Source organism: Polypterus senegalus, chromosome 2 (assembly GCF_016835505.1).
Source record: "Polypterus senegalus isolate Bchr_013 chromosome 2, ASM1683550v1, whole genome shotgun sequence".
NCBI lineage: Eukaryota > Metazoa > Chordata > Cladistia > Polypteriformes > Polypteridae > Polypterus > Polypterus senegalus.
In genome coordinates, this window is record NC_053155.1 from 39,401,580 (window position 1) to 39,473,668 (window position 72,089).

Genomic DNA, 72,089 nt, shown 5'->3' on the forward strand with positions numbered 1-72,089 from the left:
GGGAAGCTGTAAAGTCCAAAAGTGCCTTTATTACAAAAAAAACAAACAATATCCCAATAGTGCAGCTCTTCAAAGTGTTCAAAAAAATAAAAACAGTAAAAAAAAAAAAAGTTTAGTATTCAATACATTACATATACCTGTACATAAGAAATGCCTTACAGCTGCAGAGTCCTGGATTCAAGTCCAAACTTGTGGAACGTCTGTATTTAAATGGCTTTTCTTGGGATTATTCAGTGTCCTCTCACAGCCTTGTGATTTACAGTCCAAGTTGCCTGGCTACTCTAAATTGATGGCTAGGCTCAGAAATGGACGAGCATCCCACCAGGGTTTTTTATACTGGCTGTAATTTGCCATTGGTCAGATTCAGGTGTTGCCACTGGGGTTGCTGCAGGATACGAGGTATGACCCAGACTTTAAAGAATCTGCCAAAAAAAAGCCCAATCATCTGTCATTTGTGTCTCAACATTTCACCCCAATATTGGATTACTACAGTTTCCCGAGGATTACAAATTCTAGATTTATTTTTATGTCCTGTGCCTGATATTTGTGTGGTCTGATCAGAGTTCACAAACGTCTTCATCATTGTGCTGTTGATCTCTGCAATTTTTCCTCATCACTCCATCACGGTAGAACAAAACTTTACATATTATATTGAAAGCTGTTCACTTATCAAATCCAATCTGAATCTGCCTCTGGACTGAATTCTCCAGGTATATCATGGATGTTTAGTTGTACAGTGCTATTTGCATTAGTATCACTGTCTGTGTCAATGTCTGATTACCAAATCACACTGTCATTGCTATCGCGAACTGTCCAGCTCCATGCCTACAATAGAGCCTGCCTTCCTCACCAGTTTGTCCAGGAGTGAGGCGTCCTCCTTCGTTATGCTGCCTCCCCAGCACACCACCGCATAGAAGAGGGCACTCGAACCAAATGTCTGATAGAATATCTGCAGCATCTTATTGCAGATGTTGAAGGATGCCAGTCTTCTAAGGAAGTAAAGTCGGCTCTGTCCTCTCTTGCACAGAGAATCAGTATTGGCAGTCCAGTCCAATTTATCATCCAGCTGCACTCGCAGGTATTTATAGATCTGTACCCTGTGCACACAGTCGCTTCTGATAATCACGGGGTCCAGGAGGGGCCTGGGTCTCCTAAAATCCACCACCAGCTCCTTGGTTTTGCTGGTGTTCAGGTGTAAGTGGTTTGACTCTCACAATTTAACAAAGTGGGCGGCACGGTGGTGCAGTGGTAGCGCTGCTGCCTCGCAGTTAGGAGACCCGGGTTCGCTTCCCAGGTCCTCCCTGTGTGGAGTTTGCATGTTCTTCCCGTGTCTGCGTGGGTTTCCTCCCACAGTCCAAAGACATGCAGGTTAGGTGGATTGGCGATTCTAAATTGGCCTTGGTGTGTTTGTGTGTGTCCTGCGGTGGGTTGGCACCCTGCCCAGGATTGGTTCCTGCCTTGTGCCCTGTGTTGGCTGGGATTGGCTCCAGCAGACCCCCGTGACCCTGTATTCAGATTCAGCAGGTTAGAAAATGGATGGATGGATGGAATTTAACAAAGTTCTTGATTAGGTTCCTATACTTCTCCTCCTGTCCACTCCTGATGCAGCCCAAGATAGCAGTGTCATCAGTGAACTTTTACACGTGGCAGGACATCCAAGTTGTATTGGAAGTCTGATGTATATAGGCTGAACAGGACCAGAAAAAGTACAGTCCCCTGAGGTGCTCCTGTTTTGCTGACCACAATGTCAGATCTGCAGTTCCCGAGACGCACATACTGAGGTCTGTCTGTAAGATAGTCCACGATCCATGCCACCAGGTATGAATCTACTCCCATCTCTGTCAGCTTGTCCCTAAGAAGCAGAGGTTGGATGGTGTTGAAGGCACTAGAGAAGTCCAGAAACATACTTCTTACAGCACCACTGCCTCTGTCCAAGTGGGAGAGGGATCAGTGTAGCATATAGATGATGGCATCCTCCACTCCCACCTTCTCCTGGTATGCGAACTGCAGAGGGTCGAGGGCGTGGTGGACCTGTGGCCTCAGGTGGTAAGGCAGCAGCCGCTCCATGGTCTTCATCACATGTGACGTCAGAGTGACAGGCCGGAAGTCATTCAGCTCACTAGGACGTGATACCTTTGGGACTGGGGTGATGCAAGATTTTTTCCAAAGCCTCTGGACTCTCCCCTGTTCCAGGCTCAACAATAAAAAAAAACAACAATCAAAAAAAAAAATCAATGTCCAAATAAAGTGCAGTGCTCAGAAGCGAGACTAAAATCCTGCAGCAGACATTAGGGGTTACACCAGCCAAACACAGCTCCTTCCCAGTCTTTCCAGCTCATCCAAGGTTTGCTCAGCTGGAGAGATTTCAGCCACAGTGGTCCTCTCACTACCGACCCCCATCTTGGCTGCCTCCACCGGTGTCTACCAGACCACTTGGGGTCAGTTGTCCTTCCGTCTTCCTTCTCACACACAAAGTTGTCCCTTGGATCCCTAGGGTGGACTCCTCCTCGATCAAACCTACTCCTCCACATCATTAGTGGGCACGATCTGTCCCTCAAGTGCCGATCCTTCGCTCCACATGGTACCCCTGACTGCTCGGACCTCTCTTTTTCAGCTGGCTGGCTGGCTTGTTCTCTTTCGCCCCCAATGCTGCTCTTCCTCTCTAAGCCTTTCTTTCGTTTCTTTTACGTCTCTTTTTTCCTCTCTTGTTTCTCTGTGCCTGCCCGTTCTTATATAGCTCCATGGGTGCTGCGCAATCACGCACGGCAGAAAGCCAATGAAGCAATTGAGAAAGATTGCACCCTCATGTGCAGTTGCGACTTGCCCCAATTACCTCATCAACACCCTGTGGCTGCACGATCGCACCCACTGACACTGTCAATTGGATTACTTAAAAACTGGCCTTCTGAGTTGCTGTATACCACACCAGCCTCTGTTAAGTTTTATTCACACTAACGATGTTTATATTGTGACGTGCAGGCAGCTTAATTTTCAATTTGTTTTACAAAAAATTTTTACTCTTCCCCATCTTGTTTTTCATTGTTTATGGGACATAGTTTGGATGCAACACATGAACGTGATCGTCAGGTTTCTGACATCAAAGTATGTGGTAGAATATACGCTCAGATTGTATGTATATCTTCAGGGTTTGTGTTCTGCTCTCATTAGGAAAATATATGCAGTTGATTAACAATAAGTACTGAGCAGGGTTTCATATATGTTAAATAGTTTCATTCTATTTATTTCTTGAAGAGTTAGCAAAATATCTTTATAGGTGCTTATTAAGTATATCATATTATAAAATATTTCCACAAGTGATCATTAGAGTTATGTGAATGCAATGTTTTATTTTTGTAACATAGAGTTTTAAAGGACAGGCAGTTACTGGTAAGACAATTAATGATCTCTGTAAGCAATAAAACATAAATGTTTGCTAACTAAGGGCCACCACACATGACCTAACTCTTGTTTGTATGAAGTAAGCAGGTTGACATTGATTGATGGAATTGCAGTGGGGGATGTTTAAGCCATAAAAGTACAGACTGCTTTAATGATATTTTTCAGAACTTTGATGTTAAATTAAATATCGTGGCTTATTTTCTTCCACAGATATAATGACATAAATATGACACAATTTTCAGTATTCACTATCCTTTTGGCAAATAGCAACTTCTTTATAAAGATCTTTAGTGTATTTACTTTGAAATACAAGTAGCTCCTAAACTAGGTATGGTTTCTACTTCAGTTTTCATTTTGACTTATGTTTAACATCTCACCCTTTTGTTCTTTGTTGCCATGTTCGATCGAACTTCCAGTTCTGACTTTTTGCATGTCTTGACTTCATTATTACTTGTTTTGAATCTCTCGGCTTCTTTGACTGATCACAATAATCCTCAGTATGCTGTGCCTTAACAACTTCTGGCATGGGTCAGCCCTGATTCTCTTTTATGGCTTTTATGATGATAGGTTGCACTCCTAGAATTTAACCACAAATAACCCATAATAAAGGTACATCCTCCTAACATTGACACTATATTCTATCTTGATTATTCACCACAGGTATTTCTAGTAGGACAGTAATGTATGATGCAGCACATTATTAATGAGTACATTAGTGGAGATATTTACAACCCATCTTAATCATTTGCTACACATTTTTTATCTCTTTTAAAATAGCCAGGAATTTATATTTAGATGGTTAGAAAGATACCTTATTAATGAACAGAAGAGATACATTTGTTGTTTAACTGCATTTTACAGAAATATGCACATTGAACCAACCATTGTCTTGATCAGGTAACAGATAAGCAAGTGACAAAAGAAAACATGGGAGCTGTCTCTGATGAATGAGAATTCAGAGGATTACAAGAGGAAATAAACTACCAAGCAACTTGTTTTTGTAAGTAATAGTGGTATTTAAAATTATTATGTGCAATCACTACATTTTAAAAGTTTAAATAATTAATATGAAAAGTATTTTTTTCTCTAAAATAGTATTTTTTTTAACTTTTAAACCTTTATCTCTCAAAAACTGGATGTGATACTACATATTCTATTGCCAAATTTAAAGTCAGTACTATTAAATCTATAAAGAACACATAATATTTTTGACATGTAGACCAGTGTTATTTTTGTCACATTGAAAAGTTGACTTAAATGAAAATGCACACCTACAGTACCTTAGCCTTTAAAGAACTAAAATTGAGACCCCTAGCCCTGATTTTCTTATGGCAGCAGACTCTGGACAAACCAGCATATTAAATCTATTAGACCTCAGTGCAGCATTCGACACTGTCAGACATGACATTCTACTGTCCAGAATGGAGAACATGCTGGGTATCTCTGGCACTGCCCTCCAGTGGTTCAAGTCCTATCTGACTGATAGGCAAGAGTTTGTTAGTCTTGGCAACAGCAGATCCAGCTTGGTGCCAGTCACACAAGGAGTTCCTCAGGGCTCTGTCCTCGGTCCTCTTCTCTTCTGTATTTATATGCTTCTCCTTGGCCATATTATTCATAGCTATGGACTGGGCTATCATTTTTATGCAGATGATACTCAACTCTACTTCAATGTTAAAAGTGGAACTTCATTAGAGCTTTCTCAGCTCACAACCTGCCTCAGTGAAATTAAAACCTGGATGGAGCAGAACTCTTTAAAATTAAACTGCAACAAAACTGAACTTCTGCAAATTGGAGCTAAAATGCAACTTAATAAAATGAGCTCCTTCCCAGTCCATCTTGGCAGTGATCTCATCAGACCTGCCTTTACTGCAAAGAATCTTGTTGTCATTTTTGATTCCTCCCTTTCTTATTCCGCCAACATAAATCACATTAAGAAACTTTCTTACTTTCACCTCCGTAACATATCCCGTGTTCGCTCCTTTCTATCCTTTTCTAACGCTGAGAAACTCGTCCATTCTTTTATCACATCCCGCATCGATTATTGTAACTCGCTGTTGGCAGGTGCCCCTTCTAATCTTATATCACAGCTCCAGCTTATTCAAAACTCAGCTGCAAGAGTCCTCACTCGAACCAGCAGCAGCGAGCACATCATACCCATCCTGCTCCGTCTTCACTGGCTCCCTGTGTCTTACAGAATCGAGTATAAAATCCTACTAATAACCTACAAAGCCTTAAACAACCTTGCGCCAGACTACATCAGTGATCTTCTCCATCACTATGTGCCTGCCCGCTCACTAAGGTCCTCTGATTCTGGCAATCTTGTTGTGCCCCACACTAATCTAAACTCCATGGGTGACAGCAGGGCCTTCAGCTGTATAGCGCCCAGACTCTGGAATGACCTACCGAAATTAATCAGATCATTTGACTCCATTAATTCTTTTAAAAAACAACTTAAAACTCATCTGTTCAGGAAGGCTTTTAGCTCTACTTGACTTCATTCCCCTTCTCTCAGTTTACCTCTCTGTCAAGATGCTCATGTAACCTGTGTGTGTGTGTGTGCTAGACCATCAATTCTGTTGTCTTCTAGGTTTTCTCTGAATTTACTGTCTTAATCTTCTTTATTAATTTATTTGGTTTGTACAATGCTATACGCTGTATACCCTGCCGTTCTTTCTTATATTCCGTAAGTGCCTTGAGCATGGGAAAGGCGCTATATAAATAAAATGTATTATTATTATTAGTAGTAGTAGTAATGTCGGTAATCTGCCTTAATAAAAGGTTAAATGTCTGTCTGTCAATCTCTCTGTCTGTGTGTCTGGCCAGATGCTATGTCTCTGCCATTCCAATAGATGGTGCACAAAAAAAACAATACTAGTTTTATGAATGTCATACCAATTCACAAATTACAGATATACACATTGTGAGGGTGTACTGCGAATATTAGCACTGAGGTCTATCTTGATTACTTAGATTTCAACCCATCTTGGACGGGTAGCACAGCTACACTGCAAAACATGAACAAGTGATAAGTATTTATATCATGACATTAAAACTTGTTTTCCTTATTGTAAGAATGATCGACTTATCAAAAAACATGTATTTACAAATATTTAGCATATTTTAAGAAATCTTGCCAAGTAAATTTTGCTTACCCCATTAACAGATTTTTTTGCTAAATGAAAACAAAACAACTCCCATTTAAAGTTATTTTATCCAGTTTTTGCTTATGCAGTTTTTGCAGTGTAGTTAATTAAATAATTCAGTAAGGTTCCCACTTATCTTACTTTTCTTTGTTTTAGGAGGCAATCTGTCAGACTTATATTAGGGTAACTGAAGCACACTAGTATTAAGAAACGGAATAATACTATTTATTGATATACACAGGGATTAAAGAAATATGAATACTGCAAAAACCTTCAGTTATTTTGGTGAGTGCGTTAAAAAATGACCCTGAAATGCCCAGAATTCCCTCAAAGTTCCTCAGAGAATTTCACAAATGTGCCTTTGAGAAAATCCTTACATACAATGAGTGTAAAAAGTTTATCAAGAAAGGTGGAACCACTCATGATTGGAATAAAGTCATTTCCAGTTACAAAATAAAGGCTTGCTCATAGGTGCATTATTTTGTTGATCAGTGTTATCATTGCATTGAATTATAGATTTTTGTCCTTAGGTGTCCATTTTGCACATTTAAGCCAGAAAAAGTCTCTGCAAAAAGGCCTTTTCAAACCTGTCACTGCAACTCTGTTTACCACATTTGTTATCAGATGAAGTGCAGGCATATTGTACTGATACAAAGGGCTCAGTCCTTTACTTTGGAATCTAAGTGGGGGGTTTATTGTAGCTAGATACTTGCATCTTTGTTAAATGTGCTGTCCTAACAGGTCTGGGGTGCCATTAAAGCCTAGCAAAATAGTAAGGGCCCATTTTGTCCTTCAGTGCCTTATCTACTGCTATTAATGCCAGTTATATTGTATCCCCTCCTACTCTGACTCCATGGGTTACTAGTGTAATCCTCATCATATTCTAAATTAAAATGCTGGAGTACTGAACCTTTGTTATAATCATAAAGGACATAATCACATCTCCAGTGCTCATGTAATGATGCTACTCCTTAGAAGCAGCAAATCTACTTCTCCCTTTAGTATATTGGTTCAGCAATGACACGCCATCTATAGATAGAATCCAAATTATGGAAGGAAGACAAAGGACTGATGGATTATCTTTCAGAGAGTCAATTAGATGGTTCCATAATTTAATGGTTTCCCCATATATGACAGGATATAGAGAGATATATTCATGCTGGGTTGCCCCTGACCTGCATGCATGAGAGAAACAGCATACACATTTAAAAAGTACATTAATTTGAGGTTTCAACAAAAGTAATATCTCAATGTTGACATCAGGGTTGAGGAGTACACCTCTTCATTTGAAACATAAAATGTATTTGTGTGCATTTCCACTCGATTCACATTAAAATATGACCTTCACATTTAAGAAAATTGCTGAGGTCTACTAAACAGACTACATTTTATCATGTTAACTAGAAGTAGTTAATTTCATTGCCTTGCAATTTGCATGGAAAAGCAAAAACTTGCAGGTTTGTTTATTTAATTGCTGTTGTCAGCATTGAATGCCAAAGTAATTTATGCACATTTTTGTACAATGTTTTAAGTGTAATGACATCATTGTTTTAAGAATTCTGAAATGAAAATTCCTTGAAAATGCTAAACAGCTCACAGTTTCATTATCAGCGCTACTTTGAGATATTCTGGTACATCAGAATACACTTATTATTATGTATATAATCCACTTTAAGAGAAACACTTAGAAGGAAAATGTAGTCGAAAATTCTCCATGAATTAGAAAGGTTTCCTAAGGTGTCACATTGCCATGGTATTTATTCATGTTGTGGTGTAATTCTGAACTGCATAAAATCCCCCGGAGGGAGAAGTTCAATGTTCATTCATTGACCAACACCAATGTAAAGTTTTGCAGTTGAAAGTATGTATCTCTACACAGATGCACCCCTATCAGCCACAACATTCCAAGGGTGGGATTTCACATGTAAGCTGGGGGTGGTCAGATGAATCGTAACAAATAATTGCATGTTTTAAAGTAACAACTGCACTGCCACATATTTACATCATAGCTCATATTAGGTACAAGGGAGGCTCTGAAAGGTATTTAAAAGGTTACAGATTCAAATCCCTTTACTGCCAGAAAGGATCCTACTTCATTGGGCCCTTGAGCAAGGCCTTCAACCTGAAAAATGCTCCAGGTGTAATATACGATGGCTGACCCTGTATTCTGTCCTCTGAAATTAATGCAAAGACAAAAATTGTGCACTCCAGCACCTATTACTGTACTACTACTGCCGTGCGGCATGCTGTGAGCTATGCACATTGGAACTCCTTCGTATCAACGCATAGTGTTCTTCCCCAGTCCTATGTGTCATACCGGATTTTGAAATCAGTGTCAGTTGCGTACCTTCAGTTTTAATAGCGTTTCATAGCTTTTCCCTTTTGTTATAATTATACAACGTTATGGCCGATAAACAGATGTGTGTGGTGTTGGAATTGTCACAAAGAATTTAAATTATTAATCATTCATGAAATGGCAAAAAGTGATTCTGCTTCAATCTACAGAGTAGAAAGAGCAATGGTGAATGATGCTGACAAAACTGAAAAACAAATGTCGAAAATGGAAACCACAAAAGGTAATGTTATTCTTTATTAATGTTGATGTATTTTTGGATTGTAATTTTCTTTGTAATCCTGTTGTATTATGTTTTGGCACTATATTGTGATGTGCAGACAGCTTGAGATACATTGTGGGGGAGCAGAAAGGGTGGAATACTATGTAAATGATTGGAATGGGTGAAGGGCTTCTGTTCTGTAAGGGATGGACACACCTCTTAGGAGATGAGTGATAGGAGAATTTAGGAGAAAAAGGAAGGTGTGGTGGAAGGAGATTTTAAGTAGGGAGTCAGGAGATAATAAGCAGGAGTGTTTGTGGTATAGAGAAAGACAGAGCATGGCAGAAGATAAACTGATAGATAGGGAAAGCTTTCTTTTATTGTTTTGGAGGTGTGTTTCGCAACCCAGATAACTGAGCACAGGACATTTGTTACAGAATGAAGACTCCAAGTAAAATGTAAAAAAACGGCAGAACCTCTGAGTTGTGTTTGCTTATTATGCTGGTCGTTACAATATTATATGAATTAATTTATTTTCTTAATACTAAATAATATTTTGTTAATATAGTTTCGTTTTGTAAGTAAATATGACTCTTCACTAAACTAATCTACTGTATATCATTTTTAAAGTAGCTGTTTTATTATCAGTTGTGGTGGGTGGCAGGAATCCTTACCCAGCCAGGACACCCAGAGTCTGGAAGGAGAGAGAATATTTGTGGGACAGTTTCTTTCTGGGCAGATAGAGGGCAGCTCCCTTGGTTTCCAGTGGCCACAGCCAGTGGACCTTTTCATGGTCTTATTTGGCCACACCTGCCACACCCAGAGGTGTGGCCCGAAGAAGCTTGTTCGGCACCTGAAGTCCTTCCAGGTGCCCTAAAAAAGGGGGCCAGTCCTACCATTCGGGGGCCAGAGTTGGGAGGAAGGAGTGGGCAAAGCATGAGGAAGAGTGAAGGCAGAAGGACAGGCAGCAAGGAAGGGAATGGATTGTGTATTATGGTGTTGGTGATTGGTGCACAAACTGAAAATAAATACGGGCGTTGAGTTGAATCTGTGTCCTGCCTGTCTGTGTCGGGGGTTAGGGCAGCAGTATGCCCCCTAGAGGCCTACACTGTCTTTCCTCTTATCCATCACGGCGTCTTTGCCGACCGCTGATGGATACTCGAAGTTTTACTGTACATCTGTTTCTTTAGGGGGAGATAGTTCCCTAGTTGGAATAAGTTCTTTTGTAATTGCGGCGTTTTAAGTAACCGAAAACTATACAGATATGATATTAAAAGGCGATATCCCTCCCATAGTGATACGGCGGTAAAAATCACATAACAGAAAATAACAGCTTTCTTTAATGACGATTTACGCAGCATTACAGATGGAAAGCCATAGCAAGACATTACCAAGGTGGGATCTTGATCTATACAGTCTACCATTTTACGTTGCTGCGCTGGAAGGGTTTTCAGGATGGATGACGATATCACCCATCCGTCCATCGGCTTCAAAGTATTTGGCTGATGTCCAAGTCTTTTATACTGGTTCTTACACGTGCAGGCCCCCACGTCGGCAAATAGTCCATTTCCAAACAAATAAAAAAGATTTTGTGCTGACTTTTAACAGAAGACAAAATAGTATACACCTATCTTTAGGCTGACTATACATTCCTCCAGCTCTCTTTGTCTATCTTGTCCTATGCTTGGCCCAGCAATTCTAAATGCTGAGAGCCCTTGTGTGCGAACTTTGGCCTGGCCTGTACATGTGAGTGGATTTGTAAAATAATTTTTGTACAGAGCACAGTGGCATTAAACTTATATTCTGATTACAACATCAAATAAAAAAGTGAAATATTATCAGTTGATCTTAATATATATTTACAATATATATTGGAAATCTCACCTATATTAACACGTTTCCAACTTTGAAATTACAGAAAAGTACACTACTACCATTGAAAATATTTAAATTATAGAAAACATTGTTTTTCATTAGTTTGTCAACTTATTGTGATTGTGAAACAATAAGAACTTTTTGGTTTTTTAAACAAGTTAGAAAATGTACAGTACACAAGGTGTAACATTGATAAAAAAATAAGAAATTTGACAAACAAGAGGAGACCATTCAGTCCATCTAGCTGGATTGTTTAGCTAATAGCTAAGCTATCCTAATATATCATCCAAATTCTTCTTAAAGGTTGTCAAGGTTTCTACTTCATCTCCATGTCTCTGTAGTTTTTTCCAGAGCCCCACATCTCTTTGTGTAAACAAGTACACACTGGCTTCAGTCTCAAATGCACTTCCCCTTCATTTCCACTGATGTTCTTGAGTACGTGATTCACCCATAAGCTGAAAGAATTTTGCTGGATCTACTTTATCAATGCCTTTGAGAGTTTTAAATACCTGAATTAGGTCCCCACGCGGTCTTCTCTGCTTGAGACAAAACAGGATTGATTTTTAGGTTTTGGAATTTGGTTAATTGTTTTGATAGCTGGAGTGTTTTTTTATTAACTTCATCAAAGAGACATTCTTCTTTTTAAATATTGTTTTCACAGTGTGTGTGACAAGTGGTAGAGGTTTGCTTAGACCACTTCACCACTTGATTGTACAAGCATCATCTTCAGGCATAAGCTGCAGGCCTGCACAACCCAGTGGCTGTTTCAATAGCTTGGACTGCCTACAGAGGATTGGTTTGCCAAAAGGAGTGGCTATCTGACATGTAAAAGGCAAAAATCCTCAGTGCAAAATATACACATTTATGTGTATGTGTATGTGTGTATATAAATATACACACTTCTCTTCTTCAATCTAAATTTAAAATGGTAAACCAATCCATAATTGAAATCATAAAGAATGTTGCTCTGTTTGTGTAAAGGATGGGTAACATGTTAGAGAGACTTGCCCATGTTGGACTCTAAGGGTGAAAGGATTTAGTTTTATTACATCTACTTATAATATTGTGTAATGTCCAATAGCGGGCTAGGAGCCAGTTGGCATTAATCACCAGAGCTGTGACTTTCTCTAACTTGGCTATAACTTACCACACACTATAAACCCTGCAGAGCTTATCATTTTAGGATTACTGTTAACTGGAAGTTTTGTTTTCTTTGCCTGCATTGTAAACTTGCCATATTTGAATTATAATGTTAATGGACTTTTATTGTCAAAATGTATTCATGTTGGTCAACCCGAAATTTCTGTTTTACTGGGTGTTCACCTTAATTAATGTGTTCATGTATGTAAATGATGTATGGCTTAATTTTTTCTGTTATTGTAATATAGCTGGAAACTCGTGAAAACAATCTCAGTCTGCACTTAGAGGTAAATGCCATACAAAGATAACTATATTACTAGAGGAGATAAATGTTCAATTGGGAAATAACGGGGTAAATGTGTTTAAAAAAATCTGATAATGGCAAGTGCTGTAATATAAACACTACAGTTACTGAAACATAACATCCAAATAAAAAACTGAAGTTAAAGACAGATTCAATATACATCAATAATAATTTACAAATGCACAAACGTATTCCAATTAATATGAGTGGTGGCTGATGAATGTTTAAAACATTTTAACAAAATATATCAACCTTCAAGGAGCTAATACAAAATAATGCACAACTACAAAAAAAAGAAGAAAATTAGTTGAGAGTGTCATTACCCAACCTCTACTTCTTGCCCGATTTGCATCATGCATGTGCACGTATCTCACGCAACACATTCACATACACTGCATCATTTTTTATGATGCTGCCTAAACTGCCTTGTGCATCTGCAGGCACTGAATACTGAATATAAGCCATTGTTTATAGCTGTTTGATAAAGAAGCACAGGTCACACAGACCAAAAATATTATTGATATATCTGGTAATATAATTCACTGGCATTGTACTCTTGATTTACTTCACACTGTCTGTACTACTAAGATTGAAAAACCAGCTACTGGTTTTAAGAATAAGCATGAAGGAACATAGTGAGAAAAGAAGCCCTGGTCAAAACCAAAAAGATACAAGAGATTTAACAATGGCCTATACGTAAGGCAAAAGCCGAAGGTGAAACACTCGCCGAAAAAGTAAAATAAAATGCCATGGAAGAAAATCAGAAAGAGCAAAAAAGGTTTGTTTTCTTTTAGGATACTAATTCCAATTCCATTGGAAAGAGATCGACAGAGACATTAAGGTTGACCTTTTATCCTATCATGCTAGTGATGTCACGTGCCACTATTTTAAGGGCTAGGCTGAGACCAGGGTGACGAATAATCAAATATCCCCCAAGATAGTGACACATGCAACAATCTGAAAATGGCAAAAGAATTTTTTTTTTCATAATTATATAAACAAAAGAAAGATGATCCAAATAGATTCTACAAGGATAAAAACCCATAATGGACCGAACAAATGATTAAATAACACACAACAAAAGACAAAACAGAATTAATTCAAGGAGTACCACACAGCCCTGCTGTAGTTAAACTAGGATTAAATTGACTAATTGTTAACACCAAAAAAAATCTCATCTTTTAAAGTACAACTGGAGAGATTTATTTAATATAGAAAAATGATTCTGAACTATCGTAAAAATCATAAAATAACCCACATCCTAAATGCTGAAGAATGTAATTTAATGTCAGCCTTCATAAAAATAGTTCACTTGTAGAATGCAAATCAGGCAGGGGTGTAACACAGAGGGTATAGCACTGTTTTTCAAATACCATGTTTAACATACAGTTTCAGCAGGTAGTAATGCCAAATAGCACAAATAATATGTGATAAACCAAATACAGTATGAAGAGAAACAATTAACATAAAGAAACAGTCAAGGTCATTAACTTCATTTAGGCCAAATGTAGTGATCTTAATTTATAAACCAAAATGGCTTCTCAGTGTAGGAGGAAATTATTATCAATGTGCCTTGATGTTGCTTTTGTGTTTAGCTATGTGATGTCTGACAATGCAGAAAGTTTTACTAACATAAGACAGGTGACATAGACATTATAGTAAGTACTGTAAATGGCGCCTATCGTAATGCAGTCTAATCTCAGTGAGTGTAATTTTTACTGTTCATTTTCAAGTCCTAATGTACCACCTTTTAATTCTTGCAATTGAATTTATTGGGATTTGGACTGGGATGAGAGAAAACAAAAAGGGGTAAGCTGTCCACTGCATCTTATGGGGGCACACGTCTGGTAAGAGAGCTTCTGCGCTGATTCTTTATCGATGCATGCCCTGGAGTGATGAAGAAAGAGAGAGAGAAAGAAACAGAGCAGAAGAAGGGGGATAATGAAAAGGAGGGAATTAGAGGGCTGATGCTGATGGTGTAAAGTAGGTGCAAAAAGTAGTGTATGCTGTAGGACAAAGCATAAGAGAGGTGAAGTTTAGAAAAGAACAAAAAGTGTATATTTTTAATTTAGAGATGTGCCTTATGATTCCAAACAGCAGGATACAGGGGGGGTCAGGTATTATTACAGCATCACAGTGTTTTGAATTAATCCAGTGTGGGTTAATATGGGGCTGTATTGAGGAATATAAATTATTAATCACATAATAGCTGACGTTCGAACCACTATAAAAAGCAAATGAATTAAAAAATGTTTTAGTACTTTAAAATACCTCAAAGGAAATGATTGGCATATTTTGAGTACATAAGGGTGCAAATTAATGGTTTATGACGTGGTGTTAGAAAATCCCTGTTGGCAGGCAAGGCATGTTTGAAAGCTATGTTAATCCATTTCTTAGAGTAACCTCATTAAGAAAACACTGCTAACGTGATAAAATTGTGATGATTAGAAAAAATGTTGTGTAAGCAAAACAATTTGAAAAACCAGCAAATTGTCCATCAAAGTTTTCAGGTCAAAACTTGAAGCATGAAGAAGGCTTTCTGTAGAGTGATAATTAAAAAGATTTATCTAACACAACAAGGATAGCTAATTAGGAAATTGCCCTATAATCATAATTAAGTGTAAAAGATCGTTTGGAATCACAATTGTTTAATGTTGTTTTTTTTTTTTTTTTCTTAACCTGAAGAAGCAAATCAACATTACACACCAAAGCTATAAAGATTTTTGTTAATAAAGGAAAATCCAGGCAGTTTAATTTGTTGTCACCACACCACTCTTCAGATGAGAAAGATAACATGAGAGAAGTATTATTGGTTCATCAAGGTAGTCATATTTTATTGCATTCACATGATAGTTTAAGGCATTTAGAGAATTTAAGAAACTTCTTAATCAGACTACATTTCTTCTCCAGAAATTAAAAATCCCTTGAACATTTTTGATGATATCTACTCAGAAAATTACAAAGATCCATGTACATAGGTAATGGGGATATATATTTTGGTTATGCTGTTGGCACACAATGAAATTTAGAAACACTAGTTGTTATAAAATAAGTACAGTATTTTAAAAAAAATCGCTTTTCTTAAATTAGTTTTCCTACCTGCAGTAAAATGTATCAAATTTTTAGGAATAAGCAACACGGTGGCGCAACAGGTGGCATTGCCACCACACAAATCTAGATTGGTCTGTGTGGAATTTGCATGTCCTCCCCATCTCTCCATGGGCTTTCCTCCTACATCTCCCAAGACATGGCCTTTGTATGACTGTCATTGTGGGTGTATGAATGACTTGCCCCTGCATTTAACTGGTTCCATGTCCTAGACTGCTTTCTTCCTTCACATCTACTGCTGCTAGAATAGTCTTTCTCCTGTGGAACGACTAGAATCTTTCCCAAAATAAGGAGTAGCATTGCACATGTACTTTGTCTCCAAATGTGCCGCAATCCAAAAATTTATGCCAAGTTTGTCAGGCTAGGTTGAGATGTATTGCAAGAAAGGATAACGGATCTTCATTGGAAACAGTTTCTAATCAACAGTAACACGTTGCCCTGAGTTGTAACTGAAAACACAGTTCTCAACAAAACATTGCCAGATGTCTGGGATTGCAGCAAATCTGCCATTTTTCACACATTCTCCATGAGTGTCTGTGTTGTCAAAGTGCTAATGCCATATGATAGTCTGATAGCAGTCACGGGGCATCGTATCATTGATTGTCAGTACAACAAATAGCTTTGACCAGGCATCAACCATAGCACCAACTGTGGTCATTGCTGCTCTTGTGAAAAGAATGGACATAAACGCCATGAACTCAGGAGAGACAAGTTCATTGTACCACGTGAACGTGACTGAGAGAATAAAACTGAAAAAAAAAACCACTAACTTTTAAGTACCAAAAATTTACAATGGGTGTTACAGACTCAAATCAAATGTATGTTTTTATTCTATAGTAGAATCGGTAAGAGCAGCTCACTACACACAAATAAGACCTGGAATTGAACCCACAACCTCTTGATTTAGAAGAAACCATTCTCAACTCAAAACCAGCCATTGGAGGGATAGTTGAGCTTCAGGTTTTACACATTGACAGCACCATGTAAATTGGATAATTTCTTCAGTTATAGTCTTGAATAAAGGTGCACTTGTTTTGTTAGACCTTTTGTGAAAGAGTTTATTTGACATTTAGACTTCAGTCTTAACACATTATACACTTCATGTCAACATGTTGTCAATTATTACTATAACATGAAAAAAAAAATTGTTTTAGTTATGTGTTAACATTTCTTGTCTCGCATTTTCCTGTCATCCTACATTTACCCAGATTGTTGAAGACACAGAACACACATGAAATGTATGTATTCCATATAACAATATATTATTTACCCTAAACAGTTCTGGACACCTCACACCCAGATAAACAGACAAGTTGGGAGAACGTCAGCTGTGTTGGTGGGGGATGGGATAGCAGGCTGCTTGTGCTGATTGACACATTTACAAAACAAAGACGCTGATGAAGAGGTGTGAATTAATTTAAGTTGGCCATGAATGACAAGTTTTTTTGTAGGCTTCAGGGATTCTAGTGTTAAATGTGACAGAAACACTTCAGTGCTGAATCCAGAGGATAATAAGGTAGCTTATATATTTAAAGTCAATAAAGAAATGCCTGCATCGACTAATTCTACCATTGATTTTTTTTTTTTTTTCAGAAATACGTAATCATTCTATGGTTAATTTAAAGTAAAGTAAATGAATTAGTAGTGAGCAGCTTTTCTTGTTTTTAAAATATATCTGCATTAACAAATTCTACATTTTGATAATTACTGGTTATTATTTTTCCCTACATAATGCCTACTTGCTTTATATTAAGTCTAAGAAAATCAGCTACTAGTAAAAATAACTTTAATTTAATAAAACATGCAGGCTGTTTTTGACATGGCCTATTAATTTTATATTATTGTTGATGTATTTCTATTTTTCTGGTTTTAATTAGGCAGTGTAACAGCACTAGCAGCAAATACACTCACTGGCCACTTTATTAGGTACACTTGTTCAACTGTTGGTTAATGCAAATATCTAATCAGCCAATCACATGGCAGCAACTCAATGCATTTAGGCATGTAGACATTATCAAGATGACCTGCTGAAGTTCAAACCCAGCATCAGAATGGTGAAGAAAGGTGATTTAAGTGACTTTGAATGTGGCATGGTTGTTGGTGCCAGATTCAGAATATGGTATTTCAAAACTGTTGAATTGCTGGGATTTTTATGTAAAAACATCTACAGAGAATGGCCCAAGAAAGAGAAAATATCCAGTGTATGGCAGTTCTCTGGGTGAAAGTACCTTGTTGATGCCAGAGGTCATAGAAGAATGGCTAGGCTGGTTCCAGCTAATAGAAAGGCAACAGTAGCTCAAATAGCCACACACAACAAGTCGAACCTTGAAGCAAATGGGCTACAGCAGCAGGAGATCATACTGGGTGCCACTCCTGTCAGCTAAGAACAGGGAATTGAGGCTACAATTCCCACAGGTTCATCAAAATCACACAAGAGAATATTGGAAAAATGTTGCCTTGTCTGACAAGTCTCTATTTCTGATGTGACATTCGAATAGTATGATCAGAATTTGGTGTCAACAAGGTGAAAGCATAAAACCATTCTGCCTTGTTTCAGGCTTGTGCTGGTGGTGTAATGGTGTGGGGGATATTTTCTTGGCACATTTTGGACCCCTTAGTACCAACTGAGCATCATTTAAATCCCTAAGCTTACCTGAGTATTGTTCCTGATCATGTCCATCCTTTTATGACTGCAGAATACTTATCTTCCGACGGCTACTTATAGCAGGATGATGTGCCATGTCACAAAGCTGAAATCATCTCAAACTGGTTTCTTGAACATGACAATGTGTTCACTGTACTCAAATGGAATCCACTGTCACTAGGTCTCAATCTAATAGAGCATCTTTGGGATGTGGTGGGAAGGGAGACTTGCATCATGGATGTGCAGCCAATAAATATACAGGAAACTCTGTAATGCTATCATCGAAAAACCAAAATCCCTGGGGAATGTTTCCAACACCTTGTTGAATATATGGCATAAAGGATTAGATAGATAGATAGATAGATAGATAGATAGATAGATAGATAGATAGATAGATAGATAGATAGATAGATAGATAGATAGATACTTTATTAATCCCAAGAGGGAATTCACATAATCCAGCATTTACTCCCCCGGGTGGAATTGAAGAGTCGCATAGTGTGAGGGAGGAACGATCTCCTCAGTCTGTCAGTGGAGCAAGACAGTGACAAAAGTCTGTCACTGAAGCTATTCCTTTACCTGGAGATGACACTGTTTAGTGGATGCAGTGGATTCTTCATGATTGACAGGAGTTTGTTTAATGCCCGTCGCTCTGCTACAGATGTTAAACTGTCCAACTTTACTACTACAATACAGCCTGCCTTCTTAACAAGTTTGTCCAGGCGTGAGGCGTCCTTCATCTTTATGCTGCCTCCCCAGCCCACCACCGAATAGAAGAGGGCACTCACCACAACCATCTGGTAGAACATCTGCAGCATCTTATTGCAGATGTTGAAGGATGCCAACCTTCTAAGAAAGTATAGTCGGCTCTGACCTTTCTTACACAGAGCATCAGTATTGGCAGTCCAGTCCAATTTGTGATCCAGCTGCACTCCCAGGTATGTCTGTGGTCTGTACCCTCTGCACACAGTTACCTCTGATGATCACAGTGTCCATGAGAGGCCTGGGCCTCCTAAAATCCACCACCAGTTCCTTGGTCTTGCTGGTGTTCAGGTGTAAGTGATTTGAGTCACACCATTTAACAAATTATAGCAGTTCTGAAGGTACAAGGGTGTTCAAACCTGTATTAGCAAGGTGTATATGTTCACAGTCTTTTTACTTCTCGTCTAGACTATTGCAATTCACTCCTCTTTGGTCTCTCTAATAAATTTCTCCATAAGCTTCAGCTAGTCCAGAATTCTGTAGCTTGCATCATTACTCGAACCTTATCTATTCACCATATTACTCCGGTCTTGCAGCAGCTTCATTGGCTCCCAATTAAGTTTCAAATTGATTTTAAAATTCTGCTGTTAACATTTACTGTAAGACCATTCATAACCTCGCCCCTCCATCCATCTGACCGTCCCTCTCGCCTGTCTAACCACCATGGGGAGAAGAGCATTCAGCTGTTCCACTCCCAAGCTCTGGAACTCACTACCTACTTAGCTTAGAATTATCAAATCATTTATAACCTTCAAATGTAAACTTAAAACCCATCTGTTTATAATGGATTTTTCTCTATGATTACAATGGCTTTGTTTGGTTTTACTTTTTATATTTTCTGTATTTTCTGATGTTTATAACATATTTTTTTATTTATTTATTATTTTTTCTGTGTCCTTGAGTTCTTAGAAATGCACCTTGTATAAATAAAATGTATTATTATTATTATTATTATTATATATAGTTATGCACTGCTTAACGTTCACAAAACGTTCTGGAAAAATAGGATATTGTGTGAATGCCAAATTATATACGATACTGTGGTTTATCTATTTTGACTAAATACAGGGATTCAATCCCAGGATGCTAATGTCCCATCCTGTATGGTGTGAGGCAGGATGAACAGGGAAACACAATCCTACCCTCCTCGGGCCTAATAAGAAACCAAACTTCTTATTCAAAAATACCAAAGCACTAAGTCACATTACTGCAGTCAATAAACATAATATACTTTTTAAGTTTTGAAAGTTCTATCTGTAATCTCAGATAACCAGCAATTGCATGGCACTGACCTTTATGCAGTCACATAGATGACATCATGTGCCATATATTCTCTGCATGGTAGGATAGCAACAGCAGAGCAGCCATTAGAGGAAAATACCACAAAATGGCGGCACCTATTGTAAGAGCTTTAATAATTCCATCTATTACAAAAAACTCTCATGGTGACAATAAACATTAAATTTGGGTTCTCCAGTGTTAACCCTTTGAACCTACTAGGCCATCCACATTGTGTTATACAGTATATCCAAAAATTCATTATAGCGGCCCACATATCTATTTTTATAACCCTGCTGGCCTGAATAGAGGTCTATGCATAGCTGTTATACAATGATACTGTTACGCTACACTACTGTGTAAATCTTGTGGTCTACTGCTATAGAAGCACAATCCCGAAAGGTCACTCTACCAATCTACCATTACAATCCAGCTGGCCAGCATACCGGGCTTCAATATATTAGACTACACACACAATATAATGCAATCTAGCTATGATGTTACACTACTTTTTGCAGATAAGTTTTGCAGATATTTTTTGCAGCAGGTTATTTTTGTTTTTGCTTGTAAGTTTCCAGAAGGAAATGGAAGGGTTTCTGCTGTACTTTAGTGTGAGAGCACCTCAAAACAATAGATAGAAGAGAGAAGTACAAGCAGGCAAAGAGAATTGTTTCCCTTCTTCTTTATGGGAGGTTTGTAGCCTTTCTGAGTTCATTTTAGTACACCTGTGTTACTGCTGTCAAACTCCCCACCTGCCACTGTCTCCTGGAGCAGATAGCAGTGGGAAGAAAAGACTAAATTGAGTCGGTTGGTAAAAGTACTCCAAAAGAGTGCCCCCTGCAGGGGATCGAGAGGGTTTCCCATGATGGCATTCAATTTTGCCATCATCTTCTTTTCCACAACAGCTTAAAGTATGTCCAAGTGTGCTGGAGTAGGCTTTCTTGATAGATTTTGTTCAGCCATTCTGTATCTTTTGAGCTCAAGTTGCTTCCCCAGGAGACCACAGTTTAGAACAACACACTGGCTACTATGGACTGATAGCTTGCTTCACACATCAAAAGACCTCAGTCTCCTTAGCAAGTGCAATCTGCTCTGGCCCTTGTTGTACAGCACCACTGTGTTGTCAGACCAGTCTAGTTGTTATTATGTGGACCCCCAGGTACCTGCAGCCCTCCATCACTTCATTCTCCGAATGGTGACTGGTCTCAGAGACTCCTTGGCATGCCGGATGTCCACCAACAGCTATTTTGTCTTGCTCATGTTGAGTTGCAAGGTACTTGTCCCTGTACCACAAGGCAAAGTCCTTCACAACCTTCCTGCACTCTGTCTTATCTAAATTATCAATGGGATTCTGTTGTGTAGAGAGGTAAACAGGAAGGGTGACAGGACAGTTCTCTGAAGTGCGCCAGTATCTCACACCACCATTTCTGACACACAGTCCCTCAGCCTCACAAAGTGCTGTCTGTTGGTCAGGTAGTCCATGATCTAGGAAACTGTGGGGACATCAAGATTTAAAGCTTTGAGCTTTTTCTTAGATGAGGCAGGATGGTTTTAAAGGCACTGGAAAAATGAAAGAACATTATTGTTTACCTCTGTCAAAAGGATCAAGTAAAATTTTATTCACACTTGATTGACACTTGTGTTTCAACAAGTGGGACTCCAGGAATGTGATTTGCTGTGCAGGACAGTGTACTGCTATGAACTACACTTTCTTTATATATATTTTTCTGTTATAAAAATTATTTATTAAATTTTATGCACAATTTACCACTTAACAGCTTCCATCTGTGCTACTGTATTCCTGAAGTACTCATTTTAAAGTAACAGCTGGTCTCTATCTTACTTACTCCTTTCATAACTTAAACACTTCTATCATTTGTATTTTTTTGATTAAGGTTCTCCAATGCTTTCTCATAGATTCTATTCCACAAACCTGGAATTAGTCTAGCATCTCTTCTTCTTGTATGTCTAAATCAACTCCTGATGTGTCAAGTGCATTTAAACTTCCCTAGACTTGTACTTGATACACCATGCCACGGTATGTATATCACCAGGCTATTTAGTGTTCTTAACTGACTGTTTACCCTTTCTGGTTCCAAGGAGTGACAAGTCTATTTTCAAATTCCTACTCTATAACTTCAAAATTCCAAGTTTTCAGGGGAATTCCTAAGTACACCGGTATATCCAATACATTACAGATTTATTACAATTACATTTTTTAGCACTCTTAGATAATTATTATCCAGTGCTGATGGATCTATTAAATGTTAACCTTTTTATTTTTAGTAAAATAGTTAGCTTTCACACTAGTCACAGTACAGAAGTGGCCCTGACTTGTGTTGTAAATCTGAATATCACAATTCACCTAACTTAAAATAATTCTTAGACTTTATCCTAATCCACTTACACATTTTTTTTTCATGGATCTCTCTCCATATACACATTGTCATTTATGTTCCTTAGGTTTACCTGGCACCTTCCTCCATATGCTTTGCTAATGGCTTCCTGTCTTTTCTTTAGCTATGGATATGGACGCCAGTTTCTCTCTTTGTTTCTGTCTCAAACTCTGCTTCTGTTAGACTTTTCAAAGCTTGTTCTCACCTCTCACTCACAACTTCTCTGTCTTGGCTTCATTGCACTATACTTGCCTGTCGATGTAAGTCATCCTCGCTTCTTCCTTTTGCAATTGGTGATCTTACATTTTTTTATCTAAATCTTTTGGAGCTGCTTACCTCTTGAATTAATGGTGCATCCTTAACAACCATTGAGAATTGGGCCACCTCAGTTTCCACAATGATAATTTGATTATTTGGGGGCCTTCAGCATAACAGTGCATTCCTAGGATCCCCACTGGAAAAATAAATAAATCACTGTCCTATTGATAGTGTGAATCTCAGCACCACTGACCGCTACAATGGGTAGTGTGCCTTCTCTCCTCCTTGATCAATTTCTTCTATCTAAAGGGGTGTTTTTTAACATGTACTGATGTTTTCATGGTTATGTCTGGTTTATTGTAACATGTAATGTACTTGCAAATGTATTTAATAAAAACTTTATACAAAAAACATTTCTATGTTGTGTTTAACAGCTTGGATGTAAGCACAACCATTGCCTCAATTTGGCCTCTATGGCATTAATTCGGGGTTTACATATGTAAGCCAGTTTCCAAATTGTACATATATATATATATATATATATATATATATATATATATATATATATATATATATATATATTATAATTGCAATTAGTTTATTACAATTAATTGCATTTTAAATACTGCAAATGAAATCCCAGTTATTCAGACAGACTGGTATCTAGTCCAGGTTTGGTTATAAATAAGTGACAATTCATGTTCAGAATGTGGACAGAATGAGAATGTCAGAATTAAAGTATATTCAGTTAAATATAAAATTGGTTTAGAATATACACAAAAACCTAAAAGGACTGTGATCAAAATGAAATACCATTTTCTTAGAGAATAATGTGTCGAATAACTGTCATACTCTATATTCATCTTGCAATAGTTGTCAGGGTTTTGATGATTTATTGTATTGTATTATTTTTGAACTTTTCTTTAGACACCTTGTTAATATCCAACTTATGTTGCATTGTGGTTTCAGTCTAGGGATGCTTCCCCCCACTGCGTTGCCATTGCACATGTGTCAATTAAGAATGTATTACACACCATCTCATTTAAGAGAGATTGGCTGAGGTTATTCTTAGTCCGAACTTTACTTAAAAACCCTGGAAATACTTTTTGTAAAAATAAATAAAGTAGGATTTTACTTAAAAATACAAGTTTATTATCTGCCTCATTTGCTCTCTCTTCCGATGCTTTTTTGATTTGGTCTAGTGTTAGAGAATGTGATATTATTATATAATAGAAGTAATCAAGAATGTTAAAATTCGTGTCAGTTCTCTTTCTTTCTTTTTTTCTAAGATGTTTTTAAAATTATTTTCTGAATAATAAGTGCAGAATAGAACTGTGATTTTTATTATTTTTATTTTACTTGAAATTCTGATCTCTGTAACAGTTTGTCTAAACACAGAAAGAGGAAGTGTTAGTAGAGACAGAAAACAGTTTTACAGAGAGGGGATTTTTCCTGCAGTCATAATAAGCAGAAATTAACTTTTTTTGCCGATGAGTCGGATTTAGAGGAAGGTATACCCCTACCCAGCCAAATGATCCTTTTTCCTTGACAATTCACGTGCTTAAGAATGAAATGCTTGACCTTTACATTTGCTCACATAGTCAATCAAATGACATTGGACAGAAAGGGGCTAGGGGTGCTCAACTTGGCCCTGACAAGCTTTAAACAGTCAGCACCTTAAAGTGGAAGTACTGAATTAAAAAAGAACCAAGAAGAAGGTGAAGAAAAAGAACACAGTCACCAAGAAAACCCATGCCATGAGATGCAGCAATGTAATCTTAAGAGTATGACAACTCCTGAAAAAGCTACTATTGGCAATCTAAGACACTCGTTTACTTTTGTTTTTCCTTCCACTTTTGGTAATTTAAGAATATTTAAGAACTTTAAAGAGTAGGATAATAGAATAAAAATGTATTAGCTGCTCGCTTAATTTTTTTTTTTTTGTTGCCACCTGCGGTATAAAGAGGAGACATCCTGTAACAGGAGAAGTGAAGCACAGTAGCAGTCTGGGTTGGGTGTGATTCGGTCTCCACCAGAACCTACTTAGTTCAAGTTTTAATTGGACTCCCACTTGAGTTACAGTTATGATTTATCTTCAAACTTCTGCCACATAACAATGTAACATAATAAACTACCAATAATATATCTCTTTTATGGAAAGAAGTTCCCACTTTTTATAGTTTGTATTTTATCTTGTTACTTTAAATTGTATTAGTCAGTCATTACCCAACCTGCTATATCCTAACACAGGGTCACGAGGGTCTGCTGGAGCCAATCCCAGCCAACACAGGGCACAAGGCAGGAACAAATCCCTGGGCAGGGTGCCAACCCACCGCAGTAAATTATATAATTTTTTGCATTATAAAGTGCCTTGGTGATGGCTTGGTCTTTAAAGGGCACTACAATATATACAGTAAAATACAAAATGGTTTATTTAAATGTGTGGGGTAGAAAAATGTTATACATTTATGCATGGCTATTGTTCTGTTCCCACTGTACACTGTTGCATTCACCATGAACAAGGATAGATAGGCTTGTATGGGAAAAAATAACTTAGATTTTTATGGAATAACAGAAAATGTCGATAATAGCAATAACTTACTCAGTGTGAAGAGGAAAAAACAGATAATAAAGTAGAATAGATTATAAATAAACATGATTGAAAATTCAAGAACCTGCATGTAGAAACATCTGTGCTTTTAAATTGAGCCATTGTTACATTTTATTTTATAAAAGCATTGTTCATCTATTCAGAGCTTGCCTTCCTTTAATACAATATCCTAGGGTGACTTGCAAAACTGAATTGCTTGATAGCTATTTTCCATCATAACCAATTTTGGAGGAATACAAAATTAGTCAAGTGTGAAATATCTCCTCATATTTTACCACTGGAACATAATATTGAATACGCCTACTTCTGCTGAGTATTTATGGCTCATGAAATCTAACAATGTTTGAACCTTACGTGCCTTCCAACTTAGTCTGGTTATAATATCGCCTCAGCTAATTGTCAAATCTTGAGCTGCCAGAAGCATTTCTACCTTCTTGAATGAAATCTAATGCTGCAGAATTGTGTTTTTCCAGCATGCATCATTTGTTGCTTAGTTAAAGCAGAATATATGCACAAAAACACAGAATACATATACTGAGCTTTCTATGAATTTTATACTTTCAAGATGATTATATATTTGTTTTAATTTCCCTGAGTCGTTAAAAGTTTTTTAAGTTTAAAATGTATGTTATAATTAGCATACAAAATATTATGAAGCCATTAAGTTATATGTCTGCCACAAAGTGTGTTGGTGTAAAAGAACACTTGGGAGCAAAGCTTGATGTATCTACCCACACTCATTTTAATTTACACTTGGCAGTATCACTCCTACAGGCTGATGTGTCCACTGTTTCTGCTCAAGTTAAACAAAAAAGAAAAGAGAAAGAAAATAAAGGGCAACCTTTAATACTGAAGTATATTTCAATGTGTGCCCAGCAATGAAACACAATCTGAAATGTGGTCTCAGAACAGCCTGAGAATTGAAATTACTTCATACATTCATGATATGCCCCACGTTGTAAACAGTTGTTTTTACCAGTAAATTGTATTGCATTTATAAAAGAAGCGTGTAAAAAAATGGAAGAACACCCCCATAGCTGTCTAACAAAGTCAATTAATAATTAATTGTGTCAGGAAGATTTGGCAAGCCTAGTTGAGATAACAACACACAATAATGTGCAAACAGAAGGAGATATAGGAAGGGGGAAAAAGAGATGTTCTTTTTTGAAACGACAAAATAATAACATTTCATATGTGGGGGTTTTCTCATACTGGTGAGTCAGGAGGCACCAGACTATAAAAAACTGAAGTGATATCAAACCTGAATACATGGGGGCACCTGAAGAAAACCTTCCAAAAAAAAAAAAACACTTGGCAGAGCTTACAAAGTGACTGAGCTATCGTACTGCACACTTTTCTTTAAGTTATGTAAAATCTAAATGATCTAAATATACATTCTCATAAAATATGACAAGACTGCTAAATTGAACAAATCTGTGCTACTGCTATCATTCTGAGAATAATTTGGTTGTAAGGAACATGGTTGCCCTGTGGTCATCACGTTTGACTCTGGGACTTAGCTCCCTCGGTTGGAATTCTACACCTAGTATTTGTCCGTGTATTGCAGAGTTTCCATATTCTTCTTGTGTATATGTTTCCTCAGTGTACTTTGGCTTACCTATCACATTCTACAGAAGTGTGTGGTAGGTTAATTGGCCATTTTAAATTGACTCCACTTGATTGTGTGTGTATGTGAGTGTATGATTGCACCCTGAGATGAGGGCACCCTGTCAAGGATTGATGCTGGCTTTGTACTCAATGCTGTCTGACATAGATTAAGTGGATTTAAGAAAAAAAAAATCATGAGAAACTCTACAAAAGCAACAACTTAGAATAGGATTAAAACACTAAATTTGTGATCCGTGAAGAAGTAACCGCAGCCTTTTCTTGTGTTGTAGTTTTAAGTAAACACCAATTAAACCCTTCACATTCCATCGACTTTGACTGTCAAATATTTTAACTTTTACTCTGTTGTTTCTGCCATATGCAGCAATGTAAATGAAATAAACTTTTTCAGTCAAGCATGAGTATATGAGTCAAGCCAATAATATCTTTGCTGGTGAAAGGTTGAGCATCCCAAATCCGAAATGCTCCAGTTCCAAAACTGAAACCGCTGTTATTCATCTACAACGACTGTTTGACTTGATGTAAGGTTAACAGAATTGGCAGTTACGTTTGTGAAAATGTGAATTAGCATTTCAAGTAAACAATGTGTCACACCCTGTGTAAGAGCCAATCTTAGAAAGTTAACGCTTTAAAATAAACTCATACTAGTGTTTGCTTAATTTGTATAGTCTTTTACCCCCTGTAAGGTAATATGAGATAGAACCTCCTTGCTACAACTAAGATACAGTGTGTTAACTGAGTCAGTTGTTGTTTAAAATAGGTGGTCCCAGTGCTAGCGGGGACTCAAACACCCATTTACAAAATAAAAATGGGTTTTCTCACAATCTAGAAATGGTTCAACTGTGTAAGCAAACTTAAAGAAATGAAATAAGAATTTTAAGCTTTAAACGGAACCTTTCTTTGCCATATCAATTTTTTTTAAACAAAGATAATTTGTCTGTGGAATCATTTCATCATGTCAAGCTATTGCTGAATCCCATTTTGCAAATTAGAGCTTATAAACTTGGATCATTTTTGGGTAAGCGCAGCTACACCCTGTCTAAAGTGAAACTGAGTGCTGTTAAAGACAGTTGATAACGAAGAGCTACAGGAGATGCAGATTTCAGTAGTCAATACAACAGTAACAACAACAACAACATTTATTTATATAGCACATTTTCATACAAAAATTGGTGATTCTAAATTGTGCTTGGTGTGTGGGTGTGTTTGTGTGTGTCCTGCGGTGGGTTGACACCCTGCCCGGGATTGGTTCCTGCCTTGTGCCCTGTGTTGGCTGGGATTGGCTCCAGCAGACCCCCGTGACCCTGTGTTCGGATTCAGCGGGTTGGAAAATGGATGGATGGATTTTCATACAAAAAGTAAGTCAAAGTGCTTTACATAATGAAGAACAGAAAAATAAAAGACACAGTAAGAAAATAAAATAAGTCAATATTAATTAACATAGAATAAGAGTAAGGTCCAATGGCCAGGGTGGACAGAAAAAACAAAAAAAAAACTCCAGACGGCTGGAGAAAAAAATAAAATCTGTAGGGATTCCAGACCATTAACAACACCAGTAAAAGCTTAGACGAGGCAGTACAACATCCATCTACTGACTGTATGTCTGAATGAATAGCTAAGGAAAATACAAACATGCCATTCCAGAATATAGCTGCAGCATTTTAACAGACAGTATATCACTAGACTTATTTCAATGCTTATCTGAATTCCATTTGCTGTTGTTATGCCATATACTGATGCATTCGCCAAAAAGGACAGAAAGATATCATAGCAGACACAAGCATTTCTCCAAAGAGTGGGGCCAAGTAGCTGCTGTGGTCTATGTGTGTGTGTGTGTGTGTGTGTCTGTCTCTTCTATCACCACACTCATTACAATGTACAAATTAATCAGTAAGCTTCAGTTACCTTGTGCTACTGAGGTCTGAATAGTTAGCAGCTATTTTATCCTTTAATTTTCTCCCAGTATCAAGTCTTTTGCTCAGTTTCTTTTCCTCCTACCTTGAAACCCCGGCAGTTCAAAGTACACAGACTAGAGGGATTGAGAGCAGGTGTTTTAAGAACAAATATTCCAAAATCCAAAAATATGTGCAATCCAAAATACTTCTGGTTGCCAGGCATTTCGGATTAGGGATGCACAATGTTTACTGACAAGTATTATCTATTGTAAGTGAAAAAGCTTCATTTCTCTGCTGTCTTCTGCTGTCAAAAAGTTCTAAATACGTGACCTAACTATTACAGAGACTTTATGCTTTTAGGTAGTATAGCTGTGTGCTCATTCAATTAACATTCTCTCACATAATTAACCAATAGCCTACTGTATTATACTATCAATAGCTGTTCTGTTTAGGAATGAAATGTTGAAAAAGTTTAAAACAGATATGTTTGGCCACAAAACTATGACAGGAATCTCATTACTCTAAGAAAATGTAATTTATGTTTGTAAAGGTCACTTGTAAGCCAAGCTAAAATGTATAGGCCAAACATCTTCACCACTTAAGATTCTGGCACCAGCCTGTCATGATTTTGAAAATAATGAGTGTGTGAAAATGGATCAACAATTGTGACAAATTCTGTTCATTTTTTTCTGTGTGCCTTGCTTTAAGAAAGAAATGACACAATGAGCATTAGATAATGAAAACAGGACAGTCAGCCTTTAAGAATCCCATTCCTAAAGGTCTGCGATGGTATTTTATCATGTTATCAGATCAGCTGTGATACGCTCCTAACACAAAAGGTACCAACAGACCTCTGAGGGTGTTTTCTTTATGGGCAATAGAAACAAATGCCAAAACCAGCCATGTTCCTGCTATCTGTAACCTTTTATCTATCTCACTGTCCATATTGTACCCTGTATATTGAGCCCTTACGACCTGTAATGGCAGGCTACTTGCTAACTGGGACGCCTTTACTTCCAAACCTTTACTTCAACCCAGTTTTACTACCAAGACAGGACTGTACAAGAGCATCCTCTTGTGTCCTTAAGGGACCACAGAATGGACAATCTAGCTTCTGGCCTTGATTCTATAATGATTTGGGTGATAATTTTAATTTCTTTCTGACCGTCACTTGGTTTTTTATTCTGTTTACAGGGTTTCAAAGTCCAAGGAATCTATTGGTAACATCTATTTTTTATTTCAAAGTGTTTCTAATGATGTGAAAAATAAATTATGTTCTTCTATGGTGCTTTATTGTTTACTTTTAAACGTGCTGCCACTTTTGTTGATTGTTGCCAGACATGATGATCAGGAGTTTGCAAGCATGATACAGCGTTATAAAAGTTAGCAAAAGGTCAACATTCGCCAGTCGTCTGAAATTTCAGTTTCCTCCTAAAGAAAAAATCTGAGTGATTATTCACTTTGTCACTTCTCTTAATTCTCTTTGTTTTCAAAACTGGCACTCCTGAATGCAGGCAGGATAGAATTAAGCTTTTTTAAAATTATATTTATTTGCATCAAAGTCAATAGCAGAAAATATGAACAATATAAAGAAATATACAACCTGGGTGGGTCAAGTTATTATTTAGTCACAGAATACAATTCCCAGCTGACTTTTTTTGTAGATCAAATTACATATCCTTAATTGAAAAATGTTTTTGCTATAGAGAGTCTAGCAGATTGGAACAGAGCTCCATGAAAATGACTGTTTTTAGTTTTACAAAGCAGTAGAGATTGAGGGAAAGGGTCCTCAAAAGTGTCCATTTTTGCAAATGAGCTGAGCTTTTTACAAAATTGTGAGAAAACCAGCAAACAAACTTAAAGAACACTTTCCTGAAAAAATGCCCAAAAACAAGAAGCTGCTCTCTTCTCCGTTCTCATCCAAAATAAGCACAAACATGAAACACTTAGCTTACTTTTTTCATCCCAGTTAGCAAAGCACCATGACACAAATCACAGAAATGTTACAGAATGTTACAGAATCATTATCAGAAGATCAAGGTTATTTTCCCATTGGGCATCAAAAGCTGCACTGCCCAACTATACAAAATACTATAAATCCTGTTTTGCCATACAGCTTTCCCAGAATACACTGCAGTCCTTTCCAGTATGTCAAGACTTTCAGGCTAAGGCTTATCACCTGAAATCTGTGATTTAAAAAGATTACAAGTATTCCCTATACCGATGGTATATTTAATTTCTCATAGTTTCCTGCACTTACATTTGTCACCAGTAATACATCATCCTGATTCATTCTATTTAGTAAATGAGATTATTACGATTCTCTTTTTTTGTTATTATAAACTTTTTTCCATTACTTTTCAAGGAGCACTTCCATGTAGTTGATGGTAACAGCACCACTGGAAATCCAAAAAAGCCAAAAGGTGCCTTAAAACAATGATTATGTTACTTGCAATCTGTGTTAGCTTAACTCTCAGATGTATACTATTTAATTTGATACAATTATTCTTTTTAAGTGATCTAGTTTAAGTGATGTTGTTTAATCAACTGACAGTCAACTCAATACAGTATTATGAACAAAAAATGTTTGCTCACAAACAAATTAAAGTGGCTATTCAAAGTGTTTAAAGCCCATTTATGTCACTGAAAATAGTCCTAATGGGCTTTAATCATGTGAATGCTAATAAGTCAGGATGCCAACTTGTTGAGTTGTTTCCACAACTTAAAGTGAATTCAGCTGTAGGATCTACCAAAGATTCCTTTTACCTAAAAATACAGATATCAAATCTACTTATCGTTATTCAATGACCCAAAAAAATGTGTGTTTTATGCAAAACCTACAGTGTTATTTCCACATTTAAAGATACTATTTTTCTGGCTTCCATGGAGGACTTGTGGTGTGTTGTGTTAGTTTTCCATAATACAACAAATTTAAGCACATAAATTAAATATTTTAATTGTTTTTATATTTTTTTCAAATGTAATAAAAAGATAAAATTGTTTTGCAATTTATGACTTGTATAATGTGAAGTGTTTCACTAATTTGCTAAATTCTTTGGAAAAAAATCAGAAAAAGTGCAGTAGATGGTGTGCAACAGTTAACTCTATGGTCTCACAACTACAAATCCTGGATTTGAATCCCAGTCAGGACACAATATGTGTAGAGCTTAAATGTTTTATCTGAATCAGTGAATTTTTATTTTCTTATCTGTCGCCTAAGTGAATCGGTATGTGTGTGTGAAGTGTTTTGCAATGAAATGTCAGTGTGAGCGACGGCTGAAGTCCATTTGAAGCCCTGGGCTGGTTTTCTATGGCATGTTGTCACTATTGTTAGACTTTCGATGACCTGCATTATATAAAGCACACATCCATTCAGTAGTACAAATGGTACCCGTTTTTGTATATACCGTGACCTTTAAAGAGTACAAGCCCCTTGGTGTAAGGAATGTGTGCAATTTTAATTTCACAAATGGTGTCAAGCGAGTAACAGTGTCCCCTTAGTTTCATTATAGTTCGACAACCAGGGTGTCGAGTTTGTCCCCCTCTGAGTCTGGAACATGCAACCCTTGAATTTCATAAGTGGCACCCCTCTGATAACTAATGAATTGGTTGGTTTTGATCATTGCTGGCTTTTCTCAGTGCCACATGGATAGACACCAGCACTGTGTGACCATAAACTGGATAAGCAGGATAGAACAAGGACAGCTATTTTTTTCAGGAAAGAGCACTCTATTTGTTATAGTAACTATAAGAAAATATTCAAACCTCTACACATTGTATTGTGTTGTATATTTAATTTTAAATTGACACATTTGCCAATTTTGCCCATCAGTCTAATAACCCATAATGACAAAATGAAAACATGTTTTTAGAAAGGTTTGCAAATTTATTAAAAATCAAAAACAGAAATCTCTCATTCATTATATTCAGAACCTTTGTTACTGCACTCCACATTGTGGTCAGGTGCAACCTGTTTGCTTTAATTCTCCTTGAGAAGTGTCTAGAACTTGATTGGAGTCCACCAGAGGCAAACTGAATTGATTGAACATCATTTAGAAAGCCACACAGTTGTGTATCTAAGAAATGGGGTTGGGGTTATTCTGAAGAAACAGTATGTCAAGAGTATTTTGCAAGTGAAAAGAGTGTCGGACAGAGTAATGAAATGGAGTAATGATATATAAAGCTGGAAATTGGAGGCAATGATGAGGTAATGGGTAGGTATTATGTCAAGGAGAGGAATGAAGAATATCAGATGATAATGGATTTTTCAAAAAGGATGGGCATGGCTGTGTTGAATACATATTTTAAGAAATGGGAGGAACATAGGGTGACGTAGAAGAGTGGAGGAAGATGCACACAGGTTGATTACATCCTATGCAGAAGAGTCAATCTGAAGGAGATTAAAGATTGCAAAGTTTTGGCAGGGGAAAGTGTAGTTAGATAGCATAGGGTGGTGTCTAGGATGACATTGGAGATCAAGAAGAGAGGAGAGTGAGGGCAGAGCCACGGATCAAATGGTGGAAGTTGAAAAAGGAAGACTGCAAGGTTGAGTTTAGGGAGGAGGTAAGACAGGCACTGGGTGGCAGTGAAGAGTCCAGACAGCTGGGCAACTACAGCAGAAGGGTGCTTGGTGTGACATCTGGAATGAGGAAGGAGGAAAAGGAAACCTGGTGGTGGAATGGGGAAGTACAGGAGAGTATACAGAGGAAGACAATGGCAAAGAGGAAGTGGGATAGTCAGAGAGATGCAGAAAGTAGGGAAGAATTCAAGGATAAGGTGCAAGGTGAATAGAGAGGTGGTGAAGACTAAAGAAAAGGTGTATGATAAGTTGTATGAGAGGTTGAACACTAAGGATGGAGAAAAGGACATGCACTGATTGGCTAGACAGAGAGATCAAGCTGGGAAAGATGTGCAGCAGGTTAGAGTCATAAAGGATAAAGATGGAAACATACTCAAGTAAGTAGGGTGTGTTGAGAAGATGGAAATAGTACTTCAAGATGCTGATGAACGTAAAAAAATAGAGAGTGAGAAGGTTGGATGATGTGGAGATAGTGAATCAGGAAGCACAACGGATTAGCAAGAAGGAAGTAAGGACAGCTATGAAGAAGATGAAAAATGGAAAGGCTGTTGGTCCAGATGACATACCTGTGGAGGCATGGAGGTGTTTAGGAGAGATGGCAGTGGAGTTTTTAACCAGATTGTTTAATGGAATCTTGAAAAGTGAGAGGATGCCTAAGGAGTGGAGAAGAAGTGTACTGGTACCGATTTTTAAGAATAAGGGGGATGTGCAGAGCTGTAGAAACTACAGGGGGATAAAACTGATGAGCCACAGCATGAAGTTATGGGAAAGACTAGTGAAAGCTATGTTAAGAGGTGAGGTGATAATTAGTGAGCAGTAGTATGGTTTCATGCCAAGAAACAGCACAACAGATGCAATGTTTGCTCTGAGGGTGTTGATGGAGAAGTATAGAGAAGGCCAGAAGGAGTTGCATTGTAACTGTGGACCTGGAGAAAGAATATGACAGGGTGCCTTGAGAGGAGTTGTGGTATTGTATGAGGAAGTCAGGAGTGGCAGAGAAGTATGTAAGAGTTGTATAGGATATGTACAAGGGAAGTGTGACAGTGGTGAAGTCTGTGGTAGGAGTGATGGATGCATTCATCGTGGAGGTGGGATTACATCAGGGATTGGCTCTGAGCCCTTTCTTATTTGCAATGTTGATGGATAGGTTGACAGATGAGATTAGACAGGAGTCCCCTTGGCCTATGATGTGTACTGATGATAATATGATCTGTAGTGAGAGTAGGGAGCAGGTTGAGAAGACCCTGGAGAGGTGGAGATATGCTCTAGAGAGAAGAGGAATGAACGCCAGTAGGAACAAAACAGAATACATGTGTGTGAATGAGAGGGAGGTCAGTGGAATGGTGAGGATGCAGGAAGCAGAGTTGATGAAGGTGGATGAGTTTAAATACTTGGGATCAACAGTACAAAATAATGGGGACAAAAGAGGTGAAAAAGACAGTGCAGGAAGGATGGAATGGGTGGAGAAGAGTGTCAGGAGAAATTTGTGGCAGTCAGTTATCAGCAAGAGTGAAACGGAAGATCTACAGGATGGTAGTGAGACCAGCTTTGTTATATGGATTGGAGACGGTGGCACTGACCAGAAAGCAGGAGACAGAGCTGGAGGTGGCAGAGTTAAAGATGTTAAGGTTTGCACTGGGTGTGACGAGGATGGATAGTATTAGAAATGAGTACAAAGGAAGTTAAAGATAGAGCTGTCAAACAAGAGGAAAAAAGGAATGCCTAAGAGAAGATTTATGGATGTGGTGAGAGAGGACATGCAGGTGATGGGTGTAACAGAGCAAGATGCAGAGGACAGAAAGATATGGGAAAAGATGAACTACTGTGGCAACCCCTAACAGGAGCAGCCAAAAGAAGAAGAAGACATTGTGTATCTAAGGTTCCACAAGCTACACTGCATGTTAGGACAACAGCTGAGCTAAGAAGTCCAGTTTCTTTATACATCTGTGATAAAAGTTGTAGTGAGGCATAGATCAAGTTAAGGTAATAAAACCCTTTCTAAAGCTTTGAGTATTCCTGGGAGAATAGTGGCCTTAAAAATTGAAATGGAAGAAATTTGGAACCATCACAAATCTTCCCAGAGTTAGCCATCTGGCAAAACAGACCACATTTAGAGGGATGAACAAGGACCCAATGGTTACACTATCAGAGCTTCAGAAGTCTTCTGCTACAATGAACGAACCTGTCACAAGGACAATCTTCTCAGAAGTTAGTTATTTATGGAGTGGGTGGATGGAATCCACTCCTGAGTTAAAGGCATATAACAACATTTAAAGGAGTCTGACAGCCTGAAGAAAAAAATTGTGATGAGACAAAAAAATGTAACTCTTTGGACAGAAATCCAAGCATTTTGTCACCTACCAAATGCCATCCCTACAGTGAAGCATGGTGATAACAGAATCAAGTACTCCTTAGTGGCAGGGACATAGAGATGAGCCAGAACAGAGGGATTGATATGCAGCTAAATAATGAGAGGTTCTTGAAGAAACCCTGCCCAAGTATGCACATGACCTCAGACTGAGGTGATAGTTCTCCTTTGAACACAATAATGACCCAAAACATACAGCCAACACAACATTGGAGTGGCTTCAGGACAAGTTTATGACTGTTCTTGAGTGGCAAAGCCCAGACATAATCCCTAAAGAGCATCTAGAGAGAGACGTCAAAAAAGAAGTCTGCAGACACTTCCCATCCAATTTGACATAGCTTGAAAGGATATGGCAGGAAAAATGGGATAAACTTCCCAAATCCAGGTGTGCAAAGCTTTAAAAGATTTACCCAAGAAAACGAAGCTGTACTTGATTCTGAGTGGCTTCTACAAAGTACTGAATTAAGGGTCTAAATTCTTATACAAATATAGAAATTTACATAAACTTGCAAGTCTTTCTGAAAACATGTTTCACCTTGCCATTATGGATTATTGAGTGTAGATCGATTGGGCAAAAATGACGAAATTACACCTCTTGCGTTGTAGATTTAATTTTACATAAAGTGTACAGAAAGTGTGAAGGTCTGAATACTTCTAAATTTACTGTATTGCTGGTGAGATATAGCAACACATTTTGGGACCAAATTATACAAATCTAAAATTTTAGGAAGAATGTTAATAATTTGACAGTACTACGATTTAATATGATCACAGTAGACAAAGGTTAAATATGAAATAAACTCTGAAAAGTTTAGTAAATTTAATTAATTAAGCACAATACTGTGCTTCAGGGGGAGCAGCCCTGGACAGTGCAATACCTCCCCCTGGACGCTAGATGGCCGCCCCCTGGGCTGGGGTAGTGCCTTGGTTTCCCACAGGGCTCCCTGGGAATTGGAGTTGGGGGCAGCCCTGTTGGGTCTCGCAAGTACTGCCAGGGGGTGCTGTGTTTGGGACTCCTGAGCCCGTGTGGGCAACAGCTTCATCACACCTGGAAGTGCCACCGGATCTTGGTGATCAAACACCTAGAGCACTTCCAGGTGACCTATAAAAGGGAGCCAGCAACCACCACTCATCGGCCAGAGTCGGGTGGAGGAGGACAAGGTTGTGATGGAGGAGTGGTGGTGCCAGGGAAGAGAAGAGTGTTTGTGTTTGTGATGTACTGGTGTTTGGGACTGGGGGGAGTGCAGGGAAGACGTGCCCTCCAGCTGAAGAATAATAAATTTTTATTATTTTTTTTTATTTATTTTTTTATTATTTATTTTACACGTGCCTCCCGTGTCCAATCTGTGTCGGGTCAGGCACTATATAGTGCCTTTGACAACTGATAAATACCTGCCTGTGTTGGAATACTGTATCCAAAAATAATTGTAAAAATAAAAACAGCACAGAGTGATGGTTAGATGAGAAATAAATAGTCAAAATGAAAGCCAGAAGATTCAAAACTGGAAACAGAAAGAATTGGGCAAGAAAAGAATCAGAAGTTAGGGGCAACCAGAAGTCCAAACCTAGCACAAAGGCCTGCTTGAAACTGAAACTATTACCGCTAAACAGAAATAATTTCTTTGACATGAATTGATCAGTGGTTGAAGCATAATGAGGACTTTGATGCTGTAGCATCCATAATGTCATGAGAGAGAGATGGTTGTGATAATATGACAACTTCAGAGGCATCATGGAAATAAAAAAAACAGAATGTGGGCAACAATAAACTTTGTCAAAGCAAATCAAAATAATAAATAAGCAACAGAAATAAAATCCTTGGTTGGAAAAAACATAAAATAAAAATAAATGTAGAGCAAATAATTAATATAACAGTCTGTCATATTCTAAAATGTTTTGAATAGTTCCTTCTAAAGCAAATTAAATTTTTTCTAATTTTAAGTGAATTAGGTATAATGTACTATATGAGGCAGATACTATTTTGAAATGTTTAGAGAATACAATTGCTTTGAAATTCCCTGTGTGTAGATGAGGTATTCTACTAAGCTGCTGAGAAAGATGTGTGTGTGCTGGTTAACTGTACTGCTAGATGATCCAGTAAAGAAGATAAAGAACTATCCACTATCTGCTTTCATCTGCATTACTGAACACAGATACTGCAATAGAATCATTAACTTTTAAAATGTTATTGTACCCAGGAAATAACAAGAGAACACCATATTGTCCATAGTGATATGGTAGGTAGGTTGAGATTCTATTTCAGTAGATTGTTCATAAAGAAATAATGACCCAAAGGTCATTATACCAAACTCAGCTTGATTTGTGACTTTGGTGATCCCAAGTTTAGCTGATAAATAAGGAGTGACCTTATTCCAATAAGGTCTAAGTAGAGGCCATTCTCAAATCCTATGACCCACTGAAACAGATAAATCACGACATTGTATAGTATTAAAGCCCTGTATGAATACTGAAAAGGTAATGTAATTTTTCAAAGGCTTGTATGTGACCAGCATGCTGTGCAGTTGATGCAGACAGGAAGAAGTAAAGAATCCATGTGCTTTATTGTTTCTTTTATTTGGTAATAACGGCAGTGAAGGAGCAAGCACATTGGTTTTCGACAGAAGTGAATACCTGCTATCGCATGTGTGGGGCCTAAGACTCAAGTTTAAGCAAGGCTCCCGAAAATTCTCCCTTCGGTTCTCTTTAACACCACTGATTCACTTTCTGTTTGATTGTTTTACCCTCCCGACCTCCATATTCTTATTCTTCTCCCCACATTGTTTACCTCTCTATCTCTTTACATGTCTGTACCACTTTAACCTTCTTTCCTTATTTTCTTTGAGAATTCCCCAACTTTTATTGTACCTATGATTTTCTGATCCTATCGAGTTTTGTTAGCCCTCACATCCATCTCAACACGGATCTTATCCAATTCATTGTTCTTTATCATCATGGAAGATTGCAAACTCTACATTTATATTCCAAAATGTAAGCGTACTTAAATTGTGTTATTTGTTCTTGTCCTTTATTTTCCTGATTATTGTTTCTTAATCTAATTCAGAACTTTGACTGTATTTATCAATTATTTTTTTGTTTAATGTTTGATATTAGTTTGTGTCCCATGTTATTAAAGTTATCTTTGCTTTTACTTCAATTGTATTCATTTTAATATGTGTGAAGCCCTTCGAGCATGGGAAAGGTACTATAGTAATAAAATGTATTATTGTTACTAATATCCTCATTTCTTTACATTTTTATTTTTACAGTTATTTGCTTTATCCAAAGTGACTTACAAAAGACTGACAACATAGTTCTTAACTGGAAAATTCTTTGTTGTTTCCAATGTTTGAGGGGCAACTGCCTTAAGAGTACAAAGCAGGGTCTTATTCATAAGTATGGGAATGTTGTATTTGTTCCATGGTTTCTCCTCCTTTAACACTAGAATTACCACAGCCTACGAAAAAACTAGGCCCACCTTAAATCCGTTCGCACCTCTCTATCAGCGTGTTTTGTTTTGTAAATGTGTGAGCATGTCCGTGTCGATCAAACAGAGGAGGCTCTGCAGTTTACTTGTGACTTTAAACTGAAGGAAGATATGTAAATAAATCTAGGTAAATAACATTCGATCTGGCTTTTATATAAGTACTGTAACATATAAATATGTTTATATAAAGACCATCACAAAACATAATCACAAACAGGACTTTGCACGATACCTTGGCGAGCCATGCTGTTTCGTTGAAGGACAGGTGTGGAGCAGACTGACTGCCAGTTTGACGCCTTTCCTGTTGCTGCATCCAAACGGTGCCATCTTTTGCCTTTACGCCTGATGCAGCTGCATTGTTCTTATATGTGAGTGGACGTTTCTTGCGGGGAGGGCTTCTGTTGTCTTTCTTCGATGTAGAACCCTCATCCTCATCTGAGTTCACCTCTGTTATAGCTCATCTGTATTTGAAAACAGCAGTGTCAGATCAGGGGGAGCACGTAGACGACTGATGGAATAAAACTGAATAATAAAAAAAAAGCTAATGTTTACAAGTACCATACAATTACACCTGCTGTTACAGACTCAAATCAAATGTATGTTTTTATTGTATAATAGTAACAATAAGAGCAGCTCACTATTCAAAATGTTCATTTTGTGATGCGGCAAGGCTTTAAACCCACGGCCTGTTGATTATAAGTTGGCAGTTCTTACCACTGTACTACCAAAGTAGTCGCATCAACAAAGTACACTAACCCAATTTAATTTTCTTCAGTTATAGTCTTGAATAAAAGCGCACTTGTTCTGATATATTTTTACCTTTTGTGAAAGTGCTTATTTGATATTTGGACTTCAGTTTTCACACATTATACACTTCATGTGGAAATGTTGTTGTTAGTACTAAAACATGAAAAAAGTTTGTATTTTAGTTATGTGTTCAACATTTCTTGCATTTCCTGTCACCTTACACTTACATAGATCTTTGTAGACACAGAACACTAATGAAATGCTTGTGTTCCAAATAACGATATATTATTTACCCTATACAGTTCCAGGAACCTAACTCCCAGATAAACAAAGCTTGAGCTGGGGGAGCCGTTTCTGCAGTGGGAGGGTGGGGTGGGTGTGATGGGATAGTAGGCTGCTTGCTGCTTGTGCTTATCGACACATTTACAACACAAAGACGCTGACGGAGAGGTGCGAACGGATTTAAGGTGGGCCAGGTTTACAAGTTTTTTCGTAGGCGTTAGTAATCCTAGTGTTAATGTTTTTCTTGTTTACTTGTGATTACTTTGTTTATGTTAACATTGTTCATTATGTGGTCTCCTTATGTTTAAGTATCTTGTTCTATGTACCACATGGTTTTGTGGTTGGGTCAACCTGCCTATTAGGAACGGTGACTTCCTTTAGTCGTATAAAGACAAGGGTAACTCATAGTCCATTGTGGTTCATTTGAATGCGTTTGGGAGTTGGTGAGTGTGTCATGTGATTTATTAGATTTTTGACCGCTTTTTGAATTTCATATCCGGACTTCATTCACCTTGGATTGGCTTTGCTGGCAGCTTCTTTTTGCCTTTTTGTGCTTACACAGCTTCAAGTTATTACAGTGCATTTTTGTAAAGAGTAAATCTTATACTTTATAAAGATCTTGCGCTTGCCCTTGTTACTAGCTGAGTGTTGATGGATTTTTGGTATTTTCCAGGACTTTTGTGTAGCAATTGTCAAGTTTCATAACAAGGAGGAGATAATAAGGAGACTAAAGAGACAACTTTTAAGAACATTATGCCAGACAAATTAAAAGTAACCATTTTGCCTTTTGTATACATATACATGTACATATAATATTTGTAACAGTTTTAAAAATAATTGCTAAAAATAAACTCATCTGCAATGTCAAATCTCTGTTAGAAAACAAAACTGAAGGTCACAATACCAAATCAAAATGAAGATGTTAAAAAACAATGAAAAAAGAGAAACTACATTATAACAGGATCATTGCCAAACACAGAACTCCACAAATCCTAAAGCTAAAGGCCGACATTTTTGCCTTATAAAAGAGCCAGATATTCCAAATTAATTAACATAATAGAAGTGTCTATGTTTAAACAATCCTAAAGTGTTTATTTGATTGGAAAGCAAAATGTTATTTTTCTTTAGACAGTAGTAGGGGGGTGTTGTACCATATTAGCCATTATGGATGCAATGAGAAATCAAGCAAAATGACACCATATTTTGGCTAACTGAACAGGCTTACAATATGCAAGCTTTCAAGTGACCTGAGGCTCCTTCTTCAGGCAAGTTGCAGTCTAAATTGAAAGTTTGTGCTTGGCAACTCGGTTTATAAATAAGGACAGCTAAAACATAAACCAAAGTAATAAAAGGACAAAATAAAATCCTAAAAGAACAGGGAAAAGAAAAACAAAATGTGCAAAAACACAAAATTCCAAGATGCTGACATGAGTGTTTATATAAGAAGGACGTATTAAATAGTCTTACAGTAAGTAGAGGCTCGTTCAGTGGTTAGTTTTAAAAATATGTCAAGTATTCACTGTTATCTCAATTTAAGCTTCTTTATCCTGGGAAATTAGAAACAAAAAAAATAGTTGCTACAAAAATAAATTAATAAAACTGCAGACTTTCAAGATCAATTTCTTTACAAATTTTGTCCTTGCCTCGTATTATCTAATAATTAATTTAAAATTGGTCTACCGTGTGGTTTGAAGTATTTTATTTTTCTTACTGACAGAAACCTTAGCAGTACTGAGTGATTTGCTTTCCACTCACCTACAAAATGACTTTAGATTTTAATTATGTTTCTTCCTTTGAAGATGTAAAGTCTTAATAGATAGATAGATAGATAGATAGATAGATAGATAGATAGATAGATAGATAGATAGATAGATAGATAGATAGATAGATAGATAGATACTTTAGGGTAAACATTTCCTACAATAGTCATAAGGTCTGACATATACAGTAGCCAACCATCCCAATTTTCTGTAATTGAAACTCAAAACTCTCATAATAAATTTCCAAAACTGAAATTAAAAAATTTCAGCCATAGTTCATCTTATCTATTCTTTACTCTAGAGATGGTCCACTGTGTATTTTGATTAATTTTATTTTATTACTTACTGTGCAAGGCTGGTTGTACTGAACAGTTTACTTTGTATATGGCTGTTTCTCAATTTCAAGATGTCTCCCCAATAGGTACAATACAATACAATACAGTTTATTTTTGTATAGCCCAAAATCACACAGAAAGTGCCGCAATGGGCTTTAACAGGCCCTGCCTTTTGACAGCCCCCCAGCCTTGACTCTCTGAGAAGATAAGGAAAAACTCCCAATAAAAACCTTGTAGGGAAAAATGGAAGAAACCTCGGGAAAGGCAGTTCAAAGAGAGACCCCTTTCCAGGTAGGTTGGGCGTGCAGTGGGTGTCAAAAGTAGGGGGTCAATACAATACAATATACACAACAGAACAATTCCTTAAGACAGAATAATAATAAAAATTTTAGAAGTACGGTTTAACAGTAGATGATATGACATAATTAGGTTTGGATATTTTTAGAGTCCTGGAGACCTCATCCATCTAGCTGCCTCCACATTTGGCCATGCCACGGCTGAAACGTTGCTCGATGAAAGGACCCTCTTTCCCATGATTCCTGTGATCCTCCATCAGGGATGACTTTACCATAGGCAGGCAAACAACTTGGCAGGTGGGCCGTGGCACCAATGGCCACATTTGGGTACCGAGAAAAGAAACAGAATAGGTGAGGGTTAGTATTCAAATATAATTATCATGTTACTTATGTTATAGTGCTAATGACTAACAACAGAGATGCAGTATGTACAGTTAATCAGCAGCTCTAGTCAGGATATGCTAAACTGAAGTAGTGAGTCTTCAGCCGGGATTTAAAGGCTGAGACTGAAGGGGCATCTCTTATGGAAGCAGGAAGACCATTCCACAGTTTAGGGGCCCTGTAACTAAAAGCTCGACCTCCCACTGTTATTTTATTAATCCTTGGAATCCTAAGCAGACCGGCATCTTGAGATCTTAATGTGCGCTCAGGTTTGTAAGTCATGATAAGTTCAGACAAGTAAGCGGACCTTGGCCATTTAATGCTTTATATGTTAAAAGGAGGATTTTGAAATCTGCCCTAAACTTAACTGGGAGCCAGTGTAAAGATTTAAGAACTGGGGTTATGTGTTCATATTTTCTTGTTCTTGCAATAATTCTTGCAGCGCATTTTGGATTAACTGGAGGCTGTATAGAGAACAGTTTGAACAGCCAGTGAACACCGCATTGCAGTAGTCAATCCTACTAGAGATAAATGCATGAATTAATTTCTCACAATCCTGTTTATTTAGAAAGCGCCTTAATTTCCTAACATTTTTAAGATGGAAAAACATGTTTTGGACGACTTTGTAATATGCTTTAAATGACATGCTAGAGTCAAAGATAACTCCTAGATTGCGGGCTGATTCAGTAAAATTAATTGGGATTCCAACTGAGTTAAATGACGACAAAATATTGCTGTGATCAGCGTCATTCCCTCCAACAATTAACATCTCTGTTTTATCTGTATTTAAAGACAAGTAGTTCTCATTCATCCATTCCTTTAATTCACTAACACAACTAATTAAAGACAACATCGGAGAAACTTCATTTGATTTAAATGAAAGGTATAACTGGGTGTCATCTGCATAAGTGAAAATTAACATTATGTTTCCTAATGAGAGATCCCAGTGGAAGCATGTAAAGTGAAAACAGTAAAGGTCCCAGTACTGAGCCCTGCGGACACCATATTGAACTTCTGTGTATAATGATGGAGTACTGTCAGCACATTTCTGTACATACTGGAATCGATTTGATAAATAAGAACTGAACCAAGCGAGCACGGGCCTGTAAGCCCAACATCGTTTTCTAGCCTGTGCAGTAAAATAGAATGGTCAATGGTGTCAAATGCTGCACTTAAGTCCAACAACATAATTACAGTGGAATTTCCTTCATCAGAGGATATCAGAATGTCATTTACAACCCGTGTTAGTGCCGTTTCTGTACTATGACCAGTGCGAAAGCCAGACTGGAATTTCTCAAATAAATTGTAATGCGTAAGGTGTGACTGAAGCTGACTGGCGACTACTTTTTCTAGTATTTTAGAGAGAAATGGTAAATTTGAAATAGGCCTATAGTTATTTAGTATGTGTGGGTCTAGGTCTGACTTTTTAAGTAAAGGTTTAATGACTGACACTTTTAGTGCATCAGGTACTGTGCCATGCAGTAATGAACTATTGATAATGTTTAGAATAGGGCTGCAAGAACATCCATTGCACTTTTACTAGTTTTGTTGGCACTGGATCTAGGGAACAAGTAGTGGGCTTCATTTTAGTAATTAAAGTTAAGACTTCCTGGTGAGTTACAGGATTAAAATTATTAAAGTGCTGAATGCAATGTGGCAGGGTCTGCTAAGCTAGTATTTGGTTTGTACTGTGATGCTGAGATCTGGGATCTTATATTTTTAATTTTCTCATTGAAGAAGTTCATAAAGTCTGTACTGCTAATATCTGTTGGTATTTTGCACTGTTGATCTGAATTCCCATTTGTTAATTTAGCCACTGCTCTAAAAAGTACCCTAGGATTTTTATTATTGCTATCTATTAATGTAGAATAGTATTCTGAGCGAGCTTTAAAGAGGGCTTTTTATATTTATTAACACTCTCTGTCCATGCAATTTGAAAGACATGTAGCTTTGTTGTTCTCCATCTGCTCCAGTTTTCGACACTCTAATTTAAGAGCTCGAGTATTTTCATTAAACCAGGGAGAGTTTCTATGTGCTTTGATCACTTTTGTTTTAAGGGGAGCCACTGTGTCCAGAGCATCTCTCAAGGTCACATTATAATGTGATATTAGCTGATCTAAATTGTTTTCCACGTTTACATTTGATGTTAACTGATCTAAATGGTTTTCCACAATTACACTCGACTTACTCAAGGTATCTATAAATTTTGAAGCAGAATTACAATCTAGATGTCGCACTGTCTTTGTTTTAATCTGCGAGTGCTGGCATGGGCAGAACTAAATCAAACGTAATTAAGAAGTGATCGGAAATAACTACATTTAATGGAGTAATATTTAAATTTTGAATTTCAACTTTGTAAGTTATAATTAAATCTAATGTATGGTTATGATTATGAGTTGGACCTTTGACAATCTGACAAAATCCTACTGAATTTAACAAATAAGTAAAACATTTGCTAAAAGTGTCAGTTTCCACATCAATGTGTACATTAAAATCCCCATCAGAACTACGTGATCATAATTTATAGCCAAATCAGACAGAAGGTTGCTAAATTCAGTCATGAACAATGAATATGGCCCTGGTGGTCTGTAGACTAGCACTATAATTGTGTTGGAATCTGTTTTAATATTTAAAATGAATGCCTCAAAGGATGTAAAGTTGCCTAAATTTTTAGGAGTGATTTGCATTTTGTTACAATGAATTATTCCAAGGCCTCCTCCTCGACCAGAATCTCTAGACTTATGAAGGAACGAGTATCCATCTGGTGACGCCTCAGCTAGGGAACAGTGTCACATTTACTAAGCCAGGTTTCAGTAAGAAGACACAGATCAGATTTTGTACTTAATATTATATCATTTACCAAAACAGCTTTAGTGCCAAGAGAGCGAATGTTCAATAAACAGCATTTAAAACTGCATGGTTCTTTCTGAACTGCTGATATATTTTTGTTTTAATTTGAATTAAATTTCTATTACAGATGCCCCTGGTGGAGTGTCTGGTTTTATCCCTTGGTCTAATTATACACCTTATTTTTGGTTATCAATTAATTTATGGTTTGTATCAAGACTAAATTTACTGGATGCCCCACAACAGGGATTATGGGTAACAGCTTCAGGAAAATAACAGGTGGGATAAACAACAGCCTGTGATTTAAGATCACATGACTGCGGCCTGGATGGTGCTCTAATCAGTCAACCAGGCAGTTTTGCTGCCATATTTTGGGATAATACATAAGATCCCTCCAGTTAGGATGAAGACCATCTCTTCTGAAAAATCCAGGCCTTTCCCAAAAATCATCCCAATTGTTCACAAATGCTATGCTTTTATTTGCACACCAGGTTTCTAGCCAGCAGTGAAAGGAATGCAATCTGCTATAAATCACATCCCTCTATATAATCTTGGTAAGGGACCAGATACAATTAAATTCCAACATTTTGTTTTAGCTTTGGTGCATAGAGAGATGAAGTTCCGCTTTAATACCTCAGATTGCTGTAAATAAATATCATTAGTGCCGACATGCAGCAATAAGGTAGATACTTCATCGTCGGCAACACGGTCCAATGCGGCCTTTATGCCAGAAATCTTGGCCCCTGCAAGGCACTTAACATTAACTGCTGGTTTAACATAGTTTGGAATTCTAACATTCCGCACTATGGAATCGCCAATTATGAGCACTTTATTATTCTCAGTTTCCACAGGCTGCGGAGAGCTGAGAACCTGTTCTGGGTCCGAATTGGTGACCTGGGTGCTGGGGACTAAATTTTGGATTCTTAGACCCCGTCTTACTGTTACCCACTCGCCCTGTGGCTGAATTGGTGCTGCTGATTTTGGCCTCGCACTGACTACAGTGGGACCTGGAGAGACTGAAGCCGAATCAGATGTAGCCGAATTGTCTAAACAAACCGAGTCGATCCAATTTTCGGTTTGCCTAATCGCTATCAGATTCCTAACGCGGTCCTCCAATTCGCGTATTTTCCCGACCAACTCTAAATTAACTAAACATTTTTGGCAGGTGAAGCTATCTGCACTGTCGGCCGGAAAACCTGAGCTGTACATACTGCAGGACACACAACATATAAACGTGCCCTCGATGGGCAGAGAGCAGATAGAACTTACATTAAATCGTCTGCATACCAATAACCTAGGGCCTCATGTGTAAACGGTGCGTACGCACAGAAATGTTGCATAAGAACATTTCCACGTTCAAATCGCAATGTTTAAAACCTAAACTTGGCGTAAAGCCACGCACATTTCCATGGTACCTCATACCCTGTAGTACGCAAGTTCTCCTCTCAGTTTTGCAGACTGGCAGCACCCAGTGTCAAAGCAGTGCTACTGTTCCTGTGTGGTTATCCTTTCTTTTCCTAATGCAGCTTTATAAATACACTGAAATTAACCACATATTGTTTATTAGTTTAATGCATCTGATTGTAATTAACCAGTAACAATATAATAGTCCACGGAATGGTCAAACTATTCCAAATACCATAGCTGCTTTAGCGTTGTTACTCTCACTGCACCTTATTTTACTTCTTTCAGCTGGTCCTGTTGGGGTTGCCACAGCAGATCATCTTTTTCCATATTACTTTCACTGTACCACTCGGAGCTTCTGATCGAAAAGAGAATTATCGGTATACAGCATCAAGCACCCACTGCCTCAGCCATGCTTCCTATTTGAACTGTTTCTCACACGGCAAACGCTTCAAACCTTTCCTGTACAGACCTCGCGGTTCTAAAGAGTTTCATCCCAAGAGCTCTAAACACACTCAATCAAGTGCTCCTTGTAGAACTATCTGTACTTATAAGTAGAATTACCTCAGTGTAAACTTGCACTACAGTTATAATATTGCACAACCTGAGCCACTTTATAAAGCGCATATTTACATATGATGACGATATCATTTTTAAGATGAAATGCAGCAAAATATGTTTATTATATTATACAGATAAAACTTTAACTTCATTTAAATAATCTATATTGTTAATTATTAAAGGTTGTTCCTGCCTCACACTGTATGCTTCACTGGGATTGGCATGAACGATAGAATAATTAAACATGTACTACGAAGATATTTCAATGTTCCTTAAAAGTTTTGAAGAATTGGCGCTCTAAGCTTACAGATGGCTTAACGTCTATTACAGAGATGATTATGAGGCGATCAGTTACTTGGAGAAAGAAAAGGAAGGACATGAATTGGAGGTTAGTACGTTTGAAAGAGACAGTACTGCAGGGGCGGCCACGCCAATATTTATGGAATATAAAACAGAAAGAGAAAATAACGACACAGCTAAAAATTTCGAAAGTTAAATGCTTGTGTCATGGGCACGAGGCGGCTATGCAATGTCCGCAACGTATGTGGCCATCCACTGTGCATAAGATACCATATTGACATTGGCGGGCAAAGGGGCGATCGATTCTTTCTCTGCCCAGGGCCGCCACGAGCCTAGAGCCGCCCCTGAGTACTGCTGCAATAAATTATTTCATCAAAGGTCGCACACAACCATTGCGCTACTGTGAAACCCATGTTTAATAATGTGCTTTAACTCCTATCATTATGAAAATTATATCACGTGTACATCTCAGTATTTTAGTTATTCAGAGAGCTGTAATATCACAAATGTAATGTATTCTGTGTCCTGTCGGAGTAAGAGAGCCAGTTTAAGAAGCATGTAGTCATTCACACACATAGAGCACATAGAAGATCACATACAAAACAAAGCATTTAACGTGCTACTTTAATTATGATGAGATTTGAGAAACTAGTTAATTAAACAATTTTAAAATGAAGTTTATGATGTTCAACTTTAATGACAAAATAAACTACATGATTAAAGTGGAAATTTCGAGATTGAAGTTGACATTTCATGCTTTTTCCCACTGTGTGCCTTTTATTTTCCTCTGTACCCTAATAAGCTTTCATATGACACTCCGATGGTGGGCTATGACTCTGCTTTTCACGGCGACTTTGATATTTGATAACTTCTTTTTTATTTCCGGCACTGTGAGACTTCCTTTTGTTGATTATACCACAGTTTAAATCAATAAATACTATGTTTTTCCTTTGCCTCCACTTGGTATTTGCTGAAATTCCTATATATTCCACCGTGCTTTTCCCATTGTCTTTTCACAGAAGGCTGAGCTTAAGGGCTATTTATATTGATTTGCATATTCAAAGAGGCGTAATTCTGGGAGGAGTTGGGGCAGGACAGGAGGCGTGTGCACGAGTGTTACTTTTCACGCTGACCGGGATTTATGTAGCGGAAGAATGCGGAAGTTTGGTGAATGCACAGATTTCTGCATCTGGATTTTTCTGTGCGTAAGCACATTTCGGCTTTTGTGCTTACGTCATGTTATAGTGTGAGTTCTACGCATGGCATTATACATGAGGCCCCTAGACAACTGGTTCTCCCCTATGTTAAGAGTTGATGCCCAGCAGTCATCTAAGTTACACTTTTTGGACAGCCCAAGGTTCTGTATCAACACTTGATCTCCAAGAGCAAGAGGAAAGTAGCAACCTCTGTCCTCATACTGTTGTTTGTTTTCTTCATTCTTTCTACCCGTCTATGTTTTTCGGTGTTGGAAATGTCCTAACGAAATTGTTCACCATGTTCATCTATGACTGCACCAAGGTTTTCAGGGAAGAAAGTCCAAGTGAGAGTTCAAGAAATGACATATTGCATCCCATTGTTTGGTATGACCTGAGAGGATTAATCATTATTTCAGGATAGTTTTCAGGCTTACAATTTTCCTAAAGTTTGTGGAGACACTATTGAATCTCTGCAAAACAATTCTGTTAACTTCATTCCACTCTTCTTCTAATCTCACATCTTTTTAACACTTGAGAACCAGCAAAAAATTCTTCTTTAACCTTGGTATCACTAATGACATGAATCCCATTAGTGTTCTCTGCAATGCTTTAGCAAAGTTTTTCTTAAATTCAAGTTTGATATGAAGAAGAGGAAGGTAAATTTTCTGAGGTTCAGCAAGTGGATGGTTTACCACATTTTTCTTTTCTGGAACAAGTGTGGCCCATTTGAAATTAGTTCTTCTTCTTTAACCTACTGCCCCATTTACACAAAAAACAACAAGATTTGGTATAAGGAAGGAATAGTGCAGTCATCTTTAAATCTCCACAAATATTCCACATATACAGTACTTGTGATGCTGAATGTTTTCTAAAAGTAACTTTATGTCTTCTTATGACCCTTTCATGTTAGTAATATGTTCTATAGGTATGGAAGGGAATTTATTTCCATAACTAGAGAAGGAAAACTTTCAAGCTGGCTTTTGAAGTGTCAATGTTCAAGTGCTGTTCATCTGTGTTATGTTCTTGCCCAACTGTCTCCCTAACTGATTTTTAAAACATTAAGTAATAGCAATTAATATTTGCACAATATAAGTTTATTTATTAATAAATATGAATGCACTGGCACGAAATGCTAAATATATGAAGGTGGTGTTGCACGAAAACTAAGCCAAATAGAAAAATATGACTTCTCATTTGGATTCAGCATTAAAAAGTATGCTTGGAACCTTCATTACGATCCTTTTATGCCCTGCAGTGTACTCCCCAAAAATGTGTGCTATAAAGCCTTTATACAGTCAACTGGTCATGCCATATTCATGAGGTCTACCATATAGCGGAGTTCTCAAATTCTCAGTTAATAAAGAATTCTTAAACAGAACTCCCTTGTGGTATTTTTTTGCTGGAAACGTGATACAAAAAATATATTTTGTACTTAAATTTTTACCAGGTCACCTCTGTGAAAAGGTGCAAACCCCTAACACAAAAGATTCATTATCAACATCTCCTTCAAATTCTGTCCCCTCAAGGCAAGTGCAACTTGGAATAATCCTAATAAATCCAAGGTAAGTCATCATAGCACTGAATTTAATCACATTCTGGCAGAGATCTCTGACTAGTGGCCCATGTAAGGAAAGTAATATAACGGAAAAGCAAGAAAACAAACCATGTGAGTTAAAGAGGCCAGCAGTAAATATGAGTCGTGTCAGATTCATTCTTCAGCTGTGATGTGGAGACAAAACAAGGTACATTAATCATTCAGCATTTCTGATGCTTTTTACAAACTGAAGGGAAATTCACTTTAATAAACAAAACCCTTAAAATTATTCAACCAACGTGTGTTAGATTCTAAAACTGAGTGCTCTGCTTGGCCTTTCCTTTATTGTGCACGAGTGCTTCTGTATATGTAGGGTAGGAAACCATATATTTTTGCAATTGATTGTAACTAATACTACACAATTCTAATCAGGTTTGTAGTATTCTTTTAAAATCACCTTCACTGCTTTTATTTATTCTGAGGTTATCTGGATAATGCTGGCAGATATTACAACTACGACTTGGACAATAGTCACTTTCCTCCATTAACTTTCCATTACTCATTTCTCTGATGTGCATAAGAAACACAATTTATAAATACAGGAAGCACATATTATTTTTTAAGAAAAACTGTGACATTTTCACAGTAGGAACATGTTATACTGTCCCATTTTCCTTACAAATATACATTGCTACACAGAATGACTCAGCCATACACTTGGTTTACTAAGTGATAATAACAAAGCAAATCCTGATACTTGAATACAATTATCAATAAATCACATCAAGTTCAAGACTGATAGTGTAAAACTAAGCCATTTTAAGAAGTTAAATATTTAGGACAGTTTTAGTAAAGTGAGAAGCACCAAGTATGTGTCATATAAATATTTGTCTCAGCTGTATAATGTTACAACATCAATTTAATTCGAGCATGAAAAAAAATATATGAGTTATTTTAAAATCAGTGTTAGTGATGATAATGTAAGGGACTATGAATTTGTGAGCTTTTCACCAAGGATTAAAATACATACTGTATAAAATATTATTTGACAGTTGATGCCCAGTGGCACAGTTGGTAATACAGCTGCCCAACAGACGTAACATCCTATTTATTGTCCTTGTTCAGTTCCCATGTTGTCCCTATGTTTTCCAGTGGCTTCTACATGATATTTACATTACATTTATTTGCTTATTAGCTGCTTTTATCCAAAGCGACTTACAAAAAACGTCAACCTAATTGAGTTAACATTGGTCTGAGAGGCTTTTTGGAAACAAGTGTTACAGGAAAATGGTACAAAATTGATCACTACAAGTGAAAAACAAAATTCCTGTGAGTTATAACGTCTTGGTTACAAAACCTAATGGCTAATATAACCAGAGTCTTCAAACACTTCCTAACCACATTGATGGAGTCAGAATTTCAAATGAAAAGAGTCTGGATTTAGATTTGATGACATACAGACATGGTTTCACGAGCCACAGTTCATCAGCATAACTTATTGGTGGAAAAGGAGCGCAGAAAACCTCACAAGTGTCTCTAATACCGTATATAGGTGCTGACTCACAGACTACTCTGTAGAAAAGAATTAAGGATTTGTACTTAATACATGCCGCTACAGGAACCTAATGTAGTATTAGTGTGGATGTGGGCATTACTTTGGCTCTGAAATGAACCTGCAACCTCTCCAGGTCTATTTCATACCTTATGCCTAATTTTGCCAACTTGAGGTTCTCCTCCAACTCTATGGCCCTTAATTGCATTAAAATGGTTTGAGAATGACACAGGTGTATTAGGCGACAGAATATAAATTAGAAAATTACAACAACAGAACAGTTTTCACAAGAATATACCAGTTAGCCCAACAAAGCATGCCAATCCTACTCACCTAATTTCTCTTAAATAACATTGAGTCAAATTTTGAAGGACCCTAATATCTTACTGTCTGCTACAACACATACTGATTTATTGCATGTGTCCATGGTGTTCTTTGTGAAGAAAAACTTTCTGATGTCTGTGCCAAATTTACCCCTACAGGTACATGTTTTTATCTGTGTTCGTTTGCTCTTTTTGAACTTCACTGGAAAGAAACAGATGGCATCCACTGTACTAGGAGAGTAGTTTCAACAACTTCATTCTGGTTAAAGTGAAAAGGTTCAACTCCTTTAATCTTTCCTCATACCTTGCAGTTCTGGAATCACCTAGTTGTTCTCCTCTAGCAACTTCTATGTCTTTTTTGTGGACTTCAAACTAAAACTGTATGTAGTACCCCAACCAGTGCGTTACATAGCTTAAGAATGACTGGTCCTTCTCATAAGGTGTATTTTCAAACATGTCAGACCTCCCATACAAATCTGACAATTTACTAACCTTAAACTTCATCTGCCATAAACACGTCCAAGCCTGTATTCTTTTCAAGTTTGCCATCCCACCTAATTTGGTATCATCTGTAAACTTAACCAGCGTGTTATCTCTAGTCATTTATATATATTTTCAAAAGAAATATGTATGTAAATATTTTGGTATACCAAAGCAACCTTTCATTCAAAGATAAAGCCCTGTGTGGTTTCTTTATAACATTATTTATATTGAGGTTTTATAAGTATAAAAAAATATTTACCGTTGAAATAAAAGTTTTGCCTAGGGTACATCCTTGGTCCTTTGTAATTTTTTTATGTTTCCCCCTATACTATTGAAGTACCCCTACAGACAGCCAGAACTGGTGCCACCCCTGTATGACAAGAAATGACTGTAATAATTCAGTAGTTTCTGACTGAACACCTTTAGCTGCAATTTGGATACAGGTGTTTTAAACGCATATGACGTGGGTCAGCTGATTTGCTGACAGCATGGGAAGGATACAAATTAAAGCAGCTAAGCTAAAGGAGATAAAGCCTTTTCATCTCAAGTCATCCAAACAGGTAAAGGCAAAAAACAATAGGCAGCTCTATGAAAATTCTTGTTTTGATGTCTGGGGGACAATATCCCCCTCCTAGAAAGCATGAAATTATCAAGTACCAGATCAGAGGTTTGTAGTACTTGGATTATGAATATATTAGTTTGTGAGTGATTACTGATGCTAAAAGAGTAGAAGCATCTGTGAAACACATTCATAATAATGAGGAGCACCAGTAGGAGAGAGCTGAGGCGAAAGTCGTAAGATCAGGATGATAAGGTCCTTTCTGGGGTATTCTGGTTTCCTCCCACATTAAAAACAGCAGGGTAAGCTGAAGGTGACTGTAAACAGGCTTTGCATGAGTGTGTACATTTGGGTGCCCCATGATACCATGGCATCCCGTCCATGGTTGATTTAAGCCTTATTCCTGATGCTGCCAGAATGGATTCTAGCTCTCTGTGACTCTGGAATGTAGCATATGTGTTTAAAACATGAGGAATAATAATTATTAAAGAAGCATAGCACAAAATAAATTAATTAAATAAAAAGGTATTATGACACAGTGCTTAATAATTTTGCTTAAAATATCATAGTTGGTTGGTTAAATTACCTGCCTGCTTGCTTTCTATACATTCTCCTATTTTCTCTGTGAGTTTCTAGTTGCTGTGGAGTTTTGACATTTTTTTTTAATGCAAGCCTCTTTAGATTAACGGGCAAATCTAAAATGGTATTAATGTAAATGGCCCATGATGGAATGGAGGTATCATTTATTAGCTTTTCCTGCTTTGCACACAGTGTTAATGCCATTTATTCTGGCTAGCACAACATTTGGGTACAGAAAATAAATGCATAATTAGAAAGAACCTTACACAATTACTTTTGTTTCTCAATCCTGAAAGGGGCTTGTACTTTTTAAACAATTTTGTATCACAATTCCTAATACTTTATCTGAGAAGAGTATTGTATGAATTTGGAAACAAATTCACATAAATATAAATTACCATAGGGTTGAAAGATAAAAATGAGGAGAAGTATATTATAGGCCTTAAATGAATGCTGAATATTCTTTTGTGTTATTTAATCCATGTTATTAGTAGTGGTGGTTGAAATAAAAAACACCAACCTCATGTTTTTGTGGAGAAAGAAAATAAAGTTTATGATAGATGAGGACTCAATGGCGACCAACACTGGACAACAGCAAATAATATAAAACACCCATGAAAAAAATCTCACAATACTCGGGTTTCACACTCCAAGTCATCCAGTTATATGCTCAGATTGTGCAAACAATGTATTTTTTTTTGCTAAAATATTGTTAAATTAATAACTTTGGAAAATGAAAGTAGTAAACAATGAGGAAACCTCTTCATGCAGGGCCGCACTTTGAATCGAAAAAAGACTTTTGACAAGTGAATTTGGAGAATAGGCAGGTGGTCTTCTATTCAAAAATGAGACCTCCTCTGAAGGGGCATACAACTGTATAACTTGACATGTGGATTATGAGACACGAATAATGTGAATTTTTTTTTATGGCTGTTTTATACTGCTTGCTATTGGCCAGTGTTGGTTGCCATCAGGTGCCGTTCTATTAGAAACTCGATTTCCTTTCTTTAAGAAAACATGTAATTAAAAATGCTTCTCAGCCACCACTGCACACTATATGGGATAAATAACATAAACAAAAATGTCTTTTTCTGCAGTGGGCTGGCACCCTGCCCGGGGTTTGTTTCCTGTCTTGCGCCCTGTGTTGGCTGTGCCCATGCCCGTGACCCTGTAGTTAGGATATAGCACGTTGGATAATGGATGGATGGATGGAAAATATCATTTTTGGGAGGAGTAGTCCTGCAAAGGATATATTAGTAACTTGTGGAAACCACTGCTTGTTGTACTTAAATTTCCAAAGCCTCTTTAATGCCAGTATATTGTAAAAGATTTTTTAATGGTTGGCAAGAGTAAGGAGGAAACAATTATTCTGTTGGACATTTTAAATCCCTTGATCTATTGAAACATTTTTTCCAGTTCCTTAATATAAAATATAAGCTATGTGAAACTTTACAGTTATCTAATTTAATGTGTAATATAGTGTGGAAGAATGTTACGGTAATTAGTTTTCAAAAAAAAATGTCACTTCATGCTAAATCATTCTATAGATTAGATCAGCCTTCCCTGTCAATTTTGATATTTTGTACTATAATCAGGTTCTTTTTTGTGGTCATAATCTGCTGAGTGATTCACAGTCTGCATTCCATATGGACTTTGTTTGCATTCCACACAGTTTCCTCTTGATGCTGAAAAATTAATTATTTTGTTCAATCATATGAAGTTTGAAACAAAAAACAAATTGCAGCAGTAGCACGTGATCATATGTCTCACACAGATGCGCTCACAATATTGCCAAAACTCTCCGAATAATCCTGGGTTTAATTTCCTTGAGCAGTTTTCAAGTAAAATAATTGCAACTTTAAACAGACGGCTGCTTTTAAAGACATCTTTCTGGCATTAGAAAGTCTGTGAAAAAAACTGTGATAAACAGTGATCATTTTGAAACATGTACAGTTTGGTGGCAAGCAGATCAAGCTCATCATAATTATAGATTGTTGTGCAGTTTTCAAGAAGTGAATGAATGATTTGATAATTCTGTAAAAATTTAAATGCTTTACTAGAGAATTTATATCTTAGTTACAGAATCAGAATGCGATTATATCACTGTAAAGTTTATTTATTTTTTATTGTTATTATTCAAAGTATTAATATAATGCACTTGTAACTCGCCACCAACTATTTAAGATTGACTGCCAATGTATCCTTCTGTTCTTGTTGACTTTTTAAAATAACTAAATTTGTAATAACTTAAATCTGGAGGATAGACTGTTGATTATTTCTAAACAGTGTCTAAATAGGAGAAATATGTAGAGTGTTTCAGGGAGCACGTTCAAGCCATTAAGATCAAAGACCTATTATAGAATACTTCATAACCATTCATCATAGCTACACTGCTCCTACATTTTGTGTTTTTGTACAGGGCTTCAAAGAAACTTTTTAAAGAAAATCAGAAAAAGCTAAGCCCATTCCCCACCTGGCATTAGATTTTTCCCCAAGTTTTAATGACCAACTAACATTTTCATCTCTCCCTTTATTCTCCCTAATGGTAGCTTTTCACACCTATGCTCACCTTTCACTCCTTTCATGCCCCCTGTCTTTCTTCCCCCTTCAGTTACACACCCGATGTAGGCGAAATTCCTGTAATGTTGTTCTCTCTTACCTTCTTTACTTGACTCAAACAGTTAAGAGACTGGACAGCTGTCTCCAGGTCAATTATGCCGTCGGGCTGACACATGAATGGTACTTTAAGGAAATGGATTTTTTTTAACTGTATTATCCACACTGAAGTCCAACTAATTCTCTCTCATTTTTGATTGAAAAGTTCATGGAATGTTTGCTCTAGATTTAATGCAAAATCAGTCAGTCAGTCAGTCATTTTCCAACCTGCTATATCCTAACACAAGGTCACAGGGGTCTGCTGGAGCCAATCCCAGCCAGCACAGGCAAGGCAGGAACAAATCCCCGGCAGGGCGCCAGCCCACCGCAGGGCACACACACACACACACACGCACCTAGACTCCAAGCAAAATGCTTAATAAAATGAACTGTTAAAAGAAAAAAATAATAATATAACTGTTTTGTTTTGAAATATGGAGCCATTATCAAACAGTAGATAACATTTTTAGGTCACTTAAATAAAATCTACAGGTGCCAGTCTACACTCAATAATTCAGAATTTGGTTGTAGTATGAATTAAAAGTTACTATACATGATACACATTCTAAATTAACTTGTTAATGCCAAGTATATTTCCTAGCAGAAAATAAACTGCTTCCTTGTCCAACAGCAAAGGGTGAGAAAATGATGTACACAGTGTGATAAACAATTAAAAACAGTTATTTCTGTCTTGCTATACCTTATTGAATTATTTGGCTAGCCCACTTTAAAAAAGCAGTACACTGCATCTATACCTCAAAGAATTATTAAAAGCGATAGTGACAGGTTAATTGGTAGAATTTTACTAGTGTGCTTACTTTTTGAGTCTGTTCTTGCAAAAATAAACATCCAAGCAAGCATATGTAGGAAACAAAACAAAATGAAAACAATAACTAGAAATAAAAATCAGACAGGCAAGGAAAAGTTAGTGAGGTAGCTGTAGGGTATCTCTGTGGTCAAATTCAGCTCTCCGGAGCTTTGCTTTCTCTTTACAGCTTGACCTGAAATTTAGATGTTTAACTCTGCTTCTGTTTTTTTATATTGTTTGTTATCTGCTTTATCTGCATAAAAATAATTAATCCGTTTTGTTTGATTGAAACAATTCCTGAAGCTATGTCAGTAATTACAATACTAGAAATAAAATTATAAAGCAATTGAAAAAGATTTGCATTGTGCTGTTTTGAAATTTACTTTTACATTATATGTTACTCTATTCAGAGGGGAATGTTATTGTGCCAGTTGGTAAATAAAGCCAATGGGTAGATCAAATATGAAGGGCAAAAAATAGCTGATGCCTGTGCTGTGGATTTATGTACATGGCATAATGTTTCCAGTGCTTAATATGAAATGACAAACTATAAAAAACACAACTGCAAGGAAAAAAAATATTCTTTTCTCTTTTATTATTGATTTTTAAATTAATTTGCATATGTGTAGTATGAGGCTGTAAAGCTGTAATGGGGATGTGTTACTGCTAAAGTTATAAGGCAAAAAAAGTCATAACAAGGATAATTATATATTGCTTCTGGGAATTTAATTCCTAATAGCAGTTCTCTTAACCATTGTTTTATAGATGCAAGAATCACAATAAAAAAGGGGAAATGGTACATTATTTTTAAAAAGGTTAGATTCGGTTTGCATTGTTTAACATTTACAACATGACATTCATTTATTGTAAATAGCTTTAGGAATTTAAGATCTGAGAGTTATTAACAGCACTTACCAGCAACATCAATATCTCACAATAGGTAACTAAAAATTCTAGCCTTATTTCTACCTGATACTTCTCAGATAGGTGTTGTAACACTTTGATAGGGACACAGTGGTTTGTGCTTTTGTCCCACAGCTACAGGTGCTCAGGTTCCATTCCCCTGTGGGATGTTTCTACATTCTCCTTTGGGTGAAAATGCATATCCAAAGATGTGCCAGCTAGGTTAACTTGCATCTCTAAAGTAAGCTGCTATGAATTAGTTTAGTATATTTTCAGTGTGTCCTGAGAGTACCATTCTATCTGGAATTGAATCCTGCTTTGTCTCTGAAGCTGTATATCACATCATTTAAGTATATATTGTGGCAGATGGCTGGAAGGACCAGGAGAGGGACAATATCTCTCCTGGACCATGAGAGGGCAGCCGCCCTGGTCTGCGACAGGGCCACGGGATCGAAGCTTGGTGGCTCGGCCTTGTTGGAGCCCGTGGCCACCACCAGGGGGTCCCCGGAGAATTATGGAGCCCTGGATTGCAGCACTTCCGCCTCAACCAAAAGTGTTGTGAAAAGAAGTTCCAAGTAGACATGGGCTGCTTTCAGGTGCTCATGCTGCACTTCTGCCACAAAAGAAAGTGCCGCCGGATGATCGTCATAAAGCACCTGGAGAACATCCGAGGTGTTATAAAAGGAGAAGAGCCAGAGTTGGGAGAAAGAAGGCAAAGCTTGTGAGAAAAGGATTGAGGGTGAAAGAGAAGAAGCAATAAGCAAAGAAAGGACTGAGCTGTGTATATTGTGGTGGTTCATGCACTGTGTGCTATGTGTGCAGAAGAAAATAATAAAACGTATGTGCTTTTGGACATCATTGTGCCTCAGTGTCTGTCTGTAGCTGGGCTGGTCTTTTACAATATAGAAATATACTAGCAAAATACCCGCACTTCGCAGCAGCGAAGTACTGCCTTAAAATTTTTATTAAGAAAAGTAAACCTTTTTAAACTAAGGGAAAATATACCAATGATTATTTGTTAAGGATCTTTTTGTATACCACATTGTCAGTTCGGCCCTCCAGGTTTAATATGACCAAGCTGTGTGCTGAGCTTACTCTTGAGCATGCAATGTACAGTTGGCCATGTGAAAAGCAATCTTGCCTCAAATCTTACAGCTTGGATTGCTGCTGTCATAATCGGTTTGAGTTTCATGGTTTGTTTCAATTACGACAGTATTTGCAGGACTTGTGTTGAAGTGACATTCGGCATCTGTCAAGTGTTGTAAGCATACAACCGGTTTCATCGATAACTTCACATCCAGCTTTTGAGAGTTTAAACATTCATAAACATCAAAGTGTCCACTACTCAAATCGTCACCTGTGAATCTAAGATTTTTAATAGGCATTGGCAGTTGTCCAAAGGTGTAAAATATTTGGCCATTTCGGTACACTTGAAAGCGACAACCGAACAATTCAGCTGCAGCCATCAACTCACATGCAGAAGCATAGGTGAAGGGGTTAAGCATTTCACTCTTCTAGTGCTCCTGTGTAGAATAATTATCTCCTGTACCATCATCAGTCCACACCTTGAACCTGTCCCAGTCATTCAATACATAAGACACAATGGTCCTCCAGATATCAAGAGTGAGACTGATTTGGCCATGCAATATGTAACACAGAGAATGGAAAAGGCAGGTGCCATCTCTGGGCATGGAAACCACTCGGTAAGTGACAGTTTTTTGATCAATGGTGATCACCTCGGTAGACATGTTAATGGGGGTATGGTTGGAACGATAAAGGAAATGGGTACCTGAACAATGTAAACTAAGTCTAAAATACCTACACAATAACTATAATCATAATAAATGAACAATAAAACAGCGGAGAAGCCGTGGATTAAATAAAAAGACTGCAGGGAGACGTGAATACCGTGGCGAAGCAAGGAAGGGAATAAAGAGACTGGAGCGATGGACGGCCTTATATAGGCAGGCAGTCAACAATGTGGGAGGTGTAGGGATGGGTGACCCAATGCCGCTTCACTGAGCTGCAGGCTATGGACATATATATGTATGTAAGTAGGATTCAGTTAGCGTTGGGAACCCGCGTACCAAATTTCTTGACGATGGGCCCATAAGTAACAAAGATCGTTAGAAAGTTCAATATGGCAGCCGACAGTGGCGTCATACCACTGAAATAAGTTACAGTAAGTATGTACATCGGTTTCGGTTAGCGCAGGGAAGCCGCCTACCAAATTTTGTGAAGAATGGGCCATAAATATGAAAGTTTAACATGGCGGACGTTGTTGACCTTTATGACCGTTACACGTAGAATTTCTAAATGAAATCTGCTTAACTTTTGTAAGTAAGCTTTAAGGAATGAGCTTGTCAAATTTCAGCCTTCTACCTACACGGGAAGTTGGAGAATTAGTGATGAGTGAGTCAGTGAGGGCAACAAAGACCATTGGAAAGTTCAATATGGCGGCCGACAGTGGCAATATACCACCGAATTAAGTACGTAGATCAGTTTCAGTTAGCGCAGGGAAGCCGCCTACCAAATTTCGTGAACATGGGGCCATACATAACAAAGTTTAACATGGCGGATGTTGTTGACTGTTATGACCGTTACGTGCAGAATGTTGAAATGAAATCTGCTTAGCTTTTTTAAGTAAGCTGTAAGGAATGAGCCTGCTAAATTTCAGCCTTCTACCTACACGGGAAGTTAGAGAATTAGTGATGAGTGAGTCAGTGAGGGCTTTGCCTTTTATTAGTACAGTGGTACCTCGTTATACGTCCTTAATCCATTCCAGGTCGTTGGACTTATACCAAACAGGACGTATACCAAACTAATTTATCCCATAAGAAATAATAGGAAAATGATTAATCCATTCCCATGAAAAAAAATCCTATTGCTATTGGCATATTATACATTGATGGGGTTGTATAAAATAATTTAAACACTGCTTAATACTAAAATACATAAATACAAAAGCAATTAGATGAAATAAATGAAAATTTTACCTCACTTTACTTTTTAATAACGTCCGTTTTTCACAATCGTAGATACCGTCGTTCTCGGCAAACAGTATGCAACACCCATGTCCCGGATACGAATGTCACCTTCATACTTTTCAACAATCAATTCAAATTTACATGAAAAAACACAAAATCATGTTGTGACGATGTGGATTTGCTGTATGCTCCCATCTGCTGTCAGGGAGCCCTTGAACCCTACACCGTCGGTAATGTGCCTCACTGCTAAGATCATCGGTAACAACAAAGCAAAGGGATGGTGAAAAAGTGCAAAGTGCTTTTATTAAAACAATCAACAAAACAAGGTGTTCAAATTAAAGTGCAATCTCCGAAGTTCCAATAAATAATCCATAAAATCAGAAGTGAAACGTGGAGGTTAAAAACAATAGAAAAAAGTCTTCTTAAAAACGAGGTTAAAATACAGCAGGAAGCATTCTTTAAAAAACAAGAAGAAGCCCAGTGCCTTTTTACCTGGTGGCCCTCCTGCTTCTCAACAGGGGGAGTCGCCCTACTTGAAGCTGACCTTAACTCTGCCTACTTCAGCTACTTCATGTGCGCGCGCGCGCTCACTCTCTCTCTCTCTCTTTCTCTCTCTCTCAACCTCCCGTCCGTTCTTTCTTTTTCCTCACCTTCTAGCCGAGTCGCGCTTCTATTTATCAAGATAAGCAGCCCCAGGAACAATGACAAATACGGATGGTCTCTCACCTGTGCACTTTGGTGAGAAACGGCCACATCGCGAATCGCCCTGAGAACCTTCAGCCACACAACCATCACGCCCCCCTCACCAAGCCGCGGGCGTGGTGATTATTTTTTTTAAAGCTGCCCTTTGACAGGAGCTGTGGACCCGCTATACCACACATGAAAATTCACAGAGAGTTATAGCGCGGATTGTTCACTGAATGCTAGCAACTGGCACACTGACACTCAAAGGCAGTCATGGCTTTGTCTCAAGAGAGGTAAACAAGGGTAGCACGCGTGTCGTATTCCAAACAAAGGTCATATTCCAAGCAACATTTTTCATGTCCAAACAGGACGTATACCCAAGTTGGACTTATTCCAAAGCAGACGTATACCGAGGTACCACTGTATAGATAAAATGGTTGGCAGGATGAATATTTCCAATTTAGAATTTCCATAACATTGAAGATTTCTTTTTTCAGTGAGAGAACTATTGCCTTTTATTACTTTGTTAATTGACTTACAAAGCCTATAAAAGGTATTCACTCCTTGGAAGTTTTTTACAGTTTATTATTATTAGCTTTTTTGAAAGTGATCACTTTAAGAGTATGAAAGGGCTCTGAAATCCTCATATAGAAAGTAATGACAACAAGAGTTACACATTAGTAGAATTGTATCAGGTGCAATTGTATCTACAGCGTAAAGAAATGCACAGAATCAGTCAGCCAAGTGTAATTAAAGGCTTTTTTTTGTTCTGTTTTGACATCATCAAGCGTTTGTTTTGTGCTCTCCTTTGAAGTAGTCAGGGACAGCTTGGTGGGCAGCACAAAATTTATTTTTGTCAAGTCCGTCATTCCCGCAGATGACCACAACATATTAAATACAAAATAACTGCTTGAAAAAGTCTTCAACCTCCTTTAACATGACATGCTTAAATCATAACTGGTGCAACCAACTAGTTTTAGATGTTCTATCATTAATTTAATGGAGAACACATGTCTGGGGATTCAATTGGTTGTGGTCCAAATATACCTTATCTGGAAGGGTCAACTTGTGGTAAGTCAGTATGGTGGCCTATTCTATACAGTGAAGTCCAAAGAACACTCCAAGCAACTCCATGAAAGGATTAAAAGCACAAGTGAGGGGATGAAGTCAAAAAATATCCAAGTCACTGAATATCCCTTGTAGTCCAGTTAAATCAGTCATAAAAAATTGATAAGACTATGACACAGCTGTAAATCTGGCTAGAGCAGGCTGTTCAAAAAACTGGAGTGATCATGCAAAAAGAAGATTAGTGAGGTGGGGTCACCAAGGGACCTATGAGAACTGTGAATTACTAACTACAGAGGGAGAGACTGGAGAGATCGTGCTGACAGTAAATTATACTGGGTGCTTCACCAGTCACAGCTTTATGGAAGAGTGACAAAGAGAAACAACACACATGACATCTGATGTCAGCAGGCAGAAGGTTTCTATTGTCATATGAGACCAAAATTGAGCTTTTTTGCCCATCAGACCAAATATCATGTTTGAAGATTGCACGTTATCATAAAACACACCATCCCCACTGTGAAGCTTTGTGTTGACAAAATCACGCTAAGGGGACGCTTGTCTGCAGTAGGCCCTGGAAGACTTGTGATGGTGAAGGATAAAATGAGTACAGTGAAATCCTGGAAGAAAACCTGATGCAGTTTTCACCTTGGGAGAAGATTTATTTTCCAGCAAGACAACAACAGAACACAGAAATGGCTTAAAAACAAGAATGTTAAATGTTGTGGTCCTTGATTGGCTGAGTCAGAGTTCAGATCTCACATCTGATTGAGAATTTGTGGCAGTATTTGGAAAAGGCTGAACAGTTTTGTAAAGAAGAAAGGGGAAAAATGGCAGTGTGCAAAGCTTGAGGACTTGAGGGTACAGACTCAGGGCTTTCATGGCTGCCAAGGGTGCATCCACTAAATACTAACTTAAATTATGTAATTGATTATTTTGTATTTTATAGTTATAATTATAATTAATTTAGACAAATTTGCATTTTTTGCTGCTGATCAGTGTCATAAAAGTAAAATTAAATTAATTGTGATTTAATGTTGTATAAAAATAACATGTGAAAACTTACTTTTTATAGGTACTATAAATGTGGATTCTTTTAACAAGCCATTCTTGCTGTATTACATGAAAATATTTTATGTACAGTACATTTTTGTTAATTTTTCAATTACATTTAATTACAAGGTGGCACAGTGGTGCAGTGGTAGCGTTGCTGCCTCGCAGTTAGGAGACCTGAGTTCACTTCCCGGGTCCTCCCTACGTGGAGTTTGCATGTTCTCCCCGTGTCTGCATGGGGTTTCCTCTGGGTGGTCTGGTTTCCTCCCACAGTTCAAAGACATGCAGGTTAGGTGCATTGGCAATCCTAAATTGTCCCTAGTGTGTGTGCGCCCTGCGGTGGGCTGGCGCCCTGCCCAGGGTTTGTTTCCTGTCTTGCACCCTGGGATTGGCTCCAGCGGATCCCTGTGATCCTATAATTAGGATATAGCAAGATGGATTTAATTACAATTTTAAAGTATTTTTATTCAGTTTGGAATTTAGGTTTAAGGTTATTTAATAATGCAATATTTATACATCAATAAATCATTTTGTAAGAAGTTAGATTCAGACATAATCCCATTTATTTGGAATTCAAAACATCCACATTTCCAAAGGGCAACCTTACAAAGACCTAAAGCAGAAGGCTGCATGGCTCTAAATAACTTTCAATTTTATTACTGGGCGGCAAATATAAAAGCTATAAAAACCTAGACATTGACATAAATAAATGAACATACACAGGCTTGGTCCACTATAGAAATAAAATCCTGCAGTACTTCTTTATGTTCCTTGCTTTGTATTCCAATAAATACCAGTTATTGCCAATATACTAACAATCCATTTGTGCTTCACTCACTCTGAATATAGAACCAATGTAGGAAGCACTTCAAGACAGAGAAGCTTTTATCTGTGGCACCTCTGCATGATAACCACCTTTTTCCAGCTTCACAGACATATGCAGTTTTTAATGTCTGGAAGACATTTGGGATTAAATGACTTAGAGATCTGTACATAGACAATGTTTTTGCATCGTATGAATAATTACACTCAAAATTTAACTTTCCAGAAACACATTTCTTCCACTACGTCCAAATTAGAAACTTTGCTAAACAAAACCTGCCCAATTTCCTCACTTCCACTTCCCACCTCCCTCTATTGCAGAAAAAATATTGTTCAGTCTTGATGACTCAAACGGCATTTCTGTAATATACAAAAACATTTTAAAGTCCAGCCCTTTCAAAGATCCCAGAGTACAGTAGGAAAAGGATCTCTCACTTACTCAACATCTCAGAAAAAGGAATGGAAGTTAGCAATGCACAGAATTCACTCGAGCTCCATATGTGCAAAGCATACAATTATTCAACTTAAAATGATATATCAAGCACATCTGTCTTGTTTAAAATTGTCCAAAATGTTTCCAGGGCAAGATCCAACCTGTGAGCATTGCAATCAAGTTCCAGCCTCACTAGGCCACATGTTCTGGCCCTGCTCCAAATTAGCATCATTCTGGACCAAAATTTTTAAATGCCTATCAGACAGCCTTGGAGTCACAATCCCTCCTAATCCACTCACTGATGTGTTTAGTGTACTCCCAGATGGGTTTAAAGTGGAGAAGGACAAACAAACTGTGATCACCTTCACTACACTATTGGCACGTAGACTTCTCTTGGTCAACTGGAAGAATCCTAACCCACCTGTATTAAGTCAGTGGGTAACTGATGTTTGAAATTGGAAATAATAATATTCACACTTAGAGGTGCAAAACTTTTTTTTAAAACTTGGCAGGATCTAATCAATAACATTTTAGAATAAGCATTTAAATTGAAAAAGCAGATTATCTTCCCTTTTTTATTCTATTCTATTCTATTTGTTTATTTTCCTACTATTAAAGTTGGCGTAGCTCTCTTTCTTATGGGTGTGGGTTGATTTGATTCAAACCTAGTTTTGTAAAATTTGACTTGCTGGTATGGAATGTCATTTGATTTTAATAAATCCAATAAAATGTTAAAAAATGTAATATTTACAAATCACCCTTAGTATTTAAATGAGAAATAAAGGCTGAGATAACAACTGAATTGCTTTACATTCTTTTCATAGCATTTTCCTTCTTCTCTCTTCAGCTATCCAAAAATAAAAAGTGATTGTGCTGTATCATCACAGATGGCCATGTCAGCTGTGGAGTTTGCTCTACAAGCCCCTCTGCTCCACATCTATACAAACGCTGCTCACGATGTGTCAACACAGACACTGATACTCACTCCAGATTTTTGGCTGCAAACTGTCAGTGAATGCAGCCAATGTAATATATTTATTGAATACTGATTTTAGAGGAAATGTAGCAATTAATTCATTGTAATTTTCTCACACTGCATCATAAAAGACGAGAAATGCTCAGATGGTAAGAATGTGTAAGCTGCCTTACAAATTAACATAAAAAGGATTTGAGTTTTTGGGGGCCCACACAAACACTTGTTTCGTATTCACCATCCAGGGATGCTTTGAACTTTGTGAACAATATAAGAATTTAAATTAGTGTATTCATTTTGAGCAGATACAGTGGATCTCTTTGGGAAATAACTGCCATTGTTTTTCTGAAAATCCTGTCACAGAAGCTTAAGTTTTGTTTTTATTTGTACTATTTTTCTGTTTTCTAAATTTTATTTAATAAAAAGGGTATACTTTTGTGAATTCAATTCATTTTTCAATCCACTTTTTTTTTATTTCCTTGTGGTTATTTTTTTTTTATTCATTTTCCTTTTGTTTATTAATTATTTTGAAAAAGTTCATCGATATTTTTACTTATGTATGTTTGCTGTGGAGGGCAGCCCAGAAAGTCACGCGAATTATAAAGAACTAGCAAAATACTCATGCATCTTCTTACAGAGAAGTAGTGTGTTAAAGAAGTTATGAAAAAGAAAAGGAAACATTTTAAAAATAACATAACATGATTGTCAATGTAATTGCCGTAGGCTTATTTTTAGTATTCAGATTGAATTTGATGATTGTAAAGAGTTTAATTTATGATTGTAAATCTTGTGTATGAGAAATGCACATTTTTAGGATGTAAGGATCTCTTTGTAAACGACGTTTGCATTTCTGCCCTCAGGCTGTTAAATGACCAAGCTGTCTGCTGAGCTTACTCTTGAGCATGCAACCTACAGTTGGCCATGTGAGAAGCAATCTTGTGTCAAGTCAATGCTGACCTTTTTTAGAGTCTGGTCCTGTGAATTATTTATTGTCACAGCGAAGCAGACCCTTACTGGAAATTGAAGGCATTTGAATTGGAATGGGAGGTCAGAGGGTATGAGAGAGATGTAAGGAATAAATCCAGTCTTCCCTGAGCCAGTTCCAATGAAGGCAGTTGCCTCAATGAGGTCCTTGTGCAGAGATCTGATCTGAAGTCTGGTGCCGTTACAAAGTTTTGATGGTTGTAAGTTTCTTAGTAACATAATTGGTGCACTGACCTTCAAAAGTTTTATATGCGGAGGCATGCCCAGAGGATTAAGAGTGTGAAGAAACTAATTGAAAAGGTAGGAGTCACCAGCAGGAAGATGTGAAACAAGGCAAACAATAACAGGCTTGAAGCAGTGGAGTAAAGAAGAAGGGAGCAGTGAGCGTGACGGACAGCTGAGGAAAGTAAGGCAGCAAGTGAAGAGGCACATGAGTGCGGGATGCTGTTAATGTATATAGGCAGGGAGCCAACCATGTGGTAGATGCGCGGACAGTAGCCGTGCGGAAAAAGGAAGGGGGACCGGGGGCAGCCCTTGTGCATCTCTGCCGTGAAATAAATCCTCTGTTAATGGAAATAAGGAAATAGGGAATAAAACCACCAAAAGGAGAGGTCAGTTCCGAAAGTTCTTTACGGCATAATGGTGAGAACTGCCAAAAAGAAGACGTTATTTTCAAAAGTTTGTTATGGAGCATGGCGCGAAATGAAACATACGTAACATTTGTAAGTACAGTGTAAAGGATGAGCAAGGGAAATTTGGGCTTCCTATGTATATTGGAAGTCACAGAAATAGTGAGGAGGGGTTTCCCCTATCTATATACAGTATTCAGTTTAGGGGGTACACCCATTTCCCCTCCTTGGGTATTACAATAGGATATGAAACATACCTGACTTTTGTAAATACACTGCAAGGAATGAGCATGCGAAATTTCAGCTTCCCACCTATATGGAAAGTGGGAGAATTAGTAATGAGTCAGTGAGGGCTTTGCCTTTTATATGTATAGATAAGAAGGGAATTTAACACAATTAAATATAACTGAACAAATTAAAAATGTAAAGCATAAATTAATCATTCAGAAAAGAAGAACCAATCTATAAAGAGAAAAATATATAGTTCCACTAGTCATGCAGTAAAAATACACAGAAACATATATACAGAATATATTTTATTTACATACAAAAGCCAAAGGCCAGTTGGTAACTAATAATAAATGGTGCAGATTGGCGAAATTTGGCAAAATGTTTTTCGCAGCGAATATGGTGTATTTGCTGTTAACCTTGTTGCCGAATATCTTCCTTGAAATCTGCGATGCTGCTGACTAAGGCAAATATTGTTTTCGGCACAGCCTACGATGTGTTGAGTGGCCAGCGTGACATCACAGAGCTGTATTAGACATATGCTGAACCTTCATGTGTGTGTACTGTGTGTACTTGCCACTCTGCTTTGAGCATGTGTGATGTCACAACCAACCTTGCACTGTGCTGTTGTGGGTCAGCTCCACTCTCCCACTTTGTTTTTGGGAGCCTGTTGAACCCAACACCATCAATAATGTAACCGGATTAGTGTGGCAGATGAGGACAAACATACCAAGCAAGGGGAAGGTGGAAAGTGCTAGAGTGCTTTTATTAAAATAAACAAATCAAAACAGTGTCCTGAAATGCAGTGCAATCTAAATAAATCAATAATCCTATAAAAAAGTGTCTGTGGAGGTTAAAATCCAATAATTAGAAAATCCATTACAAAATGAGGTTAAAACTGTCTGGCAGGAAACTGAAAATCCACAAGCTCTGGTGCCTTTCTTTAAAACTGACGCCTCTCTGGCTTATCCTATTTGGACCTCGCAGCCCAGAGAGATGTCGACCAACAGGTGCAGACGTCCATCTCATCCAGTCTGTGTCCCCGCCACCAACTCCATGGAGTCGGTGGGCAACCACAGAGCCCTGCTCCATCTGACCTACGGCCATTTGCTACACCTGGTGAAAGCACCACTAGAGCATAATGGTTGCTCCTGCTTCCAAAACACTCAACAGGAGTGATGGCTTCTCTTAGGGCTTCACTCCCATCCACTTGCATCCTTTCTCTACACCGGTTTGTTTTCTCTCTTTCTCTCTCCTGCCTGCTTCTTCTCCCATCCTTAAACCTCCACTCTCTTTTCCTCAATTTTTCGTTTCTTATAAGGCTCCATGGGCGTAACGTCTCAATTGTGCACTGCAGGAAGCCAATAAAGCAATTGAGAAAAACCGCACCTTCAGGAGTAGGTGTAGGACACTTTGTAAATACCTTTTATATCCTATTCTAAGGTAAGACAAACATTTTTTATCTTAGTGTGACCTTTAGTGCAATTCCTAGGAGAACGTCTATGACACATGATAAATACAAGCCCTAGTATCTGTCAACCACTCTAAACAACACAAAATGATTATTTCCATCCATCCATTATCCAACCTGCTATATCCTAACTACAGGGTCACAAGGGTCTGCTGGAGCCAATCCCAGCCAACACAGGACGCAAGGCAGGAAACAAACCCCGGGCAGGGTGCCAGCCCACCACAGAATGGTTATTTCGGTTTTCTTTTATTACTCTAGAATAGTAGTCAGAAAAACAGCTTTATATATAAAGTAAAAGTCAAAAAAGTTGAAGTAAAGAAGAGACGAGCAGGTAAATTCTGTAGGTTTATTATTAAACAAATGCAAAATGCTTCATTTGTCAAAATGAGTATATTTAGTAGTTAATTTCTGTGACCTTTGTTACATCTGCTGCACTGTGTTTGCACTAGCTTGATCAGCAGACACTTCTATTGTTAACTTTAAATACTTCTGTATATTATGTTGTTGTGGTGGGCTGGCACCCTGCCTGGGGTTTGTTAACTGCCTTGTGCCCTGTGTTGGCTGGGATTGGTTCCAGCAGACCCCTGTGACCCTGTAGTTAGGATATAGCGGGTTGGATAATGGATGGATGGATGGATATTATATTGTTTTTAACTTGGAATTTCTTTGCATACATACTTCCAAAAGCCTGTAAATTTTTATTAAATTTTTAACAGGTGGTTTAGATTTCTGATGTCCAAATTTTTGGACCTTTACTGCACTGTCTGTCAATGCAGTTCTAGTGATTATTTAGATCTGTTATATGCAGTATCTATTATGGAATTTTGAAGTACAGATAATTTGAATCTGAGGTCTGTCTTTGTTTTGTTTTTTTTTCCTCCTAACATAATGAATTTTTTCTTTACATTTTACAGTGATCCTGTTTTGTTTTTGCCATGAGGGACACTTCTTGAATAACATTTGTGCTGCCTGTTGCAATGAAAACCCATGTCAGAATTCCCCGGGATATGCTTGCTAGTGACATCAAGAGAGCAACAGTATAAAATTCAATTCCATTAATTAATTAATATCCAAGCTTGAGTTACAACAACACTTCACTTAGAGACAAACTAAAACATTTATTCTGAATTCCTGGCCTTGAGATGAGCTACCACAGCTATACTGATGACACACACCTGTATTTATCAATAGCGCCTGATGACCTCGACTCTCTTGGTTCACTGACCCAATGTCTTACTTGTGTTTCTGAGTGGATGAGTAGTAATTTTCTCAAACTAAATAAGGAGAAAACAGAAGTCTTGGTGATTGACAAAATTAGATATAATGAGGATATTAGAAATAAACTTGATCCATTAGGCTTAAAACTCAAGACAGAGGTGGTGAATTAAGTGGGGAAATTATTGACTCTGAGCTAAATTTTAAATCACATATTAAGCAGATCACTAGGACAGCATTTTTTCACTTAAAAAATATAGCAAAAGTTAGATCCCTTATAACTTGGCAAGATGCTGAAAAATTAGTTCACGCTTTTGTTGTTAGTCGACTAGATTACTGCAACACACCCCTCTTAAGACTACCCACAAAGACATCAATAGGTTGTAACTAGTGCAGAGTGCAGCTGCCAGAATCTTAACTAGGAAAAGAAAATCCGGACACATCTCTCCAGTTTTGATGTCATTACATTGTTTAGCCGTGTCATTTAGAATTTTACTTTAAAATACTGTTTATGGTTTACAAAGCTTTAAATAATCTCGCTCCATCCTATATCTAGGAATGCCTTTCACCTTACACTCCAAACCATAACCTTAGATCTTTAAATGAGTGTCTGCT